The sequence below is a fragment of the Sipha flava genome, unplaced genomic scaffold (genome assembly GCF_003268045.1).
Source record: "Sipha flava isolate LNK unplaced genomic scaffold, YSA_version1 545_pilon_pilon, whole genome shotgun sequence".
Lineage (NCBI taxonomy): Eukaryota > Metazoa > Arthropoda > Insecta > Hemiptera > Aphididae > Sipha > Sipha flava.
The window spans coordinates 4,511-76,599 of NW_020273528.1; the positions used below are offsets into that span (position 1 = coordinate 4,511).

At 30.4% G+C, this 72,089-nt stretch overlaps 7 protein-coding genes and 1 long non-coding RNA gene across 8 annotated transcripts in view; 5 read left to right on the forward strand and 3 right to left on the reverse strand.

The window, feature by feature from the left end:
- Positions 1 to 154, forward strand: part of LOC112691016 (craniofacial development protein 2-like) — a 1,038-nt gene extending 884 nt beyond the window's left edge. The window contains exon 1 of the mRNA XM_025565125.1: positions 1 to 154. This exon is cut by the window's left edge and continues 884 nt beyond it. Coding sequence (XP_025420910.1) covers positions 1 to 154 — 154 coding nt within the window.
- Positions 155 to 3,342: 3,188 nt separating this feature from the next.
- LOC112690998 lies at positions 3,343 to 5,726 on the forward strand. Its single transcript, XM_025565110.1, has 3 exons — positions 3,343 to 3,451; positions 4,423 to 4,563; positions 4,951 to 5,726. Exons 1-3 carry the CDS (start codon positions 3,343 to 3,345, stop codon positions 5,724 to 5,726), a joined length of 1,026 nt encoding a protein of 341 aa, XP_025420895.1.
- Positions 5,727 to 13,985: 8,259 nt separating this feature from the next.
- LOC112691013 lies at positions 13,986 to 15,206 on the forward strand. The gene is made up of 2 exons (XR_003149267.1): positions 13,986 to 14,131; positions 14,869 to 15,206. It is a non-coding gene; the product is annotated as an uncharacterized LOC112691013 (long non-coding RNA).
- Positions 15,207 to 23,035: 7,829 nt separating this feature from the next.
- On the forward strand, positions 23,036 to 23,668 carry LOC112690999. The gene has a single exon (XM_025565111.1). The coding sequence runs from the start codon at positions 23,036 to 23,038 to the stop codon at positions 23,666 to 23,668; it is 633 nt and encodes a 210-aa protein (XP_025420896.1).
- Positions 23,669 to 29,306: 5,638 nt separating this feature from the next.
- Positions 29,307 to 36,628, reverse strand: LOC112691000. Its single transcript, XM_025565112.1, has 5 exons — positions 36,452 to 36,628; positions 32,824 to 33,112; positions 32,341 to 32,757; positions 30,811 to 30,987; positions 29,307 to 29,371 (listed from the first exon to the last, which is right to left on the reverse strand). The coding sequence occupies exons 1-5, from the start codon at positions 36,626 to 36,628 to the stop codon at positions 29,307 to 29,309; spliced, it is 1,125 nt and encodes a 374-aa protein (XP_025420897.1).
- Positions 36,629 to 37,133: 505 nt separating this feature from the next.
- Positions 37,134 to 38,938, reverse strand: LOC112691001 (general transcription factor II-I repeat domain-containing protein 2-like). The gene is made up of 3 exons (XM_025565113.1): positions 38,845 to 38,938; positions 38,302 to 38,613; positions 37,134 to 38,236 (listed from the first exon to the last, which is right to left on the reverse strand). Exons 1-3 carry the CDS (start codon positions 38,936 to 38,938, stop codon positions 37,134 to 37,136), a joined length of 1,509 nt encoding a protein of 502 aa, XP_025420898.1.
- An 8,482-nt stretch (positions 38,939 to 47,420) lies between these two features.
- On the reverse strand, positions 47,421 to 48,375 carry LOC112691002. Its single transcript, XM_025565114.1, has 3 exons — positions 48,171 to 48,375; positions 47,868 to 48,080; positions 47,421 to 47,782 (listed from the first exon to the last, which is right to left on the reverse strand). The coding sequence occupies exons 1-3, from the start codon at positions 48,373 to 48,375 to the stop codon at positions 47,421 to 47,423; spliced, it is 780 nt and encodes a 259-aa protein (XP_025420899.1).
- A 20,422-nt stretch (positions 48,376 to 68,797) lies between these two features.
- LOC112691003 lies at positions 68,798 to 69,466 on the forward strand. The gene is made up of 2 exons (XM_025565115.1): positions 68,798 to 68,836; positions 69,035 to 69,466. The coding sequence occupies exons 1-2, from the start codon at positions 68,798 to 68,800 to the stop codon at positions 69,464 to 69,466; spliced, it is 471 nt and encodes a 156-aa protein (XP_025420900.1).
- The last annotated feature ends 2,623 nt before the right edge of the window (positions 69,467 to 72,089 follow it).

The window sequence follows — 72,089 nt, forward strand, 5'->3', positions numbered from 1 at the left end:
TAGAAACCAAATCAAACAATGTAAAGCATATCCCGGAGCAGATATAAATAGTGACCATAATCTCTTAATCATGGAATCAGAACTAAAATACAAAAACATTAAAAAGAAAAATAATATTAAGAGATGGAACCTACAGAAATTAAAAAAACGATGAAATAAAAGTGACATATAATAAGAAATGTAGTGACACTCTAATGACAGTCACACCAGATAATAACACAGTAGAAGAAAGATGGAAGAATATTAAACAAATACTAAAAAATAAGGCTGAGGAAGTTTTGGGATCACGGGAGAAAGAAGCAAGGAAACCCTGGATTACGGAAGAAATTATAGAACTAATAAACAAAAGAAGAAAGTACAAAAACCAAAACAACATAGACAGTCAACAGAACTACAAACACATCAGAAATATAATACAAAGAAAAGCAAAGGAAGCCAAAGAAAAATGGTTAGATTACCAATGTACTGAAGTGGAAGAGTACCTAAAAAGGGGAAGAAGTGATCTAGCTCTCGAAATTGTGAAAAAACTTTTCTGCACAAGAAGAATGAATAGAAATGTCCTGAAAAGTAAAACGGGTGAGATACTTATAACAGCCGAAAAAAAGGTAAACAGATGGAAAGAATACCTAGAAGAATTGTATGCAAACCAATTTAATGGAAATGTCCTAGAAGAAGAGAACTGTGTAGAAGATGAAGACAAAGGAGACTATATCCTCCAATCAGAAATTGATTTTGCTATAGAAAATCTTAAAAATAACAAAGCATGCGGTATAGATAAAATCCCAGCAGAACTAATAAAGTGTGCCGGTGAAGAAATAAATAAAGAACTTGGAAATATATGTAACGAAATGTACTTAAACGGGGAAATAATTGATGATTTCAAGAAAGGCATTATAGTAACAATTCCCAAGAAAAAGGGGACAATGAACTGCGAGGAATATAGGACTTTAAACCTCAACACGCATGCTTCAAAAATAATAACAAGGGTAATAAAGAATAGAATAGAAAAAGCAATAGATGCAAACCTAGGAGAAGATCAATTTGGTTTTAGGCGAAATATAGGAACCAGAGAGGCGACCTTAGCGCTAAGGATAATGATAGAAAAACAGATTAGACGAAACAAAGAAACCTTCATTGCTTTTGTAGACCTGGAGAAGGCTTTTGATAATGTACAATGGAAGGAATTATTTAAAATATTAAAAAGAATCGGAATTAAATATAACGATAGAAGATTTATCTATAATATGTACAAAAGCCAAACGGTCATAATACAGATAGATGGGAAAGAGCAAGAAGCAAAAATAAAAAAAGGTGTAAGACAGGGTTGTATTTTGTCACCAATGCTATTCAACTTGTACATTGAAGAGGCAATGAAAGAAATGAGAGAAGAAATACAGAAAGGAGTGCGAATAGGAGGAACAATGATGACGGCCTTAAGATTTGCGGATGACATAGCTTTCTGTGCGGAAAGAGAAGACGACCTGCAAAATACCCTAGTAACAATAGATAGAATACTAAAAAATAAGTATGGCATGAAGCTGAACAAAAAGAAAACAAAAGTTATGGTTTGCAGTAAAACTAATCCGGTTCGACTCAACATAAATATCGGAAATGAACAAATAAAGCAAGTGCAACAATTCACATATCTAGGAAGCAATATAACAGAGGATGGTCGCAGCAAAACAAATATAATCTGTAGGATAGCACAGGCGAAAAGAGCATTTCAAGACAAAAGCCACATATTAACTACCAATAGTGTTAGCCTGGAAATAAGGAAGAAATTCCTAAAAAGTTATATTTGGAGCGTAGCGCTCTTTGGATCCGAAACCTGGACAATAAACTCAACGGAAAAAAATAGGCTAGAAGCCTTTGAGATGTGGTGCTACAGGAAAATGCTCAAAATACCCTGGACTGAGAAGGTAACGAATAAGGAAGTACTAGATAGGATAAAGGAGCAACGACAAATATGGAAAAGTATTCAATCAAGAAGAGGCAAGATGATAGGACACATTTTAAGGCATGAGAGTTTATTAAAGAAAATAATTGAAGGAGATGTTGAAGGACACATTGCAAGAGGAAGACCAAGAACAGAATACATGACACAGATAATGCAGGATACGAATAAGGGAAGTTACAAAGACCTGAAGGAATTGTGCTACAATAGAGAAGCATGGAGAGCTGCAACAAACAAATCTACGGATTTATAACAAAAAAAAAAAAAAATTTCAATCCTACATTTTTATAATTATTAGATTTATTTTTCATTTAAATTATGTTGATAGAAAAAGTATGGCACATAGTGTACCTACTTAAAAATCATAATTAAATAGAATAGTTGTTCAAAGTTATCAATTGTGACTTAGTTGTTATCTCGAGTTAAGAAAATGTAATATTACTTATTAAAAAAAAAATAATATAATATAGTATCAATATAGACTATAGTATTGCGTTACCGAGCAAAGCGAGGGAAAATTTTTTAGGTACTTATCAACTTTTTTTACGATACGAACAATTTACAATAATTGTCTGAACATTCGGCCTTTTTAACCTGGCAACACTGGCTGGCCGGTATACAAACCACCACGAACACACACACGTTTTTTTTTCTGTCGTCGCCGTTCTTTCTAAGTTTTTTTACAATCGCCATTGCGGACATTACTTGTATTTAAATTTGCCGTTCGCCACATGTAACTGATTTGATATAGGCGTTCGACATTGTGCTGATCTTGGCGATGCTGCAACGTTTCACAAGTATATTTGCCATTCGTCGGATTGTGTGGTACCGAGTCGGGATCGTCGCTCTTTGTTGGTTACGCGTCGATTGATGTCACTAACAATCCACGATTAACAGGTCAGACGTATCAAAATATTGTTGTCACTGTTTTTATCAATATTATTTACTCATTTGTTTACTAATAATATTATTTACATTATTAATTGTATTTGTTAGGACTAATATAAGTTAAGCTATTCTCATGTACAAAATTTATTTAACGAAATTATATATTAATAAATCTTACAGTCCACTATTACTTGTTTTTTTATGAATTTAAAATTAATTACATAGCATCCAGCCCAAAGGCCTCTTTCACACGAAGCCACCAGAGCAGCGCCACCATGGTCGCGCCACCACAAATTATTAATAACTAAATTAAGGTTTTCACATTTGGTCGCGCCACTCTTATCAGTTCATGCCACCAAATATGCTAAACGCGCGACCAAAATAATCGCGCCACCAGTTAAATTTATATTGTTTTGATGTAAAAACGCGCATTCTATTCATTCGATCGACTGCCACCGATACGTTTGTACGTTATTTTTGACGTTGTCAATATTTTCGCCATGGATACCAATTTTGACTCAGAAAAATTCATTATTGAAATTGAAAATCGGCCGGCAATATGGAATTCTGCTTGTCCTGAATATTCAAATCGTGATTTAAAAAAAAAATGCTGGGAAGAATTAACTAATATATTTTCTTGTGAAGATAATACATTACAAGAGAAAAAAGAAATTGGTAAGTACATATGTATCTGTAGTACCTTTATATTTCAAAAAATTAATAAAAATAAAAATATGGATAAACTTCATGTTACATAAATTAAACTTTTTTTTACATTTATAAAATCTTTGAATTTATCAAGATATTAAAATAAAAACATGAAAGCTTAAATTTTACTATACTGCCATTCAATTTGACCATCAGTTATAAAATAATTTGCGTATTTATCCCTCACAGCTTGTGCAGGTCTTGATCCTCTTGTTATATTTTGATTTTCTATAGGTACATTTTCCAATCCTTGAACTGTTAAAGTATCATCATACCGATATCCATCTCTTACTCTAACAAAATTGTGTAAAATACAACAAGCTTTAATAATATTTTGTGCCAAATCAAGTTTCACGTTTAATGGTCGATGAAAAATCCTCCATTTATTGGAAAGAATTCCAAATGTGCACTCTATATATCTTCGAGCTCTTGAAAGCCGATAATTAAAAATATTTTTTGACATGGTTAAATTATTACCACCATATGGGTGCATTATATTTTCCGATAAACCAAACGCTTCGTCACCAACTATTACAAATGGCATTGGTTCTGGGTTTAATGTTGAAATTGGTTTTGGATTAGGAATATTAAGAGAATTGTTAATCAGTTTTTTTTATAAAACAAAGATTCTTTAAAAATTGACGAATCGCTACTCTTTCCGTATGCACCAACATCTATGGCGACAAATGAGTAGTTAGCGTCACAAACACCAATCAATACAATCGAAAAATAATGCTTGTAATTGTAATACAATGAACCTGTGTCTGTGGGCTTTATAACTCTGATGTGCTTACCATCAACTGCGCCTATACAGTTTGGAAAATTTGCAAATGTTTCAAATTTATTTGAAATTTCGAGCCAATCTTCTGTAGACGGTTGTGGCATACATATTTCTTTTAATTTGTTCCATATAACTTCACAAACTAGAGCGACAAATCCAGATATTGTAGAAATTCCGAGGCAATATTCGTGGTGTAATTCCGTAAAAGAGCATCCACTAGCAAGGTATCTGCGTAAAAAAATTAAAAAAACAAACATATTACAGTGAAAGTAAAAAAAATCAAATAATGATTGATATAATTTACAAATAAATGTTTTAACTATTTTCCCGTCATAAAATAAATTTTAAACATTAAAAATTAAAAACTACGTTTATAAAACTCCTTTCTTTAAATATATTTTAAATATTTTATCTGCTTCAGGTTAAATTTTTTTATACAGTTCATATCATAATTATTTTATTAACAATAATTCATTTTAAATATTGAACACATAGTTATTAAATCTCAAGTCAATAGTGTTCATACATAAAGGTTTTTTAATATTTTTAAAATAAATTCGATAAAATTTTTTAATTATATAAATAAATACGTATTTTCACAAAAAAATTAATTTTTTAGGAATAAACTTGCAACGCAAATGGAAAAGTTTACGCGATTGTTTTTCTAGAGAATTAGGCAGAGTTAAAAAACTTAAATCCGGGTCTGAAACTTCCAGAAAAAATCCTTATGTCTTTTACAATCAGTTATTATTTCTAAAACCAATCATTCAGAATAAATCAACAGAAACGAATATAATGCCAGATGCTGATGAAAGTGAAGATGATTTAGGAGGTCCTTCTACTAGTCAAGTATCAAATAGTGAACCTAGTTCTAAGAAAAAAAAAACTACCTCTATAAATTTATTGGAAAAAGAAATAATTGAAGCATTACATAAAAGTGTTGAGCTTCGAGAAGAACAGACCAAAAAATACGAGGAAGACGCTGATAGATTGTTTTTGTTATCTTTGTTAAAACCTTTAAAAGAAATACCTGAACACTTACGTTTTTCAGTTAAAATGGATTTAATGAAAATAACAAATAATGCTCAAATCAATTCACACTCAGCTTCTTTAACTTTATCTCATCCTCAACAATACAACTTCAGTAGTCAAAATGTAATGCCTTACATTAATCAAGATTTAAATACGGGCCCTAGGTCTGTGTATCTACCTAACCAACTACACTCAGATCCAAATTATCAAAGGGCATTACAAAATCAACTGATTACTCAAAAAAGACCTACATCTACAATACAGCCATATTCAAGTAACACAAATCCATTGCCTTCACCAAACACCTACACTTCTACTGATAATTCTTCGGACTCATATATTCAGATCGACATATTCAATTAAAACCGATTATTATAAAGTGACCTATTTAGTCTATTTACAAAAAAAAAAAAAATATGTTCAAGTTTTAAGTATAAATGTATTTAAGTATAAAATTTTAACTTGCACCAAATTATGTCATTTAATTTTAAACCCAAGAGTGGATAAGTTTTTTTTTAATTTTAATATTTTAATGTTTTTATTTTTTTTTAACAATTACATTTGTAATACGAATTTTTTTAATAAAACTTATAAATATTGTTATCTAATCGTATATGATAAAATATTATAATTAGTATTTAATTAGTAAATAACTAAAATTATACCTTACCTTAATGTTACGACCAATTTTTCGACAGGTGAAATACATTCCCTCATATTTGTTTGTTGACCCGTTAAATCTTGCTGCAGAAGTTCCAGTAATTCATCAAAGGACTTAATTGACATTCTTAAATAATTAAAAAATTTATCTTCATACTTCCTCAAATCGTTATAGAATAAATTAAATAATCCTTTAGTAGAACGGTCAGATAGTAGTGGGTGCACCCAAAACTTCCTTTTTTTTTTCGTGTACGTAAAACTTTACTGCACAGGTATGCCACACATGCTAGCTCTTCGACTTCCATTTTGATATTGTACTAAACTTTAATTTCATTTCATGACGTGATAAACACATCTGGAAGCATGAAGAGTGGCGATACTTTTCTGGTGGCGCGACCATGGTGGCGCTGCTCTGGTGGCTTCGTGTGAAAGAGGCCAAAAGGTCGAGTTATCAATCATGTTTATTAAACCGAATTTCGCGACCAAACATTTGGTCCTTCGGGCCGGATTGCTATCAATAAATTACTGTTAGTGTATTTTTTGTTGTAGGATATTATTATTTGGTTATCCTATTGGCATCCTTATTATATTCTTTTGTCTTGTTTGGTATTTAGGTACTACATAATTTACAATGACGAGAAAAAATCAACAACAAACCAACTATGAACAAAAAAGGATCGAGTTAACGCGCGCGCGTGCCGCACGAGACGTCGCGTTACGGTCAATTAATAAGGTATTAAACATTGCTAATGATGCCGTAATTAAGCCCGAAAATCGTCCTACATTAGAAGCTCGAATTGTGTCATTAGATCAACTTGCCATTACTTTCAATAATGAACAAAAACATATTCTGTCAGTACTTGCCGAGAGTGACGAAATTGACGAGTTTATACGAATAGATGAGAATGTCACCGAAACAATGCAATCAATGTGTGATCAAATTAATGTGATAGTAGCAAAGTTAAAACCAAATAATTCGATAACCACTCCGCGCATTAATAATAGTCAGACTTTTATACAATCACTGGTTTTACCGAGAATAGAGATTCCTAAATTTGACGGTAATATCATTGAATGGTGTTCCTTCCGTGATATGTTTACTTCCTTGGTGCACGATAACGAACATTACACGGACATTGAGCGTTTCCATTATCTGTTATGCTATTTATTAGGTCCAGCGTTAACAATAGTAAAAGCAGTACCACTTACCGCCGACAATTATTCTATTGCTTGGAACGCACTTAAAGATCGGTACGACAATAAACGATTACTAGTTACTGCACACATTGAAAAATTATTTGCATTTGCGCCGTTAACAAAGGAGTCTCCGGCTTCACTTTCATTGTTCGTCAACACTTTTCGGGAAAATGTTTCAGCTATACAAGCTCTTGGAGTTAGTGACTTTGCTGGTTATTTACTATTCTACATCGGTTCACGAGTATGACACCATGTCACGACGATTATTTAAAGCTACTGTTGCTAAAAATCAAATACCTGACTTGAACTCATTATTAGATTTTGTATCACAGCGATGTAACATTTTGGAAAACGTTGGCAGTGGTTTTGGTATTAGTTGTGTGGGAAATAATGAAAAGACCTTAGGGAAGACAACCACTAAGATGATCCAGGGCAAGAAGTCCGAGAAGAGACATCATTAGCCGTGATCACACCTGCAAAGTCAAAAAGGTGCTTGTTTTGTAGGAATTCACATGCAATTTTCAAGTGTTTTGGATTCCGAAAACAACCAGTTAGCAGTCGCCGCGATTTTGTTAGTAAAAATCAATTATGTTTTGTTTGTTTGAACAGCGGGCACTTGAGTAATGCGAGTCCTACGTCTTTTACGTGCCGTACGTGTTAAGGTAAACATAGTACATTACTACATCTGGCAGATGAAATTACAAAGTCAAGTACCGATAAGATAAATGAAAAGTCCGAACGAGCCACTACAAGTTGTAATGCAACACAGGTTTCGGGAGTGACATATTCTGAAACCACTGTTTTGTTGGGAACTGTTAGGGTTCGGGACGATACTGGAGTTTTACAAGCAGTCCGGGCAGTGTTAGACAGTGGATCACAGGTGTCTGCAATGACAGTAGATTGTGTCAACCGGTTAGGTTTGACTCGAAGGAAGTGTCTTGTTGAGGTCATCGGACTTTCTCAACAACCAGTTACCACTGTCAAAGGTCAAACTAATTTTACATTTTTCCCGGTACAAGCCGACGCTCCCGAATTTAAGGTAATCAATGTCATTGTCTTACCTCGCATTATGTCAACGATGCCTAACAGGGTTTTGCCAGCTGAGGTACGAGATCGTTATCGTCATCTAGTCTTTGCTGACCCCAAATTTGACCAACCCGCACCAATAGATATGTTGATTGGAGAAGACTTATACCCGTCCGTCATCCAATCTAGGGCAGACGTTATACACACAGAAGGTTTACCATCAGCGATGAATACACAATTAGGTTGGGTCATAATTGGCGCGTTACAGGATAACACACATACTCCGCTTACGTCTCTGTCGATTAGTACAACCCCTCCGATTGAAGAGTTGATGCAGCCTTTTTGGACAGTAGAGGAACCCACAGAGTCAACAATGCCAACTACACAAGACAAGCAATGTGAAGACTGGTTTGTCAAAACCATGAAACCAGACGCCGCTGGTCGATTTTATGTTGGTTTACCGTTTAGAACAATAGTATGCTCCCCAAATACAGTCGACATCGGAAGTCAAGATGATGGGTCGGTAAATTTAGGGTCATCTAGAACTTCAGCTCTTAACCGATTGTATAACCTAGAGCGTCGCCTTGAAAAGGATTCAGAATTATATACTGCCTACCGGACCTTTATGGATGATTACAGAGCGTTAGGACATATGAAGTTAGCGACTGAGCCAGGCAAATATTTTATACCCCACCATCCGGTAGTTAAACGGTGTAATGAGGAAATAAAGATTCGTGTGGTGTTTGATGCCTCAGCTACGTCTTCATCCGGAGTCTCATTAAATGACTGCTTAGTGACTGGACCAAAGCTTCAGACAGAAATCGGTGATGTTTTGTTGCGCAGTCGACTACACAAATTTGTATTTACAGCCGACATCACTAAAATGTACCGTCAAATATGTTTACATGAACAAGATAGAGTTTATCAACATAGACAAGGCCGTAGCCAGGGGTGGTGGGTTTCGGGTTCAGACCCCCCCCCCCCCCCCCGAAATTTTTTTTTGAAATAATATTGAATAGTTTGAATAGTTTTGTGTCCTCCAAACGATTATAAGTTTCTTGTGACCGCGGGAAAACGAAATTTGCGATTTCAACGTCATTGGATGGATCAGTATTCGTGGTTAACCTACTCAGATCTGTTAAATGGCGTTTTGTGCAAATACTGTGTAGTTTGTGCCAGAGAATGTGCAGGAAAAGGAAATCACGCTAAATTAGGGGTTCTGGTTTTAAACAGTTTTTCAAACTGGAAAAATGCGTTGGAAACTTTTCAATTACATTCAAATAAATTGTACCATAAAAAATCAGTAGAATCTGCTGAACACTTTTTATCTGTACAACGGGGCTTACAACCAAATATTGTTCAACAAATTGATGTAGGTTTAAAAAAACAGATTGAAGAAAATAAAAAAAAACTTCGTCCAATAGTTAATACCATAATAATGATGGGTAGGAATTTCGGGGTACTTCGGATTTTGGACGATTGACGGTAAGCGATAGCGAACCTATAATAAACGACGGTAATTTTCGTGCAATTTTACGAATGCGTGTTAAATCTGGAGATTCGGAATTAAAAAATCATATTGAAAGTGCTCCAGGTAATGCACTTTATTCTAGCCCGGATATACAAAATGAATTGATTTCGATTTGTGGAAATTTAATTCTTGAAAAAATAGTCAATAGAATAAATAAATCAAAGTGTTTTTCAATTATGGCAGATGAAACAACCGACATAAGTAAAATTGAACAAATGTCCTTATGTATCCGATATATAGATATGTCTGCAGATAATTGTAATGAACTTAAAATAAGAGAAGACTTCTTAACATTTGTCCCAGTAATTGTTACCGTAAATGTTACCGGAAATGGGATAGCATCAAGTATTTTAAATTCATTAAACAGTATGAAAATAAATTTAGAACTATTATGTGGTCAAGGTTATGATGGGGCGGCGGCTATGAGTGGTCATTTAAATGGTGTACAAGCTAAAATTAGAGAACATTATCCTAAAGCTCTGTACGTCCACTGTAGCGCTCACTCTTTAACCCGTCATTGCTCGCGTGTGAGAATTTCCCTCACATAGTTTTTAGGTTGGTAACCACTGGCTTGTGGGTTGTTATATTTTTCCCAAATTCATAGTACCTTATGACGAAGTATTTAAAAATAGATTTATTAGTTGACTGGCACGATTGCGTTCCGATAACGATACCTATTGCTTTCCGAAATCAACTAGTCGTATTTTGTGAGCGAATCCCTCGACGCGCGAGTAATAGCGTTTTAATTTCACATTCATATTTTTGTTTTATTTTTTCAAAAGTATGAGTGAGTTAATTAGTTCGTGTTTAAATGAAGATATGGAATCACTAAATAATTCGTGTAGTGATGATAGTGAAAATGATGACAATACAATATCTGTGGAACGACATAATGAGGTAAACTACGAGAGCGACGAACCTACTGAAAACACTGGCGATGAATCAGAACCTGACGATGAAGGTGAGAATGAATATTATTTGGGCAAGGATAAAATTACCAAATGGAAAAAAAATCCACCTCCACGCAATATCTGTACTGCTCATTGCAATATAATTACTCATTTACCGGGAGTGAAACCTCATGCGCGAAATGCAAAAACAATTATAGAATCTTGGTCACTTTTCTTTCCTGACAACGTTATTCAAGAAATTGTTACTTACACTAACATCTATTTGACCAAAATTAGAATAAATTATGGTAGGGAACGAGATGTCTTGAATGCGAGCGTTGTTCGGTCTTTTGTACATAGCTGGTATGATGAAAATAAATCATCTAAATTTGTCGGATCTTTGGTCAAATGATGGGTTATCGCCGGAGTATTTTAGAGCTGTTATGTCTAAAACGCGTTTTTATTTATTATTACGAGCACTAAGGTTTGATAATATAAATACTCGCAATGAAAGGAAAAAATTTGATAAATTAGCACCTATTCGAACTATTTTTGATGAATTTGTTGATCGCTGTAAATTAAATTATACTGTCGGGGAATATTGTACCATTGACGAGATACTAGAAGGTTTCAGAGGAAAATGTAATTTTCGGCAATATATTCCTAACAAACCTAACAAGTATGGTATAAAAATATTTTCACTCGTAGATGCTCATTTATTTTACACAACAAATATAGAGGTTTACGTAGGAAAACAACCTAATGGTCCTTATAATCAAGATATTAGTGCATCAAGTATTGTCAAGAGGATGATCTCTCCAATTTCCAAAACGGGTAGGAACTTGTCCATTGATAATAGGTTTACATCTGTTCCATTGGCCGTTGACCTGTTACAAAATCATAAAATTACTATGGTTGGGACAATTAGAAAAAATAAAAGAGAAATACCTCCTATTTTTTTGGACACAAAGAAACGAGAAGTGAATAGTAGTAAATTTGGATATAGTAAAGAATGTTTATTAGTATCATACGTACCAAAAAAAAATAAAAATGTACTGATGTTGTCAATAATGCACAAGCACTAACCTGAAGTAATTACTTTTTATATCCTTACCAAAGGAGGAGTCGACGTTGTTGACGAATTAAAAGGTGAATATTCCGTAGCGAGGATTAGTTGTAGATGGCCTCTTACCATATTTTTTTCTCTTATGAATATTGCTGGTATAAATAGCCAAATTATTTATAAAGCCAACACTGATACTACTATAAGTAGACGTCAATTTTTAAAATCTCTTGGGCAAGATCTTTGTAAACCATTTATGGTACAACGACTGAATTGTAAAAATTTGTCTTTTGATCTTCGAAAACAAATAAATCGTTTCACCGGTCAAATCTCCACACCAACTCAAGAGGACCCAAGACCTACAGAAAGAGTTAAATGTGCTTACTGTTCTGCAAGGAAAAATCGATATACCGTGGTAAGTAGATACACTACTAAGCTCAAATATATATATACAATTCTTATTTTATATTTTATACCTAGGTAAAATGTGCAAGCTGCTCTGTGCCATTATGTAAAGAACACACATTAGCCCTATGCAGTTTGTGCAATGAAAACACCGAAGATTTAGATGATTAGTTTAAGTTTGTAAATTAATTCATTCATACATAATACATTTTAATTATTTTCTCATTATTATTTTGCAGAAAACAGCTTATAAAATTAAATTTCATAGCACACAAGTCAATATAATTATTTTTTTTTCGATATATTAATAAAGAATATTCAAAATTGGTTTATTTTATAATTTATCAATTATTTGTTCTTAAAATATTACATTCATGATGAAATATACTAGGTGAGCGAATCGCTCTACGCGCTAGTAACGGTGTTCAAATTATACGTGCGAGTCATGACGGGTTAAACCTGGCACTAAGTCATTCTTGTAAAATTCAAAAATTTCGAAATTCTATAGGAACAATTCATACTATTTGTAACTTTTTTAAATCATCAGCTCAGCGTACACAAATATTAAAACAAAACATTCTTAAGTATATACCAGGAACTAATAAAACTACGTTAATTTCAATGTGTGAAACGAGGTGGGTTGAAAACCATGATGCACTCCTAAGATTCATTGAAATTTATTGTCCAGTCTTGTACACGTGTCAATAAAAAATATGAAGATATTAAACCTTGTGTTGATTTTTATATTGGTAATTCAAACTCACTAGCTATTGAAGCAGAATTTTTGTTATGGCAGACAAAATGGACCAAGATTTTGGAGAAAGATAGACCATCAAATGTTTTTAACGCGTTGTCCCAGTGCAATCTAGATTTTTTTCCGTCAATTTCTTATTTATTAAATGTGTTGGGAACTTTGCCCGTATCAACATCAACACCTGAAAGGACGTTTTCAACTTTAAAACGCCTAAAAACGTTTTTAAGAAACAGAACCGGACAAGAAAGGTTAGTAGGACTAGCCCTCATGAGTGTACATACAGATATTGAAATTGACACTGAAGAAGTTATCAAAAGATTTTCAAATAATTCAAGGAAAATGAAATTAATATAGTTGTATTGTAGTACGTTTTACACATTTTTTTTATTTTTAATAATATAACATTTATACTCTAACCCCCCCCCCCCCCCCGGAAATATTTTTCTGGCTACGGCCTTGATTCACTTTGCATTTTTTTATATTTTTTATGCACAACAAAATAGGGAATATATTAGTTTGGTAATTTTTAGGTTCAAGTGGTATAAATATAAGATACACAGAGAAGCATATGTATAAAGAAGGGTCTAGTGGGAGGTCTACGCCTTTACTACAAGATAACATTGAAATAGTGGCACCATCAGTACTTCCTTCTACTATGCAAAGCTCTGATACTGGTTAGTATAAATTATAGAAGTGTCCTTTTCTTTATTGGTTTATTATAAATTTGTTCTTATTGTTAAATATATTTTTTTTCTTTATTACAGAAATTGTTAAACGTATATTACAAGTAGTTTTAAAAATAAGGTATGATGTTGAAAGTTTGGGTCAAAAACTGCAACAAATGGATAAAAAAAATAGAAGAAAGTTGTTTAATTAAATCAGCTGTTAATGAATCAACTTATATTGAAACAATAAATCAAGAAAACAATTTTGAATCTCTACTTCCTTTAATGAATGAAGATGATCTTAATATGTTTGAAAACAAGCTCTCTGATAGAAGTTTCAGATTGAATGTGATAAGTTTAAATAATGTATAATCTGTATGTTTTTAAGTATACAAATTTAAATTTAATGTTTTTTAGGTAAATGGCCTCAAACGTTTAGTTAGAAAAACTTAAGCTTCATCAATACGCCAAGTAATGCGTAAACTATTTTCTGATGAATTATTAAAATACTAAAGTTACATTGGTCAAAAAAAAAAGAAAATATTCTCGACATTGTCATCTTGTACAATTATTTTTGGTAAGATTGTTATAGTACACTTATATAGTGACCATATTTTTTCATATAGGTACATACTATAAAAAAAAAACTGTTTTAGTAGACTATGTATTTGTAATAATACATACTTATTCATACCAATATCACACACTCTTAACTTAAATTATAATAATAACAATCCCATAGGCGCAAATAATAGTTGAGGTCAGAGGGGGGGCAAAGCCCTAGCTACATAATGAAGCATTTTTGGAAGTTATACTAAAATAATATAAACACACTTTTATGTTGAAATCTTGATGTTAAATTTATCCTTTATACAAACAAAATAATTTTAAAAAAAGTATTTTTTATAATATGAAATTCATAATTTATAAGTTTTTACAACACAACATACCTTCTTATCAAATGGAATGAAGACTGTTGAAAGTTTAATTTAAATAATTGTATCAATTCCTGTTAAATTTGTAAGCTCTATTCTAAAAATCACTAATCAGGTACTCATATACTAACTAAAATTGGATAGTAAAAAAACTGAAATGAAGAAATGTTAGGAGGGAGCTATGCTATTTTTGGGGTGCTTAGCCTCTGAAGCCTACCATCCTTATTATTAACAGTTTAAACTGTAAGTGAGTCTTACAGTTTAAATTTTTTTCATAGATTAAATAATAGCAGTAATTGAATAAATTAATGTTTTGTAAAAATGTATACAATTTAACATTGATCTTTAATGATTGAAGTTTTCCCCTATTATTTTTCAGAAACCATAAGAAAATGTACAGATTTTCAAAATGCTTTAAATACTGAAATAGAAGAACCTATTAAAATATACATCGCTGGAGCAGCATTTAAAAAAAAAAAATAATCTTATTTAATTAATTTGTTGTTAATTTCTTTATTATTATAAATAAAAGTAATTTTTATAATACTAATATTAAAATATATGTAAATATATGTATCTTGTACCTGTTATTTGGGTGTTGAGCAAAATATTGAAGGAACAATAAATACCCAACCTATATATGTTTTGTACATATATAGATAAGGTTTTTTTTACTGTATTAAAAAATTAAACAAAGAATATCTATACAAATGTAAATGTTCTTTTACTTTATAGTGGTATAATTGTAATATACTAATAATATATACCTACTTAAAAAACTGCATTGTTTTAAAGCATACAATATGTATACATAACTCTAATTAGGAACTTAAAATGTTTGATTTCAGTACTCTAAAAAATATTAATTTAATCACTTTTTTTGTCCTATTCTCCCATATCTGGACCAGAGTTTAGATTTCAACTAATTTTAACTATTGTTCTGACTGTCCAAGTAGATTTAAGTGATTCCCATTCCAACCCTAGCAAAATAGTTTAAAAAAGTATGACAAAAAAATATTTTAATTAAATACTTTTTATATTATATTAAAATTTAAAAAATAATAATATAATATTTATTTCAAAATAATATTTAATATTTTTTTTTTAATATTATAATAATAACACAAGTATAATAATATAGTAATAATGCACACCTGGCAGAATAATAATACTAAAATATTACAAAAACATTTTTATTTTGTAATTATACTGAAATAAAAATGATCAAATAATATTATTCATTATATTTGTAATTTTATGAAAACATTATTATAATACGTTTTTGCTATCTGGGATATAACTATAAAAGTAGTGAGTAAATCTCTTTATTTCTGTTTGAAAAATATGTATTTCTATGTATAAAATACATACTTATGTTACCTATACCATAATTGCAAATCGATAGCATGACTAATTAATTTGGTGAGTAATTTTTATATTATGTGTTTTTTTTAATTTTTTCTAACTATTTAGCCATTTTTTTCAATTATTCCATTTTAAAATAATTTATATTTCATAATTAACAATGGGCTTTGTTGAATTCCTTATAATTTAAGGTACTGCAACGTTCTATACGGTATAATACAGTATTATACATGGGCGTCCCCAGATATTTTTCTAGGGGGGAGAGGGCAAAATTAATTTAAAAAATAAATGAAAATTTTTTATACATTTTATTTATAGTAAATTATTATATTTCGTCATTATTAAAATTATGAATTAAAACATTACTGACATTTATGTATAATGTACAATTAAAACATCACTCAAAAAATACATTAAAATAAAATAGTCCGATTATTATTAATGATATTTTTCATAGATAGCCGTCAGCCGTGCATTGACATAATATGTTATGGAAACTTAGTAGATCTATAGTAGAACCGCCTATGAATACATATTTATTTATTTAATATAATTTATATTTTTATATTAGATTGATGAGTTATAATTAGTAAATTACAAAATAAATATTTTTTTTAAAACAATATGTTGTATTTTAATTACCATAGTAAATAACAGTACATTGACTGCAGTAAATTGTTGTTATTACTGTTAAGTTTACATTAATAATTGTCGATTGTTCACAATTTAAATTTTAAAAAGCCAAATACTAATAAACGCTAACGCAGAAATGCCGCACACGAGGTTTGAGAATTATTGAGTATGTTATAAATTGTTATAATAGCCGTGCTGCGTAGCGTCGGAAAGTTCAGCTGTGCGGACAAGGGAAACGCGCGTATTGTTGCCGCTTATAACATGATGGTCGAAGGCGTGGGGACGTGTAATATCGATAACACTATCATGGTCTCCGTCGGCCGATCGGATTGCTGTGGGTTTTTCATTAATTTTAGATCTAATTTTAGATTATCAAAACAAGGCCAATTATTAGTACACAAGTTACGTCAAAATAATAATCACACTCTTAAAATGAATTACAAACAAAATATTAAATACGCTACATTTACTAAAACTTTGAAATCATTTCAAATGTTTTTATAGGCTTCATCTATTTATGGTATAATTTTTGATTTTGACTTTTTTTGAGCTATTTATAGGCAGTTTTCAATTTTTCTTATTTTTTTTTTTCTGAAATGTCGATAAACACAATTTGGCTGGCCTAAAATTCTTGAAAATTTAATACAAGGTTCTCATATGTTGTTCTTATCGCCATTAAAAAAAAAAAAATCAAAAATCGTAAGTCACATTTTTTTTTATAAGCGTAGAAAGTTGTATGGGCTCAAGTTAAAAACTTGCATTTTAGGTACCTATACGGCTATACATCTTCACTATAAAGTATATATTATAGCGAATGAGCACCAATACAATTTACAATAATATTATAATAATACGATCATGATCAGTTCATCTTGACACTTGGCGATTATATATATAACGAAATATGAAATTTAATATATTATAAAGCTTTCAAAAATTTGTATTTTTTAAATCGTAACGGTTGCCGAATGCCAAGATGAACTGATCATGGGTACCTAGCTAACCTAGGTATTTTTAACCTGAAACGATAAAATACTATTCAAAAGTCAAAAATGACAACATTTCTATACTAAAACAAATTTTCATCATTAAAATCATAATATTTCTAACGTAGCTTCTGCTATATAACTATAATATAGTTATAATAATATATAGTTTTAACAGTAGGGGCGGGATATAGGACAATAATAATAGAAGCAATTAGGGGATTGGTAGGTCCCAGTTGGTAAAAATATTTAAAAACATACAATTTGCTTCAAAGACTCAAGTTCGCACCGCCACTGATTATTATTATGACGTATTATAGGTTAGTAGGTATATATATATAATATAATATATGATAACGCTGCTGAGTGCTGTTGCACATTTTATGGTAAAATATTTAATCACCTAAAATGTCCTAAATTATTATATAAATATGCTAAATATATGTATATAACTACGGTATATATATATATATATAACTATTATATATTATATAGAACTATATAATATTGTATAATATAACAATTATATAATAATAACTTTTTAAAAGATTTTAAAAATAATATTAATATTACCATATATAAAAAACATTAAAATAATAATATAATTTAATTACCGAAAATATATTGTGTAAATATCATAATAATATTTTTATTATAACATTATATTTCTAATCATATTTGTGTACTGCAATAATAATAATATTATATTATTATCATTACACAATTGAGGACTTGAAATCAATAACGGGCTAAGTGCCAAAAAGTTGAATTTAAGTTATTCACAATTTTTGTTAAACCAGAGGAAAAATGTAAAAATATAAGTCAATAAAAATGTAAGACCCTTTATTAACTTATACTTTACCCAACTCACGCAAAATAGAAGTTTTATTTCACTCCTTGATTTAAAAAAAAAATCTTATACCAAAAAAATTTAAAACGTGTTAAGTCACTGCAATATGTATAAGTAAAAACGTGCCAAGTGCCAAATAAAGAATTTTTTATTTTTTTACAAATTAAACAGATTTAGTTGAAATATTTTTGATATTTTTTAGTTTTATATACTAAGTAATTAGACTTAAGTCTTTACAAATAATAAAAATTTAAAGTAAAAAAATAACTTAATTTACTTAATTAATTGTTCAAAGAAATTTTTATTTTCTTCTTTAAGAAATGGTAGCATTTGCTGAAGATCTTTTTTTTTTTCAACTGATATTTTATTTTCACAAACCAAGGACGGTAAATCCATTTCTTTTATCGTGCCTTTTTTGAGGACTTTGCACGAGCTCCAACTTTCAAGTTCACTGAAGGTAGCTTTTGTTTGCACCATACCAGGCTTGTCTTTTGTTATTTTGAGCCAAGAACATTTTGAAATTTGAAGTTTTTCGGTTTTTAAGTACATATCTGCTGCTTTTTTGAAATCATAGAAATTATTGGGCTTCAATAAAGTGACTATAAACGGGTTATTTGGTGTTGCGTGAACCATGAGTCTTACCAAGTCCATTGGAACTTCACACTTTTCGACTCTTTTACGTTTTTCAATTTGGGCGAAATCTCTATCACAGGACAGAAATGAATGCCCAGACACTAGATACTTATGGTTAATTTCATCAAATTTATCTGTGAGTGTTAAAAATATCCAAAGAAATAATAGCATCTTGTTTTTATTTTGTCCAATACAGTTATCGGACCAAATAGTTAGTTTACGTTTCATGGTTGGATTAGATTTCAATGCTTCAAAAACACATGAAGCGATTTCATTTCCTCCGCGGCCACTCATTCCTTCGTGCCATAAGAACATATGCCCCTTATTACTGTCACCAAAATGTACACCTAAATTGTAACAGGACAACTGACGTGAATAAAACATTTGACTGTGCGTTAATGAAGGCAATGATAAGACCTGTTCTAAATCCATAGAAAACATGCAGACATCGCTGGTAGGGAGCTGAGACAAAGTCGTATCTCGTTTCATTTGTTCCCTAGCTTTTTCAGCTTTTTTGTGATAAAGCTCTAACATATTTTTAGCATGTTTATCTCGAGGTTTCGCCACTACTTCCGCTGTTAACAAATCACATTTACTACATGTATCTATACGTGGCTTTTGGAAAGATATATTTGGGCATTTTTGTTTAAACGTTTCAAAGAAAAACCTGTAGGTGACAGGAGAATTAGGAAATTTATCTTTAAACGAATGAAAAAGTCTACTTATATTTAAATCTTGGCTCAAGTATTCTTTTTGACTTTTTTTTCTCCCGTAATGACTTTCATCTTTCGGAAAGGAGTTCACATGCTCTATTATAAGGTTTTTATCTATATCTGTATACTTGCTTCTATTCTGTGTATTACCACGTGTTTCATTATACACAGTCTCTCCATTTTTCTTTTTTACCACTAAAGTCTCAATTCTGCGTTTAGTCACCCCAAAAACTTCCATAAATGATTTTTTACAAACCTGTATAATGTTGCCCGTTCCATCTGGCATAGAAAAACATACAGTAACTTGTCATCTGCTGTCTTTCGGATCAACATACTGACCATGACGCCTTCTTTTCACCGGAGTAATAATTATCAGACCCATCAAATAAGTATTTTGTTTACAGTTGTCTTTTAAGGCATAAAAGTCATGAAATAAGAGTTTTTTTTGAGTATGTGGAATACTGCGACTGTGAAACTTACATTTACAACTGACCTCTTCTTTCGGTTCTGTTTTTCTTTCAACCAAAACATTTTTACTGTTAACGTATGGTTTTCCTTCACTTCTACGAATTTTTCTTTCGTTACGCACTGACTGTTTTTTTGACATTTTACTATTAATAAATAGGCAATTTTAGTAGAAAAACTATTTGTGAAAATATAATGCGTGTGTACCTATTCTATTCAAACGATAAACATGTACTAATAACTGAAATAATAATATCCATACCCTACAAGACAGCAAAAACATAATTAACAAATTTATAACAAATCAATGGCAACAGATATGGCAAACAATGCACACCAAACTTAATGAGATACACCGTCAATATATCCATGGCCAGTTACATCTTTACCTCGTAGGCAAGAAGTAATCCTCAACAGATTAAGAATTGGCCACACATGGTTGACCCACGGACACCTCATGAACAGAACGGATCCTGCTCTATGCCCCACCTGTGAAGTAACTCTCACAGTCAAACACGTAATTTGCAACTGCCTAAAATACAGAGACATCAAGGACAGTCTAGAAATATCCGACAACCTCCAGCAAGCACTAAGTCCAGACCCAGAAAATGTTTACAAAATTTTTAAATTTTTAAAATTAACAAAAATGTACAATTTAATTTAATATAACTCTTTATGTATTCAGTTGTACCTCCCTTTAACATGTAAATATAACTTTAGATTAAAAAGCCAATAACCATTGTAGTTGTGGCTTCATCATTAAAAAAAAAAAAAAAAAAAAAAAAATAATATTTATTATAAAACGGATCGTGTCGCCATGGGAAATACTAATAATTGATAAATATGATTATAAATAAACACGTATTGTAAAATTATCAAATTCTACTAACTCCTAGCTTTAGTAGGGAAATCATTTTTTTCTTTCAATTTCAAATAATGCAAAGATAATAGTTTTTTTTCTTAAAACGTTTAGTGGCACTTAGCACGTTAATTCACCATAAAGTCCCGGCACATACCACACTAGCCATCTACCGAATATATTTAACCTATGATTATTAACCGAGGCACTTAGCCCGTTTCACATTTTATTGGGCTTGGCACTTAGAACATTTTTCTGAGACTAACTTAAAAATCAACTTTTTGGCACTTAGCCCGTTATTGACTTCAAGTCCTCAATTGTTATCTGAGATACTATCTCATTGTACCTATATATTTACAATATTTGAATATTATAATAGTACAATAAATTTATTTTAGTCATTTTTAACACCTGAATTCTAAATTAACACGATTACAATAATATTGTATATTTTTAATGTTTATAATAATACGGTACTTTATTGGAGATCAATTTTATAAGTACAACTAAAAAATTAATAGTTGAGTTACTAAAAATAACTAAAAATAACGCTTTCATTTTTACTTTTATACTGTCTATATAAAATAATTTCATACCATATGTATAATACCTTGTATAATACAGTTTTATACCACTGTATAATACAAACTCACTGCACTACATTTATTAAATAAATATTTAATTAGATTTAGTACTTGTATTTTTATTTATTCACTCGAATGAACAACAGGAACATGAGCTATAGGTAATGAACCAGAGGCATACCAAGAATTTTTTAGGGGTGGTTCAAAATTTTTATATATCTGTTTTCCAATTATAATCATAGTTTAATTCAATACCAACTAATTACTGTTGATAACTATAGTAATAGTCACAATTGTTATACACACATCACATATATACTTCACAAAGGTTTACTATAATTTGATATAAATTTTTATTTGGTAGTAAAATGTTATAAAAAAGTACATTACAAAAAAAAAACACTAAAAATGCAGTATAAATTAAACATGGTTTATACATTATAGGTATATAATGTATATCATATTTCATACGGAATATCTTTCGAAAAATGCAACCTGACCATCAATTATTTTAATATTTTCACGAATTCTGATCCAATATCAAATTGTATGTCTCGTATGTTACAGATTCAAGGTCAGATTTATCATAGAGCTGGTTCATTATTGCCATTCCCTGACACTGAACCTCAATTTTTGCAAATCTATTTTGTTGGGAATAGCAATGATGAATTGAATCGGCGTTGTACAATTCCTCCAAGTGCAAGGCGTCATAATTATTTTGGACCTGTAAATTTTTTTCCATCAACACAATGAATTAGTTCAATTGTTTAAAACCGATAATCATAGGATAGTAATAAGAGCCGACAAAACGCCTTTTGGAGAGCATGCAAGACGCTTCAATGCACCAACCATTGATGAAGTGGCCATTGTAATTGTTGGAGAGCAGTTTCTATCTCGCGATATTGTGCTACACCGAAGAAATGAGCAATTGCAGCGTGTATCAGAGCTTCATCGTATGCATTACAGTATCTATTATTGCATTGGAAAGGTGACGACGGCTATTATATCAATATACCAATGATAGATCCATGAGCCGGTAACATATTCATATGAATTGAAAATGTATTCATTTTAAAAAAATCAGACATATAAATTTTCTATCATTGTATTTATTACAGGTCGCGACATACCAGGCAAGACAGTTAATGCGATGAACTATTACTCATACAGATTCATGGTTCGTCCACAAGAAGACAACTTCATTTTGAGGTGTGGCAAACTATTCCATCAATATGCTGTGGACATGTATGCGAAGATTGAATCAGAACGTCTCAATTACCTTAGATTCAATCAAGCGGCATTGCGATCGGAAACTCTTCCGATCGCAATGCCGCTTGATTGAAATGTTCAAAACGGTACCCAAGAGCATTGAATTCTGACACAATAACAGGTGATGATGGATATCCGTTGTACCGACGTCGGTCTACGAAAGATAATGGCCATACGGTAACGATTGGAATGCAAAATCAAGATATCGAAGTTGATAATCGTTGGGTAGTTCCATACTCACCACTATTGTCGAAAATATTTAAGGCACACATTAACGTTGAGAATTGCAATTCGGTCAAATCGATCAAATACATTTGCAAGTATGTCAACAAAGGCAGTGATATGGCTGTTTTCGGAGTAGCTGCTGACAATAGTCATGATGAAATGGCTCAATATCAAATAGGCCGCTACATCAGCACTAATGAGACTCTTTGGAGAATTTATTCATATCCGATGCATGAACGGTTTTCTGCTGTTGTTCATTTGGCAGTTCATCTTAAAAATGGCCAACGTGTATATTTTACCAATGAAAATATTCAAGAGAAAGTGGCACGTCCATCAGCAACAACATTAACCACATTTTTTCAATTGTGCGCAAGTGATGAATTTGCCAGAACTTTGCTGTATTCAGATGTAACGCATTATTACACTTGGACTGCACAAAAAACATGGCAACGGCGTAAAAAGAGAACAGCAGTTGATGGCCATCCAGGTCTTTTCTATGCACAAACTATGGGAAGAATACACAGTTCATCCAAATATGGTAGAATGTTATTATTTGCGGCTGTTGTTAGTGAATGTTGTGGGGCCGCGTTCATTTGAAGATTTGCGAACAGTTAATGGTCATTTATGTGCTACGTATCGTAAAGCGCGTGAGCATTTGGGTTTACTGGAAAATGATGCATATTAGGATTCATCACTTCAAGATACATCGATCGTTTCATTTCCACATCAAATACGTATGCTGTATGCCATAATAATATCAACATGTTTCCCATAGAATCCGATTGAATTGTGGAATAAATATCGAGATTTTATGACGGAAGACTTTTTGATTCGAATGCGCCATCACACAGGAAACTCTGATTTGATCATAACATTGGAAATGTATAATGAGGCAAAATAACTTGCTACCTTCAACTCAAGATTTGCTTAAAGATACCTAGTTAAACCAAATTGTTTTCAGTATACTTATACTTTTATTTGTATTATTTAATACATAGTTTTTTTAAGTAAAAAAAAAAAAAAATGTATGAATTGTTCATTGAACTTACATAATAATAGGTAATAATAAATATATTAAATATTATAATATTAAAAATAAATATTATATAATAATAACTAGCTGAAGCCGTGCACTTCGTAGCCCATATATAGAATTCGCCCGTGTGCAGTTATTGCTTTCTCTAAATGCAATTCTTAAATCAGATGTTTATTATTTACCTTCTTTCTTTTTTCGATCCCCTAGCAACAAACGAATATAATACTATAAACGACGTAAATTTTCAAACGAAAATAATAGCTCGTAGGTTGTACAGTTAAAATTAGTTTTATAATAACTAATAGCCGACTCCTGTGCGCTTCGCAGCACCAACACAAAAATGCAATAAAAATCATTTATTTTTTCTAAATTCTTTATTATTAATCATGTAGATGTAGTTCGATGTTCATTTCGTAAATGTTGAACAACATTTCGTTGTAAATGTGCCTCTTCACTTTGAGATCTCCTATGAGACTATTGGGCGACATAATTACGTGATCGTCGGCCAATATTTTGTTGTCTTGGTGGTGGCATTTTTTAACACCTAAATCCATACAATTCAAATTGAATAAAAATCAATCTCATTTAATCTCAAACCAATAAATATTACCATAGACGCGCGTGCCACGAAAACAAATAATAAAAAATAACCACATAGAGTGTATATATATATCCATGGCAAAACAATAATTTTTGAATATCGTGCGTGCGTGCGTGATTAATATTGTACACTTAAGAGGCCATAACTCCGGAACCACATATCGCACAGCGTACAAACTTCACATAAACCATCTATATATCAATCTTAATATGCCCTAAAATTTTTATCGAAATCGGTTCGGTGGATCTTGAGCTATAAAATTTATTCCTAATTAATTATAAGATATATACATATATTTTTTCTTTTATTTTTTTTATATTTTATTTAGAATCAAAAAACATTTGTAGACTTAAGTGGAGGCCAAAGAGCTATTTTTTTTACAACATGTTTCTTCTTATTTTAAATAAAAACACACATTACAAAACAAAAGAGAAAGTAAAAAAGAAATTAATAAAAACATTTTTCAAAAAATTATAAAATTAGACACATAATAAGACAAAAAATGGAATAATAAATAAAAAAAAAATGTGATAATATACAATGGACATTATTTAATTATAGTTTTGAGTTTTGTTGCATCGTTTTCATTAAGTAGCCACTGTGTGATGTATTTTTTGAAAATTGGTAGGGACATATCAACCATTTTTTTGGGCAATAAATTATGTATCTGTATCCCAATGAAATCGAACATTTTACGACATCCCGTTTTTTTTAAGAAATTTAAACGCATAGTTAGAATATTAGTATATTAGTAGCATATCTAGTATTGATTTTATGATTTATAAGGGATAATATATTATGTTTTTTTAGGTAAATGGTGCAAGTTTTTATATATAAATTATTTATATTGAGTACATTCAATTCCGCAAATAATTTTTCAGTTGGATATCTCCATTCTTTATTACCTGCAACTCTTAAAATAGTATTTTGGCATTTTTGAAGTCGCAATAGACAAGTATCGTAGGCATTTCCCCATCCGATTATGCTATATGTAATTATGGATTCAGAAAGGGTTAAATATATCATTTTTATATCTTTATGGTCTAGTATTTCTTCTCAGCTTTGTCAGAAATACTTTAACAGAAATAATTTGATTTGTCCATTTCATATCATGGTACATTTCAATACCTAGGTATTTATATTTTTTAACAAAGACACCAATTTACACTGGCACTGCTTTAGTAATGAATTGTTCCAATTTTATTCGTAGATTTTCAGTTAACTTATGGTAAGTAGGGTGTTTTCAGATAGGGAGTAAAGTAAAATAGCTGATTTATCAAAATTTAGAAATAAATTGTTTTCATTATGCCAGCTTTTTATAGTTAATAAATCGGCCTGGATATTTTTTAAATACTATTTCCTATGTGAAATCACTACAAATCAATACCATATCATCGGCGTAACATATAATATTTGGCGTGCCAAGTCAAATCACAATCATGACATGTTACCGATAAAGCCGATACAATTCAATGTTAACGGAACAGGACTTACATTGAGGCATGATAGATATATATACATTGTGCGAAAGTGATAAAGTAACAACAGAGAACGGAAAAGCAATAAGAGAACGACGTACACTAAATAATTGACAGTGTCATAATTGATCCAATATTTCTGTAACAAGGTTATTTCCCTAACAAGGTAGTGGATCTGGCCGAAACCAGCTCCGACAACAGAGACGGTTTCGGGGGCGCTGGTTCTTACCAAAAATTGGGTCCGCAAGTTGTGGATAGCGGTAGTTTAAAACTCCTTCATCGCGTGGGAGACAGGCGCGAGCCTACCCGAACAGTGAACTTGCGCAACGAGCGACCCGGGGCCACCGATGCAGATCGTCTGCGTAAAATGTGACTCGTGCTCCGAGCCGCGGAGCTGGATTACGATCTTTACAATTCCGAAGTCGTTCCCAGAGCATTACAGGGTGGCGGCTGGTCGGACGGCGGGAAACCGACCCGTCGTCTGGAGGGTTCGTTCTTCGACCCTCGGGTGGCTGCTGGCACGTCTCACGTAAGTCTCGGTCAACGTCACCTTATCCCGAGGCCAAACGCGGTAACGATCGGCAGACTGAGTAGTGATGGTGTCGGTTGCTCAGTCCTGTATGTCGGGAGCTGCCGGGGTAGCGTCCCGTAAGCTAGTTATGTTCAACCAATAATGACGATAAATTAAGAATGGTACGTCAGGGGGCTCGGTTAACCCATGGCGGCGTGTGTCCTAAGAGTCTTCCTGCCGCGCCTAGTTCAGACTCAGCTGACACTGAGGTTGGGGTTGTGGAGTCGACTGATAGGACCAGGCGCTGGGGGTCCCATATGGGACTTTAACCCCTGTGTTTTTATCATTAATTTTTCTTGTAGTTGTAGGACTATTATCGTTTCGGTGATTTTTATGGTAGTCAAAGGCATTATAAATATCGTAAAAACATAATTTCTATCTCTATCTAGTGGTTGGGTTACGATTTATAACTGTTGGAAACAATGTACACTGTAGTGTACCCTGGGGCTCTACGACTTTATTTTGCAACATTTTGCCGTTCCGTAACGAGGCACCATGGCGTGATAATCATAACAAAATATCAATAATGAAAACAAGAATTGATACTAATTATTGCTATTGACAATTATTACACATTATTACTGATTATGTGATATTATGTTGTAATCAACTACGTATTACCTATACCCAAATATTAATTTTTATCGTTAGTAATAAATAGAAAGTATCAGTGTTAGAAATTTATAAAATGTTGAGTGACGGCGACGTGTCAGATATAAGTGATGAAGGCAACGAATCGTTTGATGATAATTGTTTTCCTATTGAAGAACTTGACAACTTGTTGGACGAACTTGATGTATCAGATTTAAACCTTTTGGACCCCGGAATCGAACCTACTGTGATGGTTGAACCTGATTTTAATCCTACAGACAAACGTGTCATTCGATGGGTTCAAAAACCATCCAAGCCACCCATTATTAATTTAGAAAATATAGATAATGAGTATGTAAATGCAATAAAAACTCCCATACAATATTTTTCGGAATATTTTAGGGATGTTATTTTTACAAAAATATCATTTAATATTAATTTGTACGCAACACAAAAAAATTTAGGCTCTATGTCAAACCCACCGACGAATATGAGATAAAAAAAATTATCAGAATACACATATTAATGGGGTGTCTGAAATTTTCTTATGTACGAATGTATTGGCAAGAAGATTATATAGTAAATTTGATAGCTGAAAATATGAGCCGAAAACGATTTTTTTATTTTGAGAAATATTTTTCATGTTATTGACAATAATTACATACCACAGGGTAACAAAGACAAATTTATAAAGGTACGCCCTTTGTACGATTGTTTTTTACAAAAATGTTAAAAGCTTCCCGTAGAATGATATATTTGCGTGGATGAGCAAATGGTACCTTTTAAAGGCCAGTTGTCCATAAAATAATATGTAAAAAAAAGCTTATAAAATGGGGAATTAAGATTATTCTATTGTGTGGAGAAAGTGGTATAATTTACAATTTATTTCTTTTTCAAGGGTTTTTTGAATTAGACCATGAAAATATAAAAGTTTTTGGTTCCGGAGGTACAGTTGTTTTACCTTTAACCGAAAACATAAAACCTAACAAACATTTTCTTTTTTTTTTGATAGTTATTTTTCGTCCTATGGGCTTTTCGAAAAATTATTATACAATCAAATATACGCTGTTGGTACAATCAGGGTCAATTGGTTTGCTAAACCTCCTTTTTTATCCGATAAACTGATGCGACGGTTGGGAAGAGGAACATCGTTCGAAATAACAATTGACCATCATAATAAAAATATAGGCTTACTCAAATGATATGATAATATACCAGTACATTTGGGTTCAAACTTCGTTACATCTGGCGAAATTGATATAGTCCGTCGGTGGGCCAAAAAGAAGAAAAAGTATATTGATATAGAAAGACCTGAAATGGTTCGAGTATATTATTTTTGATGATAATTTTGTGCTTTATGATGATTTTGATACTCAATATAATGATAATCAAAATCCAATGTACTACAAATATTCTTCAGCAACAAGTTGACAATAATCCTTTTTTGTTAGATAACAATTCTAGAAACAAATATGATACTTCTAATATTGCAAAGAAAACCAAAAGACAAAAGAAAAGAAAGAAAGATTTACCCAAACATTTTTCTGGTAGTTGGAATTTTAATGAAGAATAAAATTCTAATCATTTAATTTTGATACTTCTCAATGTGGAGTAAATAAACATTTTATTGATAACCTTGCAATAGATGTTACTGAAATTGATATTTTCAAACTTATTTTTGATGAAGATTTAGTTCATCTCATTGTTGAAGAAACTAACAAATTTTATTACTTTCTAGTCAATAATAAATTATTAAAACAACATTCTAAACTTAATTTATGGAAGGATACTGATTTGAATTAGATGTATATAGTTATAGGTCCTTAACCTTTTGATGGCACACATAAAAAAAAATAATTTGGAAGATTACTGGTCTACTGATCCTATTATAGAAATACCATTTTTGGGTAAAGTCATGTCTCAAGATAGATTCTTTTTATTACAAAGACTGTTACATTTTAGTGATAACCGAAACCCATTTCCTGGCAATAGACTAGTAAAGATCGGAACAGTTGTGGAAACTCTAATAAAAAAATTTAAGTCAATATTCATACCACATCAAAATTTTTGTATAGATCAGCGTTTCTTATACTGTGTTCCGCGAAACCCTGGGGTTCAGTGAAGCTTAAGTAATTTTTTAAAAAATTTTAAGAAAATTACTTTAAAATTTCCAACTTAAGATTAGCAATGTTGAAAAACTGTTTGCATTATAGAAAAATAAATCTTTGTATATTAAATAACATGTATAAGCGATATGGAATAGTCTACATTTATATTTCAGTGCACATCACTGCGCATGCATCGTTACCATTTTGTAATATATCACTTAAATTCCGCATACAAGGTTTTTTTTTACACCTCAATTCCGCACATAATTTTTTTTTTTTAACATCTTAACTCCGCACATCATTTTTATATATATTTTTGTACATAATTTAAAAAAAACAATCGGTATTCTATCAATTAGCCATCGTTATATAATTCTATGTTATTATTTATAAATTCCATATTGGTTTAGTTCTAACTACCCTACTTCATTATTATTAGCAGAATTCATTCGTATGTAAGAATCCGTCTGCGTAGCTAATAAGTTTTTAATGAAAACTGCAATATTTAGATGTAGGTACTGAAGTAAATAAATTACCAAATTTTGCATGAAAAGACTCATAGTTGTTTATTGTTCTCTCCAGTATTGCTTCTTTTTTGGTCCAAATACTGGGTGGAAATATTGCATCGTTTTTTATGTATCTTTTGTCTAAGTAAGTGATCATTTTTTTAATTTGTGAATCTTGGGTTGGTCATTTTTAAAGTAATTTTCAAAACATAGTTTTATGCTATGCGGACTTTCGGTGTTAAAAATATTTTTAGAATGCGGAGTTGCGGATTTACAAAATAATTTTATTCGCGCGGAGCTACGGTGCGTCCTTATATTAAGTCTAATTAAAGTAATTATTATTAAAGTATTATTATTATATATGTAGATATTTTTTAGTTATTTTAATTTTAATTTTAAAACATTTTTTGAATTAAATACCTTTAACACAATATTATATGATTATAATTTATTTATAAAAAATTCTAAAAAAAGCTAAAAAAAAAAGTAGGGGTTCCACGATAAATGTGGACACCAAAAAGGGTTCCACAGATAAAAAAGTTTAAGAAACTCTGGTATAGATGAAAGTATTGTAGAGTCGAAAGGTCGCATTTAAGCAACATTTAAGCAATACATAGCACCAAAGAGACACCGCTTTGGAATAAAATTATTTGTTTTATGTGATTGTAAGTCAGGTTTTGTCCTAGACTTTTTAGTTTATACTGGAGATAACTAACATATTGATTTTAATGAATCCCTATCATAATCTGGTTCAGTTATTTCAACATTAATGAGTCCATATATTAATAAATGTCACACATTATACATGGATAACTGGTATTCATCTCCAACTCTTTATGAATATTTACTTGAGCATAAAACCGGGGCTTGTAGTACTGTAAAGAAAAGAAGGAAAGGGATGCCAGTTTTTCCTAAAAAATTGTCAAAAGATCTTTTTATATCTGCTATTTCTGAAAATCCAAATATTATTGCTTGTAAATGGAAAGATAAGCTAGATGTCCATATGTTGTCTACTGTCCATACACCTAAAATGGTATTTATAAATAAGTGTGACCGATCTGGCAATAAACTAAAAAAACCTCAATGTATATTAGAATATAATATCAACAGAGGCGTGCCCAGGATCAAAATGTAGGATAGGCCCGTTTATAATTATTTTAGTTTATATATGTACACAATACACATTATTTTTTTTTTTTAGAAACTTAATAATATTTTTAAATCGAATTAGAAAAAATGATTATAAAATTATATAACACAACACAATTTATTCCTCTTATTTGACTTGTTAATAATACTTAAAATTACATATTAAAAAATAAAATTAAGTTTTTATATAACTGAATAATACCTAAATGAATGCAAATAAAACAATAGTTTTTTTTAATTATAAGTACATAAAAATATAAAATATAATAATTATTTAGTCTTCGATTTTTCAATTTAGTAAACTCGTCAACAATCTTTGTAAGATCCTGAATTAATTCAAAACTTAACTCCCTCTCAATAGAAATTAACGCTAAATTATGAAGACGTGTAGTAGACATAGATGTTCGTAAATAAGTTTTTATCCTTTTCATTGTTGGAAAACTTCTTTCAGCCGGTGCTGAACTTACAGGTATAACTAACACTCGTTCAATGACTTTTTTAATTTCTCCAAATGACTGCCCCATAATACATATTTCGTTGTAAAAATCTATGATATTTTTACAACTACTGTATATATTTTTTGGTAATTTGCTTTGATTTATTATTTGGTCAGAGAAATAATTATCATCTCCATAATAATTTATACACTTTAAAACAAAATCATCATTTAAAAAGTTTGTCGATATCGGATTGAATACTGAAATAGCAGTTAAAAATTCTGAATTGTTATTAAATCTTTTTTTCATTTCATTCAACATATTATCTATTACAGTGAAATACATAATTCGCAATTTTTGAGTCGTAGTTTTATTACATTTTAAGCCAATTATTGAAGTAATTACACAATCACTTAATTTACTATTAATATTTTTCTGTCTTTTTTCATAATTATCCATAGATATATTTAAATTTGAAGCCATAATTTGACCTTTTTTATAAAAGTTATTGAAAAATTCATCCGAACGTAAGCTTTGAAGCTCTTTTATTGTAGCATCAATTAAATTTAAACACTTAATTATATCAAGAGAAGAAGATTGTAAATGTATTGAAAGTACGTTGATAGTTGATGAAAGGTTATCAAGAAATGTTAAAACAAATAATACGTCAAACGATCGAAATTGGTTTAATAATCCTTTGGCTTCTTAAGGCCTCTTTTTTTTTTGAGCTACTTGACAGTTGTGATAAAGCTTTTATGACATGTTGAAAACGAATTAAAAAAAAATGAATACCTTTATATTTTGCAACCCATCTAGTATCACTATGTTGAGGGACTTTTAAAATTATTTCACAATCTTTTTGGACATCAGAAAATATTTTATAACGTAAAGTTGAACTCGATTGAAATGCATAAATAGTTTCAAGCGATCCAATCGTATTGTCAACAATCTCAACTGATTTAGCAACATCGACCAAAACTAAATTAAGCCGATGTGCATAGCAATGTATATAAGGGCATTTGTTTTTAGAAAGTTCTCTAATTTTTACTTGTACGCCATTGGTAGAACCAGACATTACTGATGCACCGTCGTAGGATTGACTTATACATTTTGTAATATCTAAACCAACTGAATTTAAAAATTCGATAGTAGAATTAGTTAGGCCTAGTGCATCTAATTCTTCTACTTGTACAAATCCTAAGAACCTTTCTTTTATAGTTAATTTATGTACATATCTGATACATATTGAAATTTATTCAAATGTTGACGCATCACGAGCTTCATCAACAATTAAACTATAAACCGAACTACCTTCATTCACTTCTCTAATAATAGTTTGTAAAATGACATCTGAAGACGCAAATAAAATATCATTTTGGATTTTATTTGAAGTATATTTAGCCTTTTTAGGTAGGGACTTTAAATTTATATTAAACTTTTCATTTTCCAAACAAAGTATATCTAAAAGTTCTTTAAAATTACCTTGATTTTTTGTAGTTTCTAAGTCGTGTTCGTCTTCATTTGAATATTCGATTACATTATTGTGACCACGTAGACCTATATCCTGTCGTGCGCAATACAAAACTGAACGAAATACACTTTTTAATACTTCTCGATTTTTATTTATATTCTCTTCGACATGACTATTCATTTGAGTCGTAACAGCTCCTGTACTTATTGATGATATATAACCTTGATATTTGGCTAACGATGTTTTATGCGAATCAGCCGAGTTATGTTTTTTTGCCATCCCCGAAATATTTTTCCAATTATTATATCCTGTGGCTATTAAAACATCTTGATGCTTTTCACGAGATATAGAAATAGTAAAATGACGACAAAAAAAAAACAGAAAACTGCATCCAATTGAACAGAATATTCAATCCAAGGATAAACTTTGTACCATGAATTTTGAAAACTACGTTGTTTTTCACAAATTTTACGACGTGGAAAATTGATAATCGGCTGAATAGGTTGTTCATCACTATTTAAGCTAATATCAAGCACATTTAAGCTAGACGAGGAAATAGAAGACTCGTTAGAAGTCGAGGTAACATTTAATTTTTACATTTTTGTTTGTGGTTGACCTATTGTACTATCATCATCGTTCAATGTCCTTGTGGGTTTCGGAATAGGTTTAAAAAACTGGCTAATCATATTTTTATTTTTATTTAATTATTAGTCAAGTTATAATCAATATAAAATAAAAAAGTACTTAGGTTATTCTAATAGTGTACATAAACAAAAACAGAAAAAACGAATAAAACGATTTCCTCGATCGGCTCGGTTAAACAAGTCACTATAATACGTCTACACAGTACACAGTACACACTGTAATAAATTAATAAATTATTAATACCAAAAAATAACATATTTTGTAAACCATATTCATTATCTTATATCAAATGACGATTGTCGGCAGTGAACGGCCAGTGACGAATGTATAAATAACTCACTTCGGGTGTATTATTGTCTATTATTTACTATTTTTAGCCGATAAGCAGTACTGTGGCTACAATTGTTTGCGACGAAGGAAATAATTATTAATAACGTATAAACGCTTGCTATAAGTGGGTAATAAATAAATAATCTTTATTCCAAAATGATTCAATTACATATCGTATTATGAAGGAAAAAAATGTATAAAATTATGTTTCTTGAAAAATATTAATAATTATTATTTGAAAACAGGGTAGGCCTGGGCCTACCAGGCCTACCTGCTGGGCACGCCACTGAATATCAATATGGGACTTGTTGACAAATCTGATATGCAAATTTCATTTAATAACAGTGCAAGGAAAACTATTAAGTGGTACAAGAAGTTTTTTTTTCACCTATTAGACCTTACCTTTCAGTATTGAATTCTGGCATTGTAAAATACGTATGACGTAAATATACTACATTACTTTGCAAAAATTGTAAATATATTATTAAATTTTTTTCATATTAATTCACTCTGTGGGTAATAATGGTAAAATAATAATTCACTCTTCAAAGGGTTGATTAAAATTAATTTAAAATTAATTACCTGCTAATTGCTATGATACCTACTACAAAATACAAAAATACAAACAAAATGTCAAAACGCAACCTTTTATTTTATATTATATATACAATATTAATAATAATTATGTCCTTTCATAACAATATAATTATAAGTATTAAATATTATTTATTAATAAATCAAACATTTAGTTAGAACACTAATTTTAGTTGCAAATAACAAAATTACATTTTCATTATTAATAATTATATCTTGCTTATATGATATTTTCATTTAACTATCGAGACGATCTTGTGACATAGTTGTTCTTAACTTTGTTTTTATAAGTTTTAATTTAGAAAACGTTCGCTCTACGGCTTGTTACAGGTAATGTTATATATAATTTTAAAACTAAATAGAAATTTGGAAAAATATTAGCTAATTTAGCCAGACAAAATAATTTAAATAATTGTCTCGTACTTGCTATGTTATGATAAACTACTTTTGCAGAATCTTCTTCCGCACTATCATAACTACATGCGTTTAACCCTTTATAGGGCAGAACAAAAAAAATCGTCAGATTGTTCTAAAAATTGGTGTACATGCACTATGGAGTACTCTGATTTTGGGAAAAATATTGGAAATTTTTTATTTGTTTTGCATGGTTGGAAAAGTGGTGGGAAAATAGTTTCCCTTTGCCCCTTTACGACCATGAGATTTACTGAACGGGCAATGGTATAATATATTTCCCACTTATGCGGTTACTTAGATAAATATATAAGACTCATTCAAACTAATAAAAATATAAAAAAAAAAGTAAATAAATATTATGTTATTAAAATCAACAAATATATTTCTAATAAAATAAAACATTACAAATCTCGTTTAAAAAATAATATAATCAATTACTTGGTATAATTTACAAATCATAATGTTAGTCTTTTTATTTCTTTTTATAAATGTAAGAACAAAAAATTCATAAAAAATAAATAATAAATATACATCCTTTCAATAAAATCAACCAATACATTTCTAATGAAATAAAATTAAAAAAAAAAACATAGTCAATTACTTGGTATAGTTTACAAATCATAATGTTATTACAGTCTTTTTATTTCTTTTTATAAATTTAAGAACAAAAAATTGATAAAAAATAAATAATAAATATACATCATTTCAATAAAATCAACCAATAAATTTCTAATGAAATAAAATTAAAAAACAAACCTAATTTAAAAAAAAACATTATCAATTACTTTGTACCTATAGTTCATAAATCACAATATTATCACAGTATTTTCATTTCTTTATATAAATGTAAGAAAAAAATTTGGTTTAAAATAATAATTATGTATAATATTAATAATAAAACAATACACTTCTGAAATTTTCCATATAAATAATGAAAAGTAATAAAATATAATCATTTCTAGGTAGGTTTGTGATAAGGTTCAAAACATTGTTTGCATAGTGTTATTTCACATGTAGAACAAATCATATTTGATCTTTTTTCTTTAGCTTTCGTGCTACACAATTTACATCTTCTATACTTATCAATGAACTTTGGCATATAATCAACACCTGTAAAATTATGATTGATGGAAAGTTTTTGTTTTTTTTACTTCTTTGTTCGTGGGGGGAAGATGTACACTTTTTTCTGCATGAAAAATTTCCAATAAGTTCATCTGTTAGTCTTGATCTAAACTCTAAATGTGTAATGTATTTTTTTTTATTCTTGTTGCAACTTTCTTTATATAAAATATAAGAATTAACAATAGCAGTATCAACCATGTAATAAAAAAGTTTAATCCACCACTTCCTCGACTTCTGGGAAATTGAATATGGAGACATATATTGATCAAATTTGTCAACTCCTCCCATGTATTTATTATAATCTGATATTCCAGTAGGGCACTTTACTTGAATCCTTTCCCCTTTACCATTTTTTCTCAGTACTGTAGATGTATCTGAAGAGTTATGCATATTGCTAACAAGTGTCACTGGTTTACTTCCTCTATCCTTCCATCGCATAATACCAATATCTTCACTTTGGGCATATTCAATGTCACCAGAATTATATTTGCCATCAGTTTTCATAAGGTGTTTTGGATAATACTTTTTGTTTACTCTAAATGTTCCACATGCAAATATACCATCACACAAAAGTTTAAAAATTAGAGGTATACTTGTAAAAAAATTATCAAAAAAAACATAATAAAATAAGTTTTTCAATTTTTTGGTCAAGTATAACACAATATTTTCTCCTAGTCCAGTGGTGGCCAAACTTTTTTTAACTCGGGCCATAAAAACAAAAATTTTTTTACCGCGGGCCATAAAATTTTTTTTTACTTTTAAATCATCAGAATTTTAGGTATAGATATATAATTTTATATTTAACGACGTTTTTATTGTACTAAATAATTTTAATGACTTTATTTAATACTTAACTTAATAATTACTACAAATGAAAGAAAATTAAATCGGCTTACATTTCAAAAAATATTTATAAATAAATTATTAAAATACATATAAAAATATTAATATAAACTATACAAAATATCGTTTTACACTTACAAAACATATTTTAAAATGTATTAATTTGTTAATGAGAACTATGAACTTGTTTCTGTTGACAGAGGACATTAATATTAGGTTCTAATTTGGTAGAATTTACCCGGAGAACGGCGTGTAGATGTTCATTTGTGATGCGAGATCGAGTTTTACTTTTGTTAATTTTCATCGCTGAAAATACTTGCTCACAAATATATGTTGAACCAAATATACAAGACATTTTAGCAGCAAACTTCCGAACATTTGGAAAATCTTCTTCAGACAAATTTGAATAAAACTGAACAAGATTTTGAGAGCTTGTTAAATTATTAAATGTTGTTCTTAAAGAATTATGAGATTGGAGTTCTATAATTTCTAATTCTAAAGAAGCTTCGACAATTTCCGTATTTATATTAAATGGATTTTCAAATAGATTTATAATTGGTTCTTTAGTTCGAATGTCTTTAAAACGATTTTCAAATTCATGAATAAGTGTGTTAATAATTTTGATGCACCTTTGTTTTGGAAATATACCACAATTTTCTGTTTTTAAAGTAGCACAACTTTCAAAATGGGAGAAATTTAATTCTTCAATTTGATTTAGAAATAAAGATAATTTATTTTGGAAAGCTTTTACTGAACCGAACAATGTACTTACGAGTTTTTCTTTTCCTTGTAGCTTTAGATTTAACAAGTTCAGATGATGTGTTATATCTGTTAATATTGCTAAATCCCATAGCCATTCACCATCATTTAATTGTGTATATTGTTTATTTTTTTCAATTAAAAAAATTTCGATTTCATGGCGCAGGAAAAAAAATCTTTTCAAAATTTTTCCTCTACGTACATTACTGTGATATAAAACATCATTATACTCAGACTCTATTTCTGAAAGAAAATTTTGAAATTGGCGATGATTCAATCCATGTGATCTTATAAAATTAATAATTTGTACTACAATATACATAACATTTTCTAAATCTAAAACTTTCCCACATAGTGCTTGTTGGTGAACAATGCAATGAATTCCAATTGGTGGAGATAGATTTAGTTCAGACATTTTTGAGTTTATTCTTCCGATTAGTCCACTTTTAGAGCCTATCATACTTTTTGCACCATCTGTAGTAATACTAACAAGATTTTCAAAATCAAGACCTAGATTTTTTAATGTATTTAATAAAGCTTTGAATATACTTCTCCTGTTGTAGTAACACTCAAACTCTCCAACGCTCCTAACTCTTCTGTTATTTCAATATTTGCATTCACACCTCGTATAAAAATTAGAAGTTGTGCCGTATCTACCATATCTGTACTCTCATCTAATGCTATTGAAAAATATTGAAAATGTTTTACTCTGTCTTGCATTTGTTCAAAAAGATTAAGTCCAAGATCTTCTATTCTTCTAGTAATTGTTTGGCGTGACAAACTAACTTGTTCAAACAAACATTTATTCTCAGAACATATTTCATCAATAACATGTAACATACACTTCTTCACAAATTCTCCATCAGAAAACGATTGACTTTCTTTGGCTATTAACTGAGCAACTCAATAACTAGCACAGACAGTAGACACGTTTTGTTCACATTTTTTCTTAAATATATTTTGTTGAAAATTAAGGTTTTTTTTTAAGAAATTAAATTTTTCTACTCTTTTTTTTCCTTCTAGATTTTTAAATTTGTCTTTATGTTTAGTTTCATAGTGTCGTTTTATGTTATATTCTTTTAAAACTGCAATAGTTTCTTTACATATTATGCACATACCTTTATTTTGCCATTCTATACAAAAGTAATCGTCTTCCCACTGATTTTTAAAAACATGACATTCTGAGTCGATTTTCCGTTTTTTGTTAGACATAATGAACTTTTACAATATAAACGTAATAACAATATTAACTTTATATTAGTCCTGACCGCAGACGAATAACGACTGATCACGATTGCTGTAGAAACTACAATGTAGATAAAATTGATCGCGCAACGAACACAGTAATATTACCTACTATATATTGTACTACTATATATTGCTATACTACTAATATAATCGTATGAAAATAAGATAAGATACGGTTATGCTATTTATATTATTAAATTACATTGTAACAACAAAAACGCTACGATATGGCGTACGGGATTAAATATGAAGAATGTAAACTGTATTTTTAATTTTTTTTTTTACGAAAATGTAAAATATTATACTTCTTTCGCGGGCCAGATATTAAATGATGGCGGGCCGTAGTTTGGCCACCACTGTCCTAGTCCATACTCAGGTATTCCATTTGATTTTTTTCCAGTGTATAAGTCGAGATTCAGTAAAAAACCACTATAAGAATCAGCCAATGCCCATATTTTAAAACCCCTTTTTATAGGTTTCATGGGCATACATTGTTTCATAGTGGAACGGCCCTTATATGCTACCATACTTTCATCAACTGCCAAGTAATTGACGGACGATATACAGATTGATAAATATCTTTCAAGTGTGTTATCATAGGACGAATTTTATACAACTTATCAAATTCCAAAGAATTTCTTGGTGGCATTTGGGAATTATCATTAAAATGAAGTAACCGTAGAATTTTCAAAAACTGGTATACTTTGGTCTTCATTTAAATCATTGTTCACATCAACAAGAGCTGAAAATTTGTATTCAATTAAAACTAGTTGTATATCCAATAAGGTAATTGATTATAAAAAACTATGTGTGCATGTAATATGTACAAATTATCATTTGTTAATGTATAAGTAGGTATAAAAATGTAAGTACATAAAATAAAATCATATATAAAATCAATCATCAGAAAAATCTTTTTTAACTAACATATTTTTTTTTTACATATAAGCATTTTTTTACTTTTCTATATTCCAAATTAACAGTAGTGGGATAAATTAATGTAATTATCAGGACTAGGATTTGTATGAAATAAAAAATTAAAATATGCATTTTAGTTACCAAAATATGCAAAAATATGGATTTAAATTTTTATAAGATAAACACAAAAATATAGTTAAAAAAAAAAAAATATATTTATTGAAATACATCAGTGGTTGGTTGTTTGTCTTAATATAATAAAATAGAGATATAAAATAAAATAGTTTAAAATAAAATTTATGTTTGATAAAAAAAAATCAAGTTTTATACTTTTATCAGCAGGTCTAGAATTAAATACGAAATATACTATAGTACATTCATTTTTTGCATTCTTATAATTGAAATATGTAATAATATTAATTTTATTCAATATATGCAATTATATCCATTTTATCCAAAATATGCAAAAACATGCAAAATAAAAACACCACAATTTATCTCATCATGAGGTGATTCGTGGACATTATTGACAAAATCAATATTCAGAAGTCGCAAAAAAATCATGCTGTTGCATACAAATCTTAACCCTGGTTATAGCTAATAGGACATGGTCACATAGGTAGATTATAGTACAATAAGTTGGTAGTACAGAACTTATAATTAATAACTAATCATATTAAATATTATAATTAAGATTATTATTCATTATTTAAAATAATATATATTTATTATATATCTATATTTTTATTTTAAAACAAAATAAAACATTTAAATAAATTATGTAAGTATATACTATTTTTTATATCAGTAATTTGATGAATCAATTTGCTTTTTATTCTTGTTTTCAGAAAAAAACGATTTTATATCATGCGAGTTTCTTTTAAATTTTCGTATTTTACATGAGTTAATATGTCTATTCCAATTTTTATCGTTCATTGATGAACTTAATTTCCCATTTAATCACATTTACAAACAGAATTCATAGTTTTTGGTATTAAATAAATTACTTTATAAGGTTGATTTATACATAATTTTCTTAGACAATTTTAATTTTTAACTTTAAATAATAGTGGTTAAAAATTAAAAATTCTTAAAAGTTAAAAATTAAACCAATTCAATTATATTAATATGTGTCACAGTCTTTTTGAATAATAGCTGGCTTATTAGTTATTACACTAAACTGAAGGAACATGAAGGTACAGTTGATTTTCAACGATAGTGTATCATAGTTTATAGGAGTTTTTAGCTATTTATAATCACTATAATGTTGCATTTTTGATAACATAATATACGCTAATAATGTAATATACCTATTAAAGACTTGCACGGGCCGGAGCGGGTCGGACTTTTCTTAAATAAAATCCCAGTCGGGCCGGACTATTTTTACGACAAAAGTTACGGGCCGGGCCAGGCCGGACTATTTTTTCGACAAAAGTTACGGGCCAACAAAAAAAAAACATTATGGTATCAAATATAAATTATAGATACGTACAAGTGAGGTATGACGAAATTTTGCTATCTTTAATCTTTATTCTGAAGAACCTATAAACTATAATAATGTAAAATAACAATAGGACAGACGTGTGGCGATGACATTAGCTATTTATAACCACGTATTTTGATAAACCGGAAAACGGACTGTAGTTCCCAGACCCGCTGAAACGCACTAATGTCTTATTGTATCTAAAAAAAAAAAAAATAGAATCTACTATTTAGTAGGTATTATCTACAATCCATCATGGTCTCTATTATTTAATACCTATCTGGCTATCTATTGTAAATTGCGATGTTATAGCAAAACAATTTTCAAAAGTAATTAATTTATAAAAATTTAACAATTCAATCGTAACATATTATCAACGTTTGGGCATTGTGATTCGTGGTTTATCGTAGACAGTGTTCTGTCGTTTTCAGTTTGTAAAGTAACAATCAATCATCAGACTTCGTCAATATTCATTAAGTAGTAATGTGATATTTGTTTTTTAAATTTTATATTAATTCTATAAGATGTTTTTTTATTATTAAAATATGTTGTTAAAGACAAACAACTTTTTTTTGAAATTGTATTAAAAGTGATGTTTTAAATTAATAATATTTTAAAAGTTAGTTATAATAGTTAGGTACTTAGTATTTACTATTTAATTTGTTATTCAAAAGACTGAATATTTTTTCATTTCTAACTGGGCCGGACTATCTAAAAATTTTATCGGGCCGGGTCGGGCCGGACTTTTTAAAAATGTTACCGGGCTGGATCGGGCCTGACTTACTCGCCAAAAATATTGGCGGGCCGGACTGGGCTTTCTATAAATTTTTCCGGGCCGGGTCAGGCCGGGCTTACTCACCTAAAACTATTTGCGGGCCGGGCCGGGCTTTCCAAAAATGTTACCGGGCTGGACCGGGCTGTAAAGTATCGGCCCGTGCAGACCTTTAATATCTATGGTAGTGGAGTGGTGGTCACCAGTCGGCGAATGTCTATTTTGGTTGATGGTTTTTATTTTTATTTTTGTTCTGTTCAAAATTCAGCATTAGTTGTTACTGTTCTTACTAATGAGTAATGATCGTATTATTATAAACTATTTGGTGTTAATTTTTCAACGAAAAAATGTATATGTAATACCAAATACTCACAGTGGGCAATACTACTTAATAATTTATGATCCTATTTCTATTAATTGTCATAATTTTATTTTCCTTTGGATCCACCCCCCAGTAAAATATTTATATATATGGCAGCTGCCATACATAAACATGGACTTCAGCGCCACTGGCATATCAGACATATTAACCTTTTTATGTATACTACTAATATTTATTCTTTTATTGTATCGTAAATAATTCTAGCCTCTTTTTCATCTTTATTTGCAGTTCACATATCACTTGTACAATAATTTTTTTACACGATTTGTATAAGTGTTTACGTCTTCTCATTGAAGCATTTTAACCCTTTCATTACCCATTTAATTGTACTTGACCAATATTTTTTTTTTTTACTTTATTTTTATTTATGGTCATAAATTAACAATCTCCCCAAGTTTGAAAACATTTGAAGGATTATTGAAGGATTTACAGGATCGTCCATTGTAATGGACATTGGGAGTTAACGGTTAAAAATTATAATTATTGTAGATATTCTTTATGGGTGTATTTTCAAATGAAAAAAAAATTATTTCTGTATAGATACAATATTAAAACAAAAACTTAACATCAAATACAATATAATAATACGTATGTAATAAAATACGTCTTAAATATAAAATAATTAAAATAAAAAAAAACGTAACATAGGATATATACCTAATTATACATATAATATAAACTTAAAATAATAACTTTGGTTAATTTTTCAGTCTCTGAAATTATTAATAAAAACAAATAACTATCTTGTACGTAATTCTTAGTATGATATGAAAATTAAAATGAAAACAAAATCTATATTTTATTGTGAAAGTTATAGAAACAGTCGTTTTTTGGCGTAAAGCATAAATTAATGTTACACTTTCTGCATACTACATGAGTTTTACCTGTGCATTTGTTCTCTTTGCAACGGGTCGCCTCTTTCTTTCCATCATATTTTGGGTAGTGTGATGTCTGGTCTTGGCTGACAGCTAACAAAGGTCTAAATTCCAAAGATTTGGCGCATTTGGGCGATATATCATATATGTCAACATTTGAAACACTAGGCGATACTGATGATGGACGGCCGCGTTTTCTTGGTGGGGTAGGTCGGCCAACAAGAATAAGTTCTTCGGCAAGACTGCTTTTAAAATACAATAAAGCGAGTTGTCTGTTTTTAAGAATCTTCAATGCATTTGAATCATTTATATATTCCAGCCAACAATTTGCACCCCGCCATATCGAATGCATGAAAAATCATTCGAAGTGTCCACTTCTTTGATTTCATATGCATTCTGTAGTAGCTGACTAGTTGATCATGCTTGTCAACACCCCCCATTGATTTGTTATATAATTTTATTACTTCGGGTCTTTCTATATGCACAAATTCTTTATTTTTTTTATCCCACCGTTTGACGTATTCCGGTTCGCCTGATGTTATGAAATTCGATCCCATATTTATTGGTTTATTGTCATACCATTTTAGCAAACTTATTCCTAATTTTGACGTAATTTCAAATGAGGTACCTCTTCCTAAATTTGAAATTTGTTTATCGGGCATCATAGGCGGTTTGAAAAATCGGTTCAATCTTACAGTACCGGCAGCATAAATTTTTTTTTGTAGTAACGCATAAAAAAGGTTATAAGACGAAAAAAAGTTATAAAAATATAAATAGTGTCGATTTTCACTAATATTTTGAGTTAGGCAAACTACTATAGCTCCGCCTAAACCAAAATTTTTCTGGAGCTCTTCATTTATATTAGTTGACATGCCCTGATATAAAATCATGTTGTAAACGATTCCACTTTCTCCGCAAAGTAAAAATATTTTTATCCCCCAAGGATTTGGTTTTCCTTTCATGTATTGCTTTACTGAAAGTTTACCTTTAAATGGTAAAATTTGTTCATCTACACTCAGATTTCGTTCAACTGGTAATTGTTGACAGCGAATATTTAAAGTGTCAACAATAGAACGTACCTTAACAAATTTATCTTTATTGTTTCTAGGAATATCCAAATTGTTAATTAAATGAATATGTTGTCTCAAGGAAAAAAATCGATTTTTAGTCATTGTGTCCGCAATAATGTTAACACGATATCTACGTGTCCAACACATTTCCTTTTTAGGATATTTCAAACAACCCATAATCATTTGTATAGCAATTAGTGATTTTATTTCTGTAGCACTTGTAGGTTTTAAATTATTACTGTTATTTTGCACTGCATATACATTGGTATGAAAAGCAACATTTTCAAAAAACGTATTATTAAAATACTTCATGAAATATTCAATTGGCGTTGGCATATCTATTGGAGGGTCGACAATAACTAAATCATTAAGTTCTAATATTGGTGCACTACAAGGTTTGTTTATCCACTCTATGTCTTTCTTTTGAACAAAATTAGGTCCTAATGTACGAGGTGTAAGAATTGGCGCTGTAATTTCATGCGTTTCGTCAATATCTTCGTCTTCAACTTCATTTGCTTGTAGTTGATCTTCTTCTTCACGAAGTGCCTCTAAAAACCCAAGCAAATCATCGTTTTCGAAATTATGTAAAAGAATTTCCAATTCATCGTCACGATCGTCGTTTTCATCCAGAACATCCAAATCACTGTTGTACCCATCATTTAATAAATCCAAAATTTGGTTTTCGTTTAAAGACATAAACTTAAAATGTTTAACTTTCGTTAAAATTATAAATTATTTTACAACGGAAAAGCTCATATCAGTGATAATATCATTATATTGTTATCATTATATGATAAGGCATGAACTCCCAGTGTCCATTCAAATAGACATAACATCAAACGTGTGTTATCAGGTGAAAAAAATATAATATCCAAGAATTTACTGTAGCAACTGCTTCTATAACTAACTAATATGTAAGAAAAAAATACCCAGTGTAGCCAACAATAATATAAATAAAGAAAAAGTAGAAAAATGTTGCGTACTTTTACGAATAACCATCTGTTTCAAATTTTCTATTGTTAATTATTAATTTACAAAAACCTTATCATTTATAGATAAATTATAGACGGTTATCTTAATCTACACAATTTAGCGAACAATTAAAATGTATCATAACGTCATTGCAATCAAATGTTGATGTACAGTAATTAAGACAAATTCATGTCCATTGAAATGGACAGTGGTAGTGAAAGGGTTAATAGAATATAATTATATTTGTAATCCGCTTCAGCTTTAATTTTAATAGAATTTAATTCTATTTGTAAAACTGAAGCGGAGTGTTGTGCCTCAAACGTATCGGTTAAATATTTTTTTATGTTTTTCCATTTAGTTGTATCTTTATATTTAATCGCTTTTAAAGCTCTACCACTTAATCTGGTTGTTATATATTTAATTAAAATCGGTACATTTTTCTTTTCTACTGATTCTATTGCTACATCACATACCTGAATAAATTGATAAACGTCATCTTCTCCCATACTTTTTGGTATTAATTTAACTGCCTCTTCCAATTTTAGTGTTACTATATCGCTATTCATTTTTCTTCTAGGTTTTACTTCAAATTTTAATTCCTCAAATTCAATAATCTCAATATAAACTCAATATAATCTCGGGATTCCCTTTAATAATTCAATAATTCAATAATAACTCAATTATAATTCAATAATAATATTGGTATTTTTAGATAGAATTTTTAGGTTGATAGTTTTTTTTATGAACTTAGAATGTTTTTTATTTTATAAAAGTTTAGAATTTTTTTTATGTAGAGGAGATGCTCTGATTCTGGAATACCATTTTATTTTTTGTCTATCGTGGGTACAATTTTATCACAAATCAAATACTATAAATGTCATATCAAAGGAAAATAAGTATGGAATTGGTTTTTGTAGGTATCTGAATACCACAATCAACAAAATATTAATAAAATAATTATATTGCAAAAATGTTTATTTTTACGGTTTTACAATAACGGAATAAATAACACAAAAAAATAAAAATAAAAATATTCTAGTCCTAGAACTTTTTAATAAATTATAAAATTGTTTAAGAAATTAATTTAATAATTTTTCAATTTAACTAAAATAAGATATGAAAAACTTTTCTAATGAAAACAAAACAAAATTATTAAAATAACAAAATTATATAATAAACTTTTAGACTTTAAATAATTAAAAAAAATAAATGTCACTATAAAATTGGTACTTTCCCTTATTATTATTTATGTATAACATTTTACTAACAGAAATCACAGATATAGTGGTCCGATTCTGGTCCAGCACATTTGGTATGTGCCCACATATTGCACATTAAGCATTGTATCCAAAGTTCTCCTCTTTTATCGTTTGAAAACATCCCATTGCAAAACATACATATTGCATCATTTGAATCTGGTACAAGTTGACCTGGGTCAACGTCCAAATCGGAACTACCAGAAATATTCAAAATGTCAGTGCTGTCTGATGTTATTGAAATATATCCAGCATTATTTTGATGTCTTTGGTTGATGCTCTTTTTTGGATTTGAAATTAAGTTATTCACAAAAGACAATTTACTTTTTGTACGTGTTTTTCGTGGGATCTGTTTAGATTTGGAGCTTGAACTGCTACTTGAAGTTGCTAAATCATTTTTGTAAGGAGATGATGTAATCACACATGCTGATGCTGCTTTACGCACCCCCTATTTGATGTTCTAGGTCTTAATAATGGAACTGGTGCTATTTCAAATGGAGATATGAATTCTTTTGTTACACAGGATTTTCCAAGAGTTTCGTCTTCCAGACATACTAAATGATTTTGATTATTACTATTAATTTGATTTTGAATTTCAATACAGTCTAGGTAATAACTCAGTTTCTATACGAGTATATGCACCATCATGACTCAGAGAACTGTTGGTTTGTACTTGAACGTCTAAAGATTCAGTTATAGATTCTTGTTCTATTACTTCTCATCTTTTAGATGCATCTATTTCGGCTGCTATAAAATCTGAATCACTAAAAATACTTCTTTCTAGAGGATAAATTCCAGTTTCTCGGAAACCATTCACTATAATTTCCCCAGTTTGAACTTTTAAATATGCTTTACCAAATAACTCGGCGATATCAAAAGGAGTAAGTTGTCTATTGTTTTGACGGATCCACAAACGTATTTGTTCACTGTAATATGATTTTAAAGCCCCCATAAATGTTTTGTCAAGTGGCTGCAATTTGTGTGTTGTGTGTGGAGGTAAACAAATTAGAGTTATAAAATTGTCTCTAGCCTTTTCTATAATTTCTAAATTTCGTGTATGACTGTAATGACCATCTAATACTAAAAGAACCGAGGAAGTTTTGCAAGATTTGCTTATTTTAATAAAGTGATCACTGAACAAAAATATTATTTTGAATCCAATCACTAGGATGACAAACACCAATAGCACCAGCAGGAGCACCCTTCATGAGTTGTTGATTCAAGTATGGTAGGATAAAAGTACCTCCAGCACTCATAGCTGCTACTATGGTTATAAGACCTCCTCTTTCTGCTGAGGTCAAAGATGAAATTTGACGTTTACCTTTTAAACCAATTACTTTTGATATTTTACTTTGAACTACAGTCAAACCAGTCTCATCTACATTAAATATACGGTCAGCAGGATAATAATGTTTTTCAAATAACTCATCAAGAATATCAAAAAATGTATTTACTTTTTCTTTCGTACATCCTAAAGCTCTCGAAAAAGATGTTCCGCAAGGTTTTCTAATGGATATAACATGTTTTTGTTGATTTAAAAATCGATCTAACCAACACCTACCATCCATCATTGATTCACCACTAAATGGATGTTCAATTTTGTTTTTTACAGCAAGCTGGTAAGCTAATCGTTTAATGTCATTTCTGGTCAGACCATAAAACTTTGATTCCATTACTAAATCATAGTTTAGTAATTGATTCTCTAAAACATTCCCAAGAACTGTTTTCCTACCTAATTTAGTCAATGCAGCTTAATGCGGTGCGACATCCTTCTTACAACACAAACGATACAAGGTTGTTTTCTAGGTACTCCGAAGTGTTTAGATGCTTTTAAGTATCCCATTTTTTTTTCTCGCACAGCTTTTATGGCGGACTCCATATTATTTTCATCCCACTGTTTTCTTGTTTAATATTTTATATTTGGTTTGGCCATTTTAAACAATAATAAAATACTAATTAAGAAATTAATATTTTATAATTTTAGATGTTAAGTTTATAATATGGAATTCTATATCATATTAGGCACATACGATTATTCCATATTACCAACAACGTGTAATCAAAATATAAAAATGAATAACAGTGTGATGGTATCACTTTTATTTAATTGCAATTGTATATTTTAAAAGCTTATTTCATATGTTATGCATACGTATCAAATGTTTTACGAATAAAACACTTGAATGAAGTAAAAAAATAAAAGTGTACGTACCTTGTAGAGTTTCCATTAAAACGAAAATCGAAAAATGTTGTTTTTGGTGATCAGTGCCGCATTTAGACATTTTGCACCCCGGTGCAAAAAAAAATTGGCGCCTCCCAAGCCCAGGTGAAAAAAAAATTGCTCCTCCCACGGAAAATATATTAGGTAGATCCTCATTAACCTTTTAGATTTTGAGCGAAGAAAAGAATATTTGTTTAAGAGTGCTTTTTTTCAAAAAATATTGTTTAGTAATTGCTTGATTCCTATCGGACACGACAAGAAGAAGAATCCCTCCGCAAAGATATATTGGAATTTATGTCACTTAAACCTTGCTAATAATTTAGTATCATTCAGTTGTTTTTTTTTTAAACATATTTAAGTAGGTACTTCATGGATAAATAAAATAAAATTATATAAAACTATGCAAATAAATATTTTATATTTTATTGTATATAGTATTTTATAAAATTAATGTAACTATATACAGGGCTGGTAGTGGTTTAAGCTATTTAAAAAAAGTGACTGAATTTATTTATAAAAGTGACAAAAAAGTGACCTGCATAAATTTGTTTTATAACAACTTGTAAACTTACCAGTTATTAAACATTAATTATTTTTGAATCTCTACATACCTATAGTTTAGTTGATTCTTACTTACTTAATTTTGTAGAAATTACAAAAAATAATGATTATAATAAACACAAATTTTAATAGCAAATAATTAAATAATATTACCTATTTAAATTTTAAATTAATGATGTTTATAATATAGAATAATATTCAAGATCATTGTTTTGGAACTTCCTTTATTTTAATCATAAGTACAAAACTATGTAATATAATGTTTAAATTTTTCTTCTACTCTGTTATGTTGCGAATTCTTGAATTACATCATCAAATTGAATGTTAGTTGTTATATCAGCTTCAATTTTCATGATTGCTAAATAATTTAGCCTTTCTTCAGAGGTACTAGACCTCAGATATGTTTTAATACGTTTTAAACATGAGAAATACCTTTCTGTCGAACAATTACTAACTGGTGTGCATAACAGCATTCTCAGAGACACATCAATATAAGGATACATACCTATCAAATCATTTTTTCTCAGAAAACTACTCATTTCCTGAATGTTTTTAAGAGCCTTATCACCAATAGATAATAAGTGGCTTCTAAAAGGAACACATTCATTAGTAAATAAAGTGCTGAGATCATCTTTATATTCATTTTGAAGTATTTCAGCATTTTTTCGAATTTCAATTGATGTCAGCTCTGTTAATTTGAAAAAGAAATTGTAATTTTTAAGTAGATGTACATATTTTTCATTTCTTTTTTCTAGTTCTAGCCGCAGTTGCTCGAGTATAACAAAATAGGTATTTACTCTAAAATCAGAGTATTCAACTGTTGATTCTTTAGATGGTCCTTCATCAAAAAATTGTTTTCTACTTTTTGACCGTTTAGTACAGGATTGAAACTGCTTAATTGTACTTTTTTCAATTGCACATTGTTTAAAATACTCATAATTTTTATCGGAGCGTAAATCAATGATATATATTATTAATGATTTATTCAATTCGCACACTACACCCAAATCGATATTGACAGATTGCAATTTCTTGCTCGTAAGGTTAAATCGGTGTAATATTTGACCCCAGAATATAGATAGGAAAGCAGTTTCTAAATTATTTAACTTGTTTAGAATTCCTCGAGCTTCATTTCGTCAAAGTGTTTTCTCAGCATCATCATTTTTAATTAGATCTAATGCTCTAATAATTAAAGACCAGTTTTTGTTTAGTGATTGGCAAGCATCATCTCTGGCAGACCATCTTGTTTCAGAAAGTCCTTTAACAGATGCGCTTAGAACTTTCCAGCGGTGAGTAGAAGCTGTAAAAAATGTTATGAAGTAAATTGAAAAATAAGACAGCTTGAGTACAAAAATCAACTGCATTAGTTCCCACCAAGTTAAAGGAATGAGCAGAGCATGGTACAAATTTTGCTAAGGGATTGACATTTTTAATTTTTGCTTGCAGTCCAGCATAAATCCCAGACATATTGCTGGCGTTGTCATAGGATTGGCCTCGAAGATAATCAATATTTAAGTCATATTTTTTGAATTCACTAAATACAGCATTTGCCATGTCATCCGCTTTATGTCCAATTTGATCCAAAAAATATAAAAACCTTTCGACCGGTTCCCCTTTATTGTTGATATATCGAACACAAAACGAAAGCTGGTCGATATGTGATATGTCTGGTGTAGAGTCAACACTGATTGAGAAATATCGAGAAGCTTTAACTTCTTGAATAATTGTATTTAGTACTTGTCTAGACATTATACTGATAAATTGCTCATATACATTATATGATATGTATGATGTGTTACCTTTTCCTGGGTTTCCATATGTTTCTAAATGGTTTGATAAGAAAGGATCAAACTCAGCCAATAATTCAAGGGCCATAAGAAAATTACCATTGTTATTACATCCTATTTTTGAAGTTGTTCCTCTAAATGCCAATCCCCTGGATGATAAGCTTTTAACAGCCACAACTCGTTTTAATACATTTATCCAGTATGTATGTTGAACTTCCACTTAAACTCAATTAAATAGTATAGAACAAGGTTATAATGAAAGTGTAACAAATTATGCAGCTAGGATACAAAAAGCGTATGATTACTAAAGATGAATCTAGTGGGAGGAAGCATTAACAATGAATAAATACATACATAACAACGCTAAAAATATTTTTGAAGACGGATTAAAACCTCAAATACGCATGTACGTTCGTTCTAAAAATTTCAATACTTTAGAAGAAATGATAAATGTCGCGCTAGAAGAACAAATTTTTGAAAGAAAAAAATTAAATAAAAATAATATTAATAATTACGAAAATAAAAATAATTATAATAATGACAATTATAAAAATAAAAATTATTCGGGAAAAACATATGAAAATAAAATAAAATGCTATACATGTAATAAATTTGATAAAAATAAACCTTCAACTTCAGGTACAAATAAAAACGATAAATTCTGTAATTATTGCAAGAAAAATAATCATACAATTGATATATGTAGAAGATTAAAATATAAAAAAGAACACGAAATTAATAAGGAGCAAAGTCAAACGGTAGACAATATAAAATCTGAAAATATACATTATATAACAGAAATTGAAAATGATCATATAACAGGCAGGGCATGGCAATTTATTAATAAAAATGTTAAATTATATATTGATACAGATTCAAATTTAAATTTAATAAAATTGCAGGCATTAAAAGGAAATGTAATAAATAACGTAAAAAATAAAACAATTTTAAGAGGTATTAACGCATTACCAGTGGAAACTGTAGGTTTAACCGAGATAGATTTAAACATAAAAGGAAATATTTATAAGACTAAATTTCAAGTTGTTCAAATTTTCCAATACCAAACGAAGGCTTAATCGGTAAATCATTTATTAACGAAAACAAAATATTAATAGATTTACCTAATGATCAATTAATTTTTCCTGATAAAAAAAATATAAATGTAATACCTGCAAGATGCGAAAAAATAATAGCAATTAATATCGATAAACAATGTTTAATAGTACATAATACAAATATAAATGACGATGTAATTCTAGTTAACGCAATAAACGAAATAAAAAATAACCAAATAATTACAAGTGTTATAAATTTATCGGAAGTCGATAAAGAAATAAACGACCTTAAAATTAGTGATTTAAATTGGGAACCATGTAATGAGTTAATTCAGGAAAGTGAAACTATACAATATATAGATAATCAAAATATAACTGATAGAATAAAAGAATTAAAAAGTGAACTTCGATTAGAACATTTAAATAAAGACGAAAAAAGCCAAATAACAGATTTATGTTTCGAATTTTCAGATATATTTTTACTAAAAAATGATAAATTACCAAGTACAAGTTTAGTAAAACATAAAATCATAACCCCAGATAATATAACACCAATAAATGTAAAACCATATAGATTATCAGAGGCACAAAAAAATGAAATAAATAGACAAATAGAAGGGCTAGAAAAACAAAATATTATTAAAAAAAGTTCGAGTCCTTGGAATTCACCATTATTGGTAATTAAAAAACGAATGGATACAACAGGTATTCCTAAATTTCGAGTATGTGTAGACTACAGAAAATTAAATAAAATTTCTATAGGAGAAAGTTACCCATTAAATGATATAACTGAAATACTAGATAGTTTAGGTAAAGCTAAATATTATAGTACATTAGATTTAGCAAGTGGGTATCATGCTATTGAAATGGAAGAATCAAGTATACAAAAAACGGTTTTTTCTACAAGTTCCGGGAAATGGGAATGGTTGCGTATGCCATTTGGTTTAAAAAACGTACCTAGTACTTTTTCTAAAGCAATGCGTTCAGCATTGAGTGGATTAATAGGAATTAGTTGTTTTGCTTACTTAGATGATTTCATAGTTTATTCTAATAATTTAAATGAGCATATAAAATGATTAAAAGAAATATTTTTGAGATTAAGAAAATTCAGTCTAAGATTACAATCAATTAAATGTGAATCTTTACGAACAGAAGTATTTTATCTAGGACATATAATTACTGAAAAAGGTGTGAAACCAAATCCAATTAAAATTAATGCAGTTAAAGAATTTCCAAGACCGACAAATACAAAGGAATTAAATGGATATCTAGGTTTAACGGGATATTATAGACGATTTATAAAAAATTATGCAGAAATTACAAAACCTTTAACAACACTATTAAAAAAAGATAAAAATTATAATTGGAATGATCTTTGTGAACACGCATTTCTTAAATTAAAAACAATATTAACTAATGAACCGATTTTACAATATCCAGATTTCTCAAAACCATTTATACTAACAACCGATGCATCAAATTTTGCAATCAGCGGCATACTTAGTCAAGGTGAAATTGGAAAAGATTTACCAATATGTTATGCATCTAGAACATTAAATGAAACAGAAATTAGGTATTCAACAATTGAAAAATAAGCATTAGCAATTGTACATTGGGTAAAACATTTTAGACCATATTTATGGGGAAAGCAATTTTTAATTCTGACAGATCATAAACCGTTAGAATACCTATTTAACATTAAAGACATTAGTTCAAAGTTAATTAGATGGCGGCTTAAACTAGGAGAATATGATTACATAATTAAATATAAAACAGGCAAAGTAAATTCAAACGCAGAAGCGTTGAGTAGAATAAAAATAGAAAACGATAATAAAGTTCTTCAAATTGTTGAAAATAATGATGTAACATATAAAACATTTATGGAAAATATAAAAATAACGATCATAATTAATAATAATATTATAGACGCAAATGATAAAATAATAAATGCACCAGAAGATCAAAGTTTAATAATTCCAATATCTAAAGATTTAATAGCTACTAATAACAATATTAGGGAAATAATGAATAAATATATTAACACGTCAGATCATTAATAAACAGATGATAAGCACAGGTTTAGTACATACAATTCAATTAGAAAATCGTTATGTAATATATTATAATAATAATAATAATAATAGTAGTAATAATAATAATAATAATAATAATAATAGTAATAATTATAGCAGATAAACATAATCAAATATGTTCATATGAAACGATTTATAATTGTATTGGTGATTTGGTAAACAGGTGTAAAGTCAACAATATAAATCAATTAGCATTTCCGCGTATATCTATTTTATCATTAACTAATAATGTAACGTTCAGAAAAACGCACAAAAAAAAGAAGAAACACTAATGATTAAGAAAATTGTGTGTTTTTTTTATTATAAGAATTGTGCTCGGAGAGCTTATACGAATAACGAATAGGTCGCGTCGACGGGAATAAAGACCTCAAACGAACGATACTTCAGTCGGTGCAATGCCGGAATTACTCTCACTATTGCCCCATAAACCGATGGTTATGCTGATCGATGCAATGCCAAAATAACTCCGACTATTACACCACTGACCAACATAAATATATCGTTCGTCGAGGTCGGGGGGATACTGTCTTCCAATGTTGTGTAAGTCTGCCTGGGAAGGTCTTACTACAACACCGGAGAGACAGTAAATGGTGACTTTCCATCACGCCACCGTGCCTTTTATAGGTAGGTGCACCGATAACGGCGTCCGTTGGCGCGATGGATTTAGCCTGGTGACGACAATCCGAAATTCGGTGACAATTAAAAATAAAAATAATACATTAATTAACTACGTAACATGCGCGAAAAAACTCGATATCTCATTTAAATAATAATAATAATAATATGAATAGTAATCTTAATAAGATAAGATACCGAGCGTCCGCTCATGTTACGTAATTATTGCATAAACAAATAATTTTGATATAATTAGATCAATGTTAAGATTCAAGTTCAAAGGCACTAATATAAAAGTTCATATTTATCATAACGAAAATTATAATGACGAAGAACGATTAAAAATAATTGAAGAATATCATGTAACTCCTTCTGGAGGACACGCAGGATATTCGAGAACAATTAAAAAATTAAAACTAAATTTTTCATGGGAAAACTTAAATAAAGAAGTTAAAAATTTCATTAAGAATTGAGATAGTTGCCAGAGAAATAAAGTTAATAGGAATACAAAACAACCAATGGTAATTACTACATCATCAAGTAGACCTTTTCAAAGAATAGCTTAAGACATTACGGGTCCATTATCAATAACTAGTTCGGGAAATCAATATATACTGACAATGCAAGATGATCTAACCAAATGGTCAGTAGCAGTACCTATTGACAAAACAGACGCTAACAGTGTAGCACAAGCTTTTGTCGAAAATTTTATTTTGATTTACGGAATACCAGAGTCTATATTAACAGATAAAGGAACTAATTTTATGGGAAACGTTTTTAAAGAAATATGTAAGATATTAAAAATAACAAAACTTAACACAATAGCATATAATCCAGCTAGTAATGGAGCGTTAGAAAGATCCCATAGAACATTAAAAGATTATTTGAAAAATTTCGTAGATAAAGATCAATTAAACTGGGATACATTTGTTAAATTTTCAATGCATAGTTATAATACTACACCACATACATCCACAAATTTTACACCGCATGAATTAGTATTCGGTGTTCAGCCACAAATTCCATCTTCATTGATGAAAAATCCAGAGTCTCAATATAACTATGATAATTACGCATTTGATATGATGAAGAAATTACAAGAAACAAATAAAATCGATAGCAAAAATAAAAATAAACGTTTATATAATAAAAATACAAATTAATTAATATTAAACGTAGGAGATAAAGTGTTAATGAAAAATAATCAACCACAAAATAAATTATCAGTAAAATGGTTAGGACCTTATGAAATAATAAAACAACACGATAAAGAAAACGTAACGATAAAAACTATCAAACGAAACATAAGATTACATATAAATCAATTAAAAAAATATTATGAAACTGAATAATAAACTAAAAGATGAATTTCAGATTACTAACAACAATTGGACTACTCAAATTTACAATGACAGAGATAACAAACACCAACATAACTACACCATCAGGGCTATATTACGAAAATTATGGTAAACTTAACACTATACAAAGGGAATGGACATTTACAACATTCGTCGATTTTAGCAAATACAACAATCAACAAACAACTATGACAACTTTTGGGGAAATAGTAACTTCATTCTGTAAAACAACTAATGTAAGCTTTGATTGTGAGAAATTTAATAACATAATGAAAAATCTTAATATAGAAATAACACATAGAAGGGAAAGATTAAATAAAAAATTAGCAGACAGATTTAAAAGGGTGTTGTGCACGTACTTGAGTTTAGCACAACTTATTATATTTAAAATATAATAAAAGAAAAAGGTACTGGTGCGAAAGGAAAAATATCTTTTGTTAAACGAAAATAAAGTTTATTAAATTTAAGACGAGGTTCTGCTCACGGATATTCACACTTAACGACTGCCCGCCAGTCGGGACCCGGGTACCGTGTGTGTGATCCAAAAGGGTTGTCTCAGCACATTCCTTACAGCCCGGTCTCGACTGCGATGCTAATACGCGGAATAGTGGTGACACAAACAATCACGTATAATTATAATATAATATACATAATACTATTCTGCTTACTAACTAATATAACAGGGGTTCTTAACAAGGGGAATATATGACGCAGTAGGAACTTTAGGCAATGCTTTATTCGGGATATGAGATTCAAAATGTATGGAAGATAATAATAATCAAATTATGGAAATGACAAATAAAAGTTTAAATACAATAATTACATTAAATAAACATGAAAGAATTATAGAAATACAATTATCAATTATGTCTAAATTAGCAGAAAATATACAACAGTTAAATAATAATTTAAACGAAACAATGATATTGTTCGAAAGTAGGTCAAATGATATATTAGAAAAGATAAAAATAGAATTTGCGATAAGAGATTTATATTTATTAATTAACGAGTATGCATTTGAAACAAACACTATATCGGAAGTTTTAACATACGCAACGTTAGGTAAAATAAATCATAGCGTAATAAATAACACAAAATTATTAGAAGAGATAAATATTAGAAAATTAACACTCCCAAAACAAATGATTTTTCCGATAGAGATAAATGAAAATAATATAAATACATTAATAAAAATATCAAGGGTTACAATAATTCATAAAAACAATTATTTAATATACATAATAAAATTACCATTAGTAGATATAAGGGAATTAACATTATATAATATAAATTACGAGTACTTTTATATTAAACCACAATATCAATTTTTAGCGATAAACATACATAAAGAATATTACGTATATACAAAAGAGCAATTAAATGAATGTAAAATAATCAATGAGAATTATTTATGTGATCCTATACAGACACGTAATTTAAAAGACAGTAAAACAAATTGTGAAGTAGAACTTTTCTTTAATAATGAAGTAAACGTTGAAGATTGTAATATAAAAATATTAGAATTTAATAAAAATATTTTTCATAAACTTCATACAGAAAATAAATGGTTATATATAGTTCAAGAAGAATCAATAATAGTAACTTGTGAACCATATATAAACACACATCAAATGACAATTACGGGAACAGGTTTATTAAGTTTAGGAAATTCATGCAGAGCTCATACAAAAAATGTAATATTAGAAACAACTAAAATAAATACGACAATAAAAACAGATTTTATCCCTCAAATTAAAATTTCGAATTTAATTCAAATTAAAAATAATTTAAAAATTGAAAAAGGTAAAAATATAATTAAATTACAAGATTTAGATATAAATTCAAAAACATATAAAGAATTAAAAGAAAGTGATTTAGAAGAAACAGAAAAAGATAAAATAAACTTTAATATGTCAATACATCACTACATAATTTATATTGTAATAATAACATTAATAGGTATATTAACACACAAATCAATTAAATTAATAAAAAGACATATAAATAAAATACCAGAAGACATTAAGTTAGAAGAAAGAAATACTGAAATATCGAGATCAGTAGGGGGTGACAATTACATTAACTATCCACAAATACAAAGAGACAATTATCCTATAACAGGGAATTTCAATTAATTGTTAATATTATTGAAGTAAGTTACGTACATAATCCGTTTACAGATGTAAGATACATTTTTAACATATTGTTAAATAAAATTGGACCTCGTAACTTATTAAGAAAATGTATAAAAAAAAAAAAAAAAAAAAAAAAAATATATAATAATTTGTAAACATATATCAAGTAATACTATGATTTTTCTAAGCGAATTATCACATTTCCAAAATATAATAATTCACTTATGGTGGGAGGAATGTAGTATCACGTGATATATGTAATAATTTTTATTTTGAAAGCATTTAACATATACAGAATGTACAGGGTACAATGTAATTAAATCTACGTTTAAAGTAAGTCTGATTCGAATAATAACTTCAAGCATGTTGTGCGCTCGGTCGCAGGTGCAGAGAATACAGTTCAAGTGGTTATAATATCAATAATAAAATAACTATTCCCGTTTCGTGATCGCACAATGAATATTTATTAAAAAAAAATAAATAATGATAGTAATAAAAATAATAATAATGTACACCAAAAGGTATGCACAGTGTATGGTGGTGATCACAATGACACAAAAAAAAAAAGACAACAAAGAAAAATGGAGCTGTGTGTCGTTACACGGTCTCGGAAAAACAGCACGGTTCAGATGGTGGTACCTGTCGAACGTCGTAGCGACCGCTCGCGTCCACTGAACGGTGATGGATGGGAGGACGGGGTGTCGCTGCGACGTTGTATGCCGCGGAGTGGTGGTTGATGAGAGAGATAACGGCACGGTCGGCGACGGCCGTTTCGGTAACGGCTGCCGCACGGGTCCGCGTCAGGATAAAGGTAGAGACAGCATACTTAAAACAAATGTAGCAAGTTCATTAAATATTTGTACTTTATTATTATTTGTCATGTTCAGGACATCAACCTAAAATTGACACGTATCTTTTTCCTCTATTGAAATATTTGGAGAACATATATCAGAGTACTTTAATGTAATTAACTTGCGCCATTATATCTTCAAAGTTTCAATATTGACATTGTGTTCTGAAAATTAATATTAAATATAATATTAAAATATTCATATTAATTATTTAATAAAATAATATACCTGCCAGCTCTGTCGGCAGATCAGAAAACATGGGTGGAGCTGAAGAAAGAACTACAAGTGGACTGAAATACTTAAATTTTTCAATTATTAAAGTATTGTTTGGCAGTCATATTACCAATTCACGACACAGACTAGTCATATAGTGTAAACACCGTTCTTTGATTAGATTCAGATTATTCTTTGATACAGTATTTTTTTGTGCCAGTTTTTCGAATGAGTGTCCATAATCAATGGCTTCAAAAGTTAGAAAAGCTAGAGGATATTCTATATATTTTCTAATAATATATCATGAATGATTGGCTATTTAGTAAAAAAACTCGTCCAAAATTATCTGCACCACGGAAAAAACTACGGCATAATTTGAAAAATATACATTCAAAAATTAATAGAACCTTAGAGAACGACGATATTAAGATATCTATGAGTTTATTGTTTATAATAAATTAAAATAATACCTTGTAATATAGTAAATTAATATTCTAATCAGAGGCGATTTTTTACGGCTATATGACATAAGCATTTATTACAATTTACAAAATTGTTTATAATAATTAGCATACGCCGAACAAATTAGCTGTTTGGGCCGGGTGCTACAAATAGTATGCCGCACTCCCGGACATCGACTTTTACATGTCGCACAGCACCGACCGACTGTAATGTGTATGTATGTATACCGAACAGCAGTGGTTGGGATCGCCGGGCAAGTACTGTCCGACTATGTGGTGTAGTGGTGTGTGAATACTTGTCTGTGTGTAACTTAAATTCTAAGACAAAAATTAAATAGGACATAATCTAATGAAATAAATGATACACGAAGTTGGTAACTACTGTTGATGTGAATTAATAATTAAATAAAATGGTAATAAATGAATAAATAAATAATTGAACAATAATAATAATAAACAGGTAAAATTCACAGCAACACGTAAATTGTATAAATAATAATAATATAAACACTGGCTATTTGAGCCTAACTAAAATGTCAGTTCGGCACAATCAATATAATAATAATATATAAAAAGGATTTGACCCTTTTGGCCCAACAATAATAATAAAATAATTATGTATGAGTGCTCGGCCCTTATGGCCAAACAGAAGAAAAATATAATATAAAAATAATGTGCGGTCCTTACAACCTAACAAATATAAATATAATATTCATCTAATTTGCAGTAATTAAAAATAAATATAAATTAGTATGTTTTGACCCGATCCGATTCCCACCACGCAGAGTGGTTGGTGACACTGATAAGGCGCTGTCTATCGCAACGAGAGTGTGTGTGTGCGCATGCACAAATGTTGTGCCGGCCGTTATACAAACCACCGCGAAGTTGCACACATTTTTTTTTTTTTGTCGTCGCCGTTCCGTTTCTATGTTTTTACAATCGCCATTGCGGGCGTTACGTGTTAATTAAATTTACCGTTCGCCGCATGTAGCTGATTTTGTGATATAGGCGTTCGACATTGTGCGGATCTTGACGATGCGGCAACATATCACATGTATATTTGCCATTCATCGTATTATGTGATACCAAGTCTGGATCGTCGCTATTTGTTGTTTACGCGTCGATTCCGCCGTGTATCGGTTGTCGGTTTTCTGTTGCTTACACGCTCGAGTCTTGAATGCTCGCGTTGTCGGCTAACCCGTGTTCGCCGTTTATAATAAGTCGGGACATCTACTCATTAACCGTGTACGCAGCACTGATAGCGACTCACTTTTCTCACTTTTAGTCACTATTTTTTTTATTAATCACTTTTATTTACTTTTTCGTAATTATGGTATCTTTTCTCACTTTTTTGATATTTCTTAATACGATCATAATATTATTATATTTTATATCATATTTATATATTTCTTAATCAGCTATTGAATTGGCTTATCAGTTGATTGAACCTAAACATCAGTGGCATTCGTGTTTTCGCCAAAACCGCTCCTACGAATAAAGTGGTCGGCGGCTCTGACTCGCGTAGTATAGGACCAGGTCACCAATAATAATTGCAATAATATCGGTAAAAAAGCGTATAATGTTGACGCAAAAACAAATATATTAATTACTTATAAAAAACAGAACACTAAGCATATATATATATATTATTATATAAAAATAAGTCCGGTTTTCCTCCCTGACGCTATAACTCCAGAACGCACGAACCGATTTCCACGGTTTTGCATTCGTTGGAAAGGTCTTGGGCTCCGTGAGGTTTATAGCAAAGAAAATTCTGGAAAATTCAGGAAAAATTCAACAGAAAATTGGGGAAATCGTTTTTCACATACAGCGCCATCTATTATACATAGCATGTACTTCAAACCAATAGCAACGGTGCGTGATAAAGTGTGTGATAGATAGTCATTATTCTCTGCTCAGTTAATTTCATTTAAGCTCAGTGTAAATTATGTGGATCGTGCATTTGAAGTTAAATTCAACACTCTGTCCATAGTCCAAAATGCCTAGAGAACGACGTGCGAACATCGGCCGCCGCACATGACATGCAAGCCAGCAACAAGTCTATTCAAGGAACTTAAGAGAAGAAAGAAAAAATATAATAAGAGAAAATGACCGATTGAGACATCGCGTGAGCACACGAAGATCATTGGCATCATACAATCGCTTGGCATTTCAATATGATCCCACTGCGAACTACAGTGATGATGAAAATTTGGATATTGGACGAATGACGACTATATGCCGATATTGCAATGCGGTAAAGTTCAAAAGAGAAACGGTTGGATTGTGCTGCGCAAGTGGAAAAGTCAAACTGGATCCATTACTTACACCACCACAGCCACTGAAAACATTGTTTGATGGAAGTGATCCCGATTCCAGCCATTTTCTTCAACACATCCTTGAATACAATAACTGCTTTCGCATGACTTCCTTTGGAGCTAATATCATTCGAGAAGGCGGCTTCATGCCGACTTGCAAGGTAAAAGATACAACATTCTGCGCTTAAGTTGCCACTCAATTTAAACACAATTGATACTCCAACGTGCAATATTTCCCGATCCAGTGCAATGGGAAAATTGTTAATGCAATGCAAGCTCATTGTTTGGGATGAGTGCACAATGGCACATAAGAAATCACTTGAAGCACTTAACTTCACACTGAAGGATCTTCGGAGAAATAACAACATCTTTGGCGGCTTGATGATATTGTTGGCAGGCGATTTCAGGCAGACGTTGCCAGTAGTTCCCCGTGGAACGCCTGCAGATGAATTGAATGCTTGCCTAAAGGCATCACCTTTATGGAATAACGTAAAAACATTATCGCTAACCACTAATATGAGAGTTCAACTTCAAAATGATCAAAGTGCTGCACAATTTTCCAAACAATTGTTAGATCTTGGAAATGGAAAAGTCCCAGTTGATGCGACATCTGGATTAATTACTCTTACCAACGACTTTTGCCGATTTGTAGACACTCAATTAGTTCTTATTGAAAATGTTTTGAAATAAATATTTTCCTTTTCAAATATATAACAAAAAAAATTTTTTTTCTTTATCTTTTAATCACCAAACGAAATGTTACATAAAACGAATCTGGTGGCGAAACGGAGTTCGCCGGGTCTGCTAGTATATATATATATATATATATATATATATATATTAAATAAAAGGAGGGCGCCCTGGTTTAATATAATAATAATAATAATAATAATAATAATCAAAAATAATAATACAAATGCTCCTTATGGGCAAAACATACAAATGATAACCACTATTATCATGTCACCGGTCGATGCAGGGTGACCAACTGCACTGCTGATGAGACTGATGATGTGACGGGGCCTCGACGATGATCGCAAAAAACCCCACGACGAAAATGGCGGTCAGCCGGACACAGACTTCACCGGAACCACGATACCGCACCAAACGTGCAAGGACCGTACGCAAGGTTGATCGGTTTGCGGCGGCACACGCACACCACGTGGCCACACACGCAAAAGGTAATACACGACGACGCGACGACTAATAGTCGCGCAACACACAGCGACGACGGTCGGCTTATGGCGGCACACGTACACCACGTCGAAACACGACGGCGCGACAACCGATAGTTGCGTAACAAACAGCGACGACGGTCGGCTTATGGCGGCACAAGTACACCACACGGCCACTCGCGCGAAATGCTAAAGGAGCACGACGACGCGAAAACCGATAGTCGGGCAACAAAAACAGCGACGACGATTTGCACTCGCGCACAAAATACGTGGCGTGAAAAGATGCCCGTCACGGCGATCCACAAATCGAGACGCGCACGAACACGAAAAAAAAAAGGAATAAACGTGCCCGGCGAACTGTACCGCTTGCGGGCACACCAACAACAACGAACCATTTGAAAAACCCGTTGGCCGTTACTACGACGGACGTTAAGATGTAGAGGGGAGGGAGCGCGTAGAAGCTTCGCGAAAGTTCTCGTTCATGTAACATGCTATGGCGCGAAATTCAAATTGCGCGGTGTTTGAACAATTCGTGTTGGTACTACTGCTGTAGCCTGTAATGTTCTTAGGGCTAGTTGTACCGTCTATGATTAAACTATGATTAAGCTTAATCGGCTGATAATAGATATTTAAACGGGAAAATTCGGCCGATTAAACTCTGATTAACTTCAATCATACACGGTACAACTATTTTTTTCGTTATAATATTCAAATATCAAATATTATTTATTTGGTTATTTGTTATTAATGTCTATTGTTTAAGTAGGAATTTATTTTATAGTTATAAGTTTTTACTAGTAATATTTACTATATATTTTACGATGGGCAAATGTTCTGTGCGCGATGATTGGTTTTTGAAAAGTGACGGGCATAACAATTGTAATACAATTTCCGAGTGGGCAAGAAAACATTCAGACAAGCAGGTTTTTTGTATTGTTTGCCAAACATCAATCAGTATTTCTAATAAAGGTTTCCAGGCTTTAACACAACATGCAGGTTCTGTTAAGCATAGTAATGCTGTTAAAATTAAATTGAATACTAAACAGTTACGACTAGCAGCAACTTCTACAACTGTACAATCCAGTGAGTTAAAAGAAAATGATAACTCGGGTATACATTTGTATAGTGTTTGTGACAAAAGTGTTATTTCTGAAGTTATATGGGCATTTAAATGTATTGTTAGTAATTTTTCATTTTCTGCAAGTGATGGTATCACTGACTTATTCCAATGTATGTTTTCTAATGCTTTGCCTAAAGGATTTTCCATGAGTCGTTCAAAAATGAAGTACTTAATAACTGATGCCATTGGGCCTTACTTTCAGCAACAATTATATAAAGATGTAACAAATGAATATTATAGTATCATATATGATGAAATCACTAACTCAAGTGGAAACAAATAGTTACAGATTTTAATTCGGTACTATTCTAGTTCAAAAAATATGGTTTTATCTCAACATTTAGTCACCTATTTTATTGGTAAAGCAACTGCTGAGATATTATTTGAAAAAATAATTCAAGCTTTAGATCATGCTAATTTACCATTGAGTAAAATGTTGATGTTAGGATCCGACGGCCCGAATGTTAATAAAAAAGTGGCACGCTTAATGAATGAAGAAGTAGTGACCTGTAGAAATATTAAATTAATTGATATAGGCACTTGCAATATACATATAATTCATAATGGATTTCTTAAAGGTGTAGGTAAATTTGGTGAAGATGCATCTCAGTTAATTGTTGCTATTTACTATTATTTTAATGGATGGCCAACCAGATGGGAGGAGTTTACACATATTTTAGAAGAATTAGATCTACCAATACTTCATTTCATAAAGCATGTACCCTCAAGATGGTTAACAATCTATAATTCTTCCAAAAGACTTATTGAAAATTGGACAGCAGTTGAAAAATATTTTTTGGATTTTATACCAAAAGAAAAATCGTCCCTATTATCAACAAATAGTTATAAAAAAAATAAGAGAAGCTCTTATTACACCAAATATGAAATGTGAAGTATTGTTTTTACAAAGTAGTTCTTAAATATTCACAAATTACACTGGAAATATGCAGAAAGAAGAGCCTCTTGTGCATATTATGTAGTGAATTGTACCAATTATTGTACATATTGATGAGTAAAATTTGTAAACCAGATAAAATTCCTAAGTCTTTTTCAAATGTAAACGTTGATGAGTTGTTTAAAATTGAAAATCTTGTACAAGTAAAAAATGTGGTTGTCAGTGAAAAAATTCAAGAAGAATTTAAAATTTTAAAAACAAGAGAAAAAGATATATTAATATTTTTGAAAAACGCACAACAACACTATTTAGCAGCGTGTAAGAACATTTTGTTAAAGTCATCAATTACAAATTCTTTTCTAAAAAATTTGCGTTGTCTAGGTCCCACAGAAAGATTTGAGAATAGAAGTATTAGCCAATTGTTAAAAATTTGTAAATATTTGCCTTTCCATGTTGATACAGATGTTTTAATAAACGAGTGGACGCTATTAAAACTGGAAAAAGACGATGAAAAATCTGCTGAATTGAGAATAGATCATTATTGGAAACAATTTTTTACCAAAACAAATTTATCAGGAGGTGAGAAATATCCAAATGTGTCAAAAATTGTCAAGGCTTGTTTATCTCTAGTCCATGGAAGCGCTGACATAGAACGAAGCTTTTCTTGTTCGGGTAGGATTTTAACAGAAGATCGAGCATCAATGTGCGAAAGGACACTGAATGCGATTCTTTATAGTAAAGATGCTCTTAAACATTACAATAACAAATTACATTTAGTATAAATTACTAAAGAACTTATAAATATGGCTAGAGGAGCATATTTACATTATAAAGATTATTTGGAAGACAAGAAAAAAATTCAAGAACAAAATAAAAAAACCAAAGAAGAATTGGCCAAAAAAATACTGTTTGAAGAACAACAAAAACAATTAAAAGAAGATAAAAATAATATAATAGAAAAAGAAAAGTCACTGAAAAATTTAAGATATGAAGAAAACAGGAAACGCCATGCAGCAGACAAATTGTTTTTTGAAGCCAATAAACGCTTAAAAACAGCTGTATCGAATAACAATATTGTAGAAGTTGAAATTGCTCAAGCTATGCTTGACGGTGTAAACACAATTCGCAAAGAAGAAGAAATCAAGAAAAAAGAAGCAGATACTCTTCAAAATATATTGGAAAAAAAGAAAATAAAGCTCATAGATAGTTTGTCCAATAAAAATGAAAAAAAAATAAAAGACTGCTTTAGAGATCTAATTTTACAAATATTTAGTAATAGGATAATTAGTATTTTAAGACTTTTATGTTCATTCAGACATTGTTAATTTTTTAATTTAATTAATTACAATACTATTAATTATTATACCAAAAATAATTCAATTGTGTTACCTTCTATACTATATAAGGATTAGATAGTTTGTTATTATTTTAATAAGGGTTAAGGTTTTTACCAATAATTTGTTGTTAATTTATATAATAAATTAATTAAAAAGAAATGTAATTTATGTTATTATGTTATTACTAAATTTGTTAAAAAGGAATGTTATTTATGTTATTATTACATTTGTTAAAAAGGAATATTATTTATGTTATTATTACATTTGTTAAAATAAAATGTAATTTGATTGCAACATTAATTATTTGTCAAATTTTGATTTAATATTGAACTCTAGTAGAAGTTTATATTTTAAGAAGGTAAATTATGATAATAAGGCATCTTATTTCAAGTCACTTTTTTTACTTTTCCTAAGATTTTTGTCACTTAAGTCACTTTTTTTCTGAGTGTTTATTGCTATCAGCACTGTGTACGAGTAGTGGCATAATTTATTATTCGAGTGTCAGTCGGATGCAGGGCAGCCTGGTGCAGATAGATCGACCCCGGCCAGAGTGAAGATAGTCAAATGGTTCACATTGATGTCAATAACAATCCACTCCCACGATATTACCAGATCAGACATCAGAAATATTGTTGTCACTGTTTTTATCAGTATTATTCATTAATTTGTTTACTAGTAATATTGTTTACAGTATTAATTGTATTTTGTTAGGACTAACATATGTTAAGTTATTCTCTTGTACAAAATTTATTTGACGATAGTATATATCAATAAATCTTACAGTCCACTATTACATGTTTTTATGAATTTAAAATTAATTGCATAGCACCCAGCCCAAAAAAAACGTCGAGTTATCAATCGTATTCATTGAACCGAATTTCGCGTCCAAACAAGTATGCGGTCCTTATAACCAAATAGAATAATAATAATAATGCTACGCAGCCCTTCTGGCACAACAAAATAATAAATATACAGCCCTTTTGACCTTACAAGTAAAATGTATAATATATAAAATATGTGTAAAAATGTAATATAACTCAGGGCTTTGTCGGTGAACTGCTGGCCAGCCGCTACCTATGCCTATAATAAACCTATATAAAATTCACATAATAAATAAAATCACAAAGGTATAAATTAAAGCTAATATAAATAATTTGTAACAATGAATATATATAATAACAATAAAGAGTAAATATGGCGATTTGCACCCACGCAATAATATAAATGTATAAAATATAAAAAAAGAAAAAAACAAAAAAGAACAGCAATTCGTGCTTATAAATTAAATATTATTTTAACGGCCTTTTGACTTCTCACGACGACGTACGGTAGAAGACAAAAATTGCGGCGGCCGTGTTAAATTACGCGCGGAGTCACTCGCCGGTGGCGGCAGATAACGCGCCGATACTTGTTTTACATATTATATAATTCACAATACACAAAATATAATTGACATAAAGATAAAGGTAAAAATAACGGCCCATGCGCGATTGTTCTATGTGTGTGTGCGTGTGTGTGTGTCGATTGGCTGCTATGTTACGGCGGCAACAATAGCTCTTATTATCCGCTTTGAACATAATATATTTTACATTACCAACAAAGATACCTATAGTATTAAGTTGTATTATTGCGATCAAACAACTTGGGGATCAAGTTTATTAGTAATTTGAATACAATAATTTAAAATCCCGATAATATAGATGAAGGCATTAACCCAGACATAATTTGGTCTATGGAAGAATGTGTACCAATTCATTTTTATAATTTTTTCTTTGATGAAAATGTATTAGATTTTTTAATTTCGGAAACAAATCGTTATGCCCATAAAACACTTGATCAACGTACAATTTCGCGGTGTTCTCGATAACGACAATGGACTGATATTGACTGAATTGATATGAGGAACTTCTTGGGACTTGTTTTATGGATGGGATTAGTAAAAATGCCAAATATAAAAGATTATTGGAGAAAAGATTTTCTATAGCATACAAGAATTCCAGAAGTAATGAGCCGTAATAAATTTGAGATAATTTTATCTATGTTTCATTGTGGAAATGATGATATTAATATGCATGGTAGACTAAACAAAATTCAAAGTCTAATTGACATGTTAGTCACCAATTTTAACAAATAGTATATACCAGAAGATAAAGTGTGTATTGATGAAAGCGTTGTACCTTTCATTGGACGTTTAGTATTTCGTCAATACATCAAGAACAAATCACATCGCTATGGCATTAAAATATTTAAACTCTGTGCAAAAGATTATTACATTTTGCAGTATAACGTGTATGCTGGGAAAGAAGATGTGCGTCAAACTAACATATCCTACAATACTGTTTTAAAACTTATGGAGCCTTATCTTAATTTTGGATGTACTTTATACGTCGATAATTGGTACACAAGCGTTAAGCTAGCTGAAAAACTAAATAGAGAAAAAACACATTTGGTAGGAACGCTGAGAGCTAACCTTAAAAATAATCCAGAAAACGTTATTAAAAAAAAATTAAAAAAAGGAGAAGTAATTGCTTCACAAAGTAATAGCAATGTGGTTGTGCTTAAGTAGCGAGACAAACGTGATATTTTACAAATCACTACAAAACATATAGATGAAATGATTGAAATACGGAAAAGGAATATTGTAAAAAAAAAACCACTTGTCGTTCAAGATTACAATACAGGCAAATCATTCATAGATCGTTCTGACCAAATTATGTCATACAATACTCCACTAAAGAAGACTATCAAATGGTACAAAAAAGTGACTTTTGACATACTTTTAACTACGTCAACAGTTAACGCATTATCATTATTCAAATCAGTTAAAAAAAAATGAATCTATTACTATAACAACATTCAAAGAAGAAATTATCAAGCAACTTTTAATAAAACCAACGGTACCTCAGTCGATTTCACCAGAGTTAAACCATATATTGGTTCAAATAAAACAAAAAAAAAAAAAAATGTGCAACCCATGTTACGCACGGTTATCGAAAAATGTTGGTAGATCTAAAGCTCAGAATAAAACAAAAAATTTTTTCACTCAATGTGATGGTTACAAATTACAAATGTGTAAGGATTGTTTTATAAAAAATCATAATAATACATTATAACGATTAGTAAACTATTATAAAAATAATATTAACATAATAAATTCATAATTTTTTTTTACATATAATAACGTGTATAATTTATCAAAGTTAAAAATTGTATTTTTCATATTGTAATATATCAATAAAAATAAAATGTAGGGTCTATTGACCCTAAACTTGTCGTTAACGTCACGTAGGGTTTTAGGACCCTTCATGTATTTATAATTTGTATATAATAAAGATCAAAAAGTTAATTAAATGTTTATATATGCTAAAAATTGATAAATGGCTTATTTTTTTTTAAAATTTGAAAACATTTGTAGGCAAACCTATAAAAAAATAATATAAAATATAGTGAAAAATAACGTGTAGGGTCGATAGACCCTACGCGGCGCCTAACTAAATTGTGTAAGCGATAAATTAAAACGTGAAATTCTGAAGTATGGCCTTGTAAGCCAGAAATAGATTTTCCTCTTTATTCGAAAAGAAAATTTTCAAAAATATATTACTACGTGAAGTTAAAAAATGGTACACTTATTTCTAGACCGTGGCTTTGTTATTCCGTAATTTGGGATATGGTTTACTGTGAAACTTGCTGGTTTTTTCTGATAAAAATAATTGTAATCTTAAAAAAAAAATGGGTAATGACTGTCAACATCTCTCTCAGAAAATAAATGTTCATGAATTTTCACTGTTACATTTGAATGCTATGAAAGTTAGATCAACGAGGACAAAAAATTTAACTATCGACAAAGAATTTGAAACACAAATATCAAAAGAAGCGAAATTTTGGAGAGATATATTGACGCGCATGGTTAAAATAATATTGACTTTAACTTCAGGAAATACTGCTCTAAGAGGCAATGAAGGAAAACAATATTCTGAAGGAAATTTTCTTAGAACTATAAAATTAGTGGCTAAATTTGATCCTATTTTAAAATCAGTATTTGACAATGAAAAAAAATTTTAAATTAAATATTTAAGCCCTACTATTTAAAACGAATTAATAGAAATTCTAGCTTCAAATGTAAGACAAATTATTTGCAACGAAATATCAAATTGCAGTTTTGGATTTTCAATAATTATGGATTCTAGATAGGACATTACCAAAGTAGATCAAGTTAGCATGTCGTGGTCCGTTGATGTACGGTACGACACTCGATGTAGATGGTAGTGAATCGAAACACCAAAAAAAAAAAAAAAACAACGATGAAGGCGGTATTGGCCAGTGGCCTTATATTACTTGCACAAATACTAACAAAATAATAATCGGTGGTGAAGTAATAAAGGAGCGGCGGTACAGGACGCGCCGAAATTAACAAAACGTCAAAAAAAAAAAAACTAAGTAACAAAGAAAAACAAAGTTGAATGAAATTCACAAAGTGTAAAAACGTGAGAACGTGTCGACGTATAGGTCCGTTCAAGAGCACGGTGTTCAAAGAACAACCCGACCGGACCGGTTGAATAGTATTCCGTGCGGGTGACGTCGCGACCGTTCGCGTCCCCTGTCCATTGATGGATGGTGGAGACGGGGTGTCGCAGCGGCGTTGCGTGCCACGGGCTGGTGGTTGATGAGAGAGACATAGGCACGGTCGACGACAGACGTTTCGATAACGGCTGCCGCACGGGTCCGCGTCATACTCCCCCTCAAACCGCCAGTCGCGGTATTGCTCCAGCATGGTAAGCTATCCACCCGTGTTCGATATTGTGGTTCTTTTGTGCGGTCCGTCTGTTATGAGATCCGGAATTGTGTGGTCGGCTCGGTAGACAGACTGGTCCTGCTGGTGTTTGCTGTTTAGGGGGAAGGTCGTGACCGTGGTCGCTTTTCCGGACCCCTGGGGGTCGGTCGTGACACAACAGTGCTACCTAGTCCTCCCTTGGTGAGGTGGGGGGTGAGCAAGTGTAGAAGGACGGAAAGTCCTCCTCGATCGGAAGAGACGGCTCGGGATCTTCCAGCACCCGATCGTCGACTTCCATCGACTACTGAGCGCCGGCCGAGTTGCTCGCAACCTCCGGTTGGTCTGCCCTCGCAGGTGTTTCCGACCCGGGTGTTGCTGGCTCCGACATCTCACCGACGAGGGGCCCCTCCGAGGTGCT

Excerpts from the sequence above, each read along its gene's own strand:
- LOC112690998 (XM_025565110.1), top strand. The coding sequence starts at position 3,343 with ATGGATACCAATTTTGACTCAGAAAAATTCATTATTGAAATTGAAAAT. Across the intron at positions 3,452-4,422 it reads TCGTGATTTAAAAAAAAAAT|ACGGTTGTGGCATACATATT; the intron begins GCTGGGAAGAAT and ends AATCTTCTGTAG. Across the intron at positions 4,564-4,950 it reads TCCACTAGCAAGGTATCTGC|GAATAAACTTGCAACGCAAA; the intron begins GTAAAAAAATTA and ends TTAATTTTTTAG.
- LOC112690999 (XM_025565111.1), top strand. The coding sequence starts at position 23,036 with ATGCAAAATCAAGATATCGAAGTTGATAATCGTTGGGTAGTTCCATAC.
- LOC112691000 (XM_025565112.1), bottom strand. The coding sequence starts at position 36,628 with ATGAAAACTGATGGCAAATATAATTCTGGTGACATTGAATATGCCCAA. Across the intron at positions 32,758-32,823 it reads TTTAATTGTTGATGAAGCTC|AAAGGTTCTTAGGATTTGTA; the intron begins GTGATGCGTCAA and ends TAACTATAAAAG. Across the intron at positions 29,372-30,810 it reads AGCCCCGGTTTTATGCTCAA|AGTTTCCACAACTGTTCCGA; the intron begins GTAAATATTCAT and ends TTTTTTTATTAG.
- LOC112691001 (XM_025565113.1), bottom strand. The coding sequence starts at position 38,938 with ATGTCTAACAAAAAACGGAAAATCGACTCAGAATGTCATGTTTTTAAA. Across the intron at positions 38,614-38,844 it reads TATAGAATGGCAAAATAAAG|CCAAAGAAAGTCAATCGTTT; the intron begins GTATGTGCATAA and ends CTCAGTTAATAG. Across the intron at positions 38,237-38,301 it reads AGAGTTAGGAGCGTTGGAGA|GTCTTGATTTTGAAAATCTT; the intron begins GTTTGAGTGTTA and ends TAAAAAATCTAG.
- LOC112691002 (XM_025565114.1), bottom strand. The coding sequence starts at position 48,375 with ATGGAATCAAAGTTTTATGGTCTGACCAGAAATGACATTAAACGATTA. Across the intron at positions 48,081-48,170 it reads TTTTTCGAGAGCTTTAGGAT|ATGAGACTGGTTTGACTGTA; the intron begins GTACGAAAGAAA and ends TATTTAATGTAG. Across the intron at positions 47,783-47,867 it reads TATTGGTGTTTGTCATCCTA|TATTAGATGGTCATTACAGT; the intron begins GTGATTGGATTC and ends CGGTTCTTTTAG.
- LOC112691003 (XM_025565115.1), top strand. The coding sequence starts at position 68,798 with ATGAGGAACTTCTTGGGACTTGTTTTATGGATGGGATTA. Across the intron at positions 68,837-69,034 it reads TTGTTTTATGGATGGGATTA|TATATACCAGAAGATAAAGT; the intron begins GTAAAAATGCCA and ends TTTAACAAATAG.